The 72,089-nt window shown below is 37.7% G+C and overlaps 1 protein-coding gene across 2 annotated transcripts; it reads left to right on the top strand.

Annotated features, from left to right (window-relative positions):
• The first annotated feature begins 31,773 nt into the window (after window positions 1-31,773).
• SNAP25 (synaptosome associated protein 25) lies at window positions 31,774-64,524 on the top strand. 2 transcript variants are annotated; one of them, XM_049780230.1, is made up of 7 exons: window positions 31,774-31,915; window positions 38,647-38,688; window positions 45,953-46,001; window positions 51,668-51,785; window positions 55,388-55,513; window positions 58,835-58,979; window positions 63,229-64,524. In XM_049780230.1, exons 1-7 carry the CDS (start codon window positions 31,844-31,846, stop codon window positions 63,295-63,297), a joined length of 621 nt encoding a protein of 206 aa, XP_049636187.1. In that variant the 5' UTR covers window positions 31,774-31,843; the 3' UTR covers window positions 63,298-64,524. The 2 variants fall into 2 exon arrangements, with proteins under 2 accessions (XP_049636187.1, XP_049636189.1); XM_049780232.1 differs by lacking the exon at window positions 51,668-51,785 and adding an exon at window positions 51,393-51,510.
• The last annotated feature ends 7,565 nt before the right edge of the window (window positions 64,525-72,089 follow it).

The raw sequence follows: 72,089 nt of genomic DNA, 5'->3' as shown, positions 1-72,089 counted from the left end.
CTTGAGGACATCCACCACCAACATACACACACAGAAATTCTACCTACCCCCTCTGTTTTTACCAGTTTTTTTTCTGCAATTATATGTGTGTGTGTGTGTGTGTGTGTGTGTGTGTGTGTGTGTGTATGTTTTGGATCACATCCAGTGGCGCTCAGGAGCTACTCCTGACTCTGTGCTCAGACATCACTTCTGGCAGGCTCAAGGAACCATCTAGGATGCCAGGGATTGAACCTGGGGTGGCCATGTGCAAGGCAAACACCCTACCCATTGTGCTATTGCTCCAGTCCTACAACTATATTTCATGCTAAATGCTACTGTAGGCACTGTAAGAAGAGGGCCAGACACATCAGGCAAGGTCTACTTTGATGGATAAAGTACTGTACTTTCTATTTATATATTTTTGGTTTTAGGACCACACCTAGTGGCCCTCAAAAGGCTACTTCTGACTTGGTGATGTGGAGATGGGGTGTCTAAGGTAGTGCCCCAGAAATGCCTTAAGGAATCATGTGGTACCTTGAATCATGAGGTCCAGTATCCAAACTATATGCTCCAGCCCTTGGAGCTTGAATAAAAATTTTATGGCATATATACTATGACATACTATTCAGCTATCAAAAGATGAAATAATGTAGTTCATTGCAACATGAATGGTACTGGAAGGTGTTAAATGAAATAAGTTAGAGAAAAAAGGACAAATACCAGAGAATCTCACTCATCTGTGAAATAGACAGACAAAACAAGGGAATAGACAGAATCACACCCCTTAGCCTTAGATATACAGATCTCAGGTTAGCAGAGAGTGGTGAAAGGGTGGGGAAATGAAGGAACCAACTAGACATGACATGGGGACATTAGTAGAGATGCTTAGGTTCTATGTTCTTTTGTGCTCAAGTGTTGATGTGCTAGCATTATATATCAGTAGTGTAAACTTTAACAGTGTTGTAACCATTTTATCTAAACTATCATTGTTTATAAGTGAACATAAAAGGGCTGTGAGATAGGGCAGCAGTTTAACTGAATCTAGATTAAATGCCCGGCATCTGAGATGTCCCCTGAGTATTGTCTGATACAGCTCTAGAGACTCCCAGCATCATTGGAGTCACCCAGGTCACCCACTGCCTTTAAGACCTGAGCAGCACGGCAGCCTCAGGCCTTTGCACAGTAGCTTCAACCCACTTGGTTGAGAATCATGGTTGGATGCCCTCAGACTCCTGAGCACTGCTTAAGCGGTTCTCTCAAAAAGAGTCAAAGTTGAAAGAAGAACTGAGCACTGCTTAAGCGGTTCTCTCAAAAAGAGTCAAAGTTGAAAGAAGAACTGAAGGCTAGAAAAGGCATTGCGAGAAGATGACAGTTCAATCTTCTTAAGAAGAGGAAACAGTCAGGAATCTCTGTATTTGCTTGAGTTTTGCATCCTAGGTCTGAAATCCTGTTCCCCAGAGCCTCTTGACTAAGAGGTATGACGAGCCATTGCTATTTCCAGTTAGCTCATAAGGAAATGGAGTCACCAGAAATACACAATTTTTTCCAAAGGCACAGACACTGAGTGGAGGAATCAGTATATGAACTGTGGCAGTCTAAGTTCCAAGTCCATAGAATTATTGTTTGTTTTTTTGTCCATTTGTTTGTTTGAGGGCCCACACCCAGCAATGCTCCAATCTTAGGAATAACTAACTAATGGAGTTTCTCAGGGGACTATGTGGGATACCCAAGATCAATCCTGAGTCTGCTTCATGAAAGAGAAGTGCTTTGCCTGCTGTACTTTGGCTCTAGCTCCAGTATAACCACTGTTTATGTCCATCTTACAAGTGAGTGTAGTGTTCCAAGGCTGTGCAAGTGGGAGGCTGCTTGGCCTGATGAAGGAGGGGAGCACAGTCAATAACATCTTAGGTAAGCACATACGTGGCAAGTGAGGGGGAGAGTAGTAGGAGAATAGGGATGTATGGAAAGATTTGGAACTTCTGCTCCAAAACCATTGAAATTAAGTATTCATTTCATAAGAAGTTTCTCTCTTTGACTTAATTGACTCTTACATGTGTCCTTGGGAAAATACAATAGATGCTTGAATTTAGGAAGCAGACCTAGGATGGACCGTGGTTCGATCCCCCAGTGTCCCAGGTGGTCCCCCAAGCCAGGAGCGATTTCTGAGCCAATGGCCAGGAGAAGCCCCTGAGCAGCACCACCTGTTTCCCAAAAACCAAAAACCCAAAGAATAAACTTATCTTTCTTTTTTGTTTGTTTGTTTGTTTGTTTTTGTTTTGGAGCCACACCCGGCATTGCTCAGGGGTTACTCCTGACTGTCTGCTCAGAAATAGCTCCTGGCAGGCACGGGGGACCATATGGGACACCGGGATTCGAACCAACCACCTTTGGTCCTGGATCGGCTGCTTGCAAGGCAAACGCCGCTGTGCTATCTCTCCGGGCCCATAAACTTATCTTTCAATAGCTGGAATTGGGGCTCCGAAGTGATAGATAGATAGTTCAGCAGGTAGGGCATTTGCCCTGCACATGGCCAACCCGATTAGATCCCAGCACTTCATATTGTTCTCCAACGTGTAATCTCTGAAGTGATCCCTGGGCACATACAGAGCCCTTAGCGCCTCCAGCTGTGCCCCAAATAAATAAACAAACAAACAAGAATGCTAAAAGTAATGCTGGCATAAAAGAGTCTGAACTATTCCCAGAATATTCTAATATTTATTTTTCATACTAAAGAAAATTAATCTGCCTAACTCTTAATGTTTCTGTCAAGTTTTTGGTAATGCCAAAGAAGACAAAGAGATTAGGTTAGCTATCAAATTATGTTTTGGAAGAATGTATGTCATTTAAGTCTGGTAGGCTAAGAGAAGAAATAGTGTTTGGCAGACGGTATGGATTTAGTATGGTTATGTCCTTCCTTCCCATAGTCTGACACATGAATTCAACTACCAAATTTTTGTTGATGTGACTTATCACACAGTAGGCGCCTCAAGATCAAATGTAAATGATAGCTATGTCCTTTCCATCATACCACCTTGTTTTCATTAAAAGCATCTCTCTACTTGTCAGACCAGCAGAGAATATAAGAATGGTAATTCACATCATGATTGAAATTTTAAATACACCTTTACTGACTTCTGAGACTTTAAAGCTGCATGCCCTTCTGCCCAGGGAATGAGTGTCCCTGAGTGCTGGTATTATGTAGTGGCACTCATTGAAATTCATTTTATGCTTGAATATGTTGAATTCACTTCAGTCTGCAACCGCTGAGAAAATTCAGAATTCCATTGGTTTCTCTAGGGATATATTGATTCTATGTGATTTTAAGCCATTATGATTCAAAGACAACCTCATATTAAATTTTCCTGGTTTAGAGAAAGAGGAAAATAATAAAAATGATTAGTATGTGTTCTTACACATTTTTATATGCCTTTGGGAAGAAGAAGGGAACGTTTAAAGAGTTTGGGGGTTGAACTTTTGTGAGAGGCAGAGCATATGACTCTTGAGTGATTCTCCTTGTCACTGAAAATGTAAGGATTAGCTTGGATCTAGGACATTTTTATATTTGACTAACATGTTTTGTTCAGAAGAAAGAAACCAGGCAGTACATGCTGGCAGCTACAGGTGGGTGTGGGCACTGCTTTTGCTACCTAACACTCCAGGAATCTCCATCAATGCCCTGGCTCTCATCCACAGCATACATACAACATGAGTGAATCTACACCTTGCTGAGAAAACTCACTTTCCAGACAGAGCTTCTAAGCTTCTAACCACATTTCCATCTTTTACGCCACCGATAATTTCATGCTGCCCTTGAAACCTACAAAAAATAAATATGCTAAGAGTGATCATTGAAGTGGAAAGAGTGAGAAAGGGTAGAATAAATCATGTCTACTGTTAATATTTATTCACCAGCAGTGTTACCAGGTTCTAAGGGCAGCATCCCTGTTGGGATGTATTTGGTTAGGATTTTGTGTTTATTGAATATCCACTATATCCCAGGCTCTGTGCTGGTATGGGATTGCAATCCAGTATAAGGTTAATGGTAAATGCTCCAGCTTCCAACCCAAGGGAAAGTTTATTTAGCCTTCCCATTCCTCAGTTTCTTCATGTATAAAATGGAAAGTTTTCATAGAGCTTTTATGAGTATTAACATACACAAAGAGATTATACTATCCAGTGAGTCAACTCTGGTCATCTAGACATTCAAGACAGTCTAGTCTATCTCATTCTTTAGAGAGATAGCTCAGAGGGCTGCAGAGCATGCTCTGTATTCAGAAGCCCTGCCTCTGATCCTCAGAACCATCAAGAGTAGCTGAACACCAGAACAAAAGTGGCTCCCAAATAATGAACAAATTATGGTTAAAACAAAACAAAAACATGGGGCTGGAGTGGTGGTACATGGGGTAAGGAGTCTGCTTTGACCATTCCAGCCTAGGATGGACCATGGTTCAATCCCCCAGCATCCCAGTTGGTCCCCCAAGACAGGGGCGATTTCTGAGCATATAGCCAGGAGTAAACCCTGAGCATCACTGGATGTGGCCTAAAAACAAAAACAAAAACACTTGTTTGACTCACACAATTAGAAAAGAAGTTTCTCAATGGCTAAGTCAAGGATATTTTTTATTTTCCTACGAAGAGTTGAAATTGTAGAGAGCATCCTAATTCTTTTTAGAATGTTTCACTTGATCTCTTATTCACAGCCATCAGCAAAAAGTAAAGGAATACCACCAATAATCACTTAGATAAATTAGATATAATATTTAGATCCAGTCTTGTGCTGACATTTTTTATTCCCAAAATGAATTAACAAAATGAGATGATAATAGTTTGTTTTGCCAGCTACATTCTTTCTCTCCTAGCACATAACTCCAATATTCACTTAAGACCAACATAAACGTTAAACTAGAAATAAATTCCTACTTCAAGAAAAGAGATGGCTAAGAATAGAAATACTGGTTGTTCCTGAGATGCCACATGAAAATTTTATATTAAACAGGTCTTTTTCCTTTTGGCCTACTTTCTTTTATTAAAGAATATGAAAACAGCACTTTCCATTACTGACATGCCTCTCTAGCTTGCGTTGTTTCTGCTCTACTTACTGCCTGCTGCTTATTCATACTGATAGTCCAACTATCTACAAAAGTCATAACTCAAAAGAATGAAGAGGAGCTGGAGAAATAGTAGAAAGGCAGAGCATTGGACTTGCAAGCAGCCAACCCTGGTTGCATCCCCAGCATCTCAGGTGACCCAAGCACCACAAGGAGTGATTCCTGATCATAGAGCCATGAGTAAGCCCCGAGCATGGCCAGGTATAACTCAAAAACAAAAGAATTGACAAGAAATGTGACTGCTGGTAAGGGAAGTCAGAGCAGAATGATAGCATTATACCAAAGTTCTAAAGTATATTTTGTATATCAATTATACATAAGTTAGCTTATGCTGAGTCACAGTTCACCGCACTATAGCTTCAAGAACACTTTTTTCCCTCATTATTCTAGAAGTTGATCATTTTAGGTGCCTTTATCTGGGTAGTTTCCAGATTTGGTTGGACTAAATCTGGAGTCAAATAGGAGCTAAGGAGCAAGCACCCTACCCACTATTCTAGCTCTCCGGTCCTTACAATCATTTTTATAGCATCGTGGTGTTTTTTTATTTCTGATTTGAAAGGCAAATAATATGTATTTCAAGAAAGTGACTGAAGAAAAACATTTAAAATCATCTCATTGGTCAGAGGCCATCATTACAAATGATTATTATATCATTATATACTTGATGTAATACTATCATGTATACATAGTTGAACTTAATATTGTTTTCTATGTATTTAAATAACCAATAATATTGTGAGGCCTCTGTGTTAAGCTTCTGCAAGCAGCTCTTTACAGGCATTATCCCATTCAATACAACAAAAATCTTTTTTTTTTTTTTTTTTGGTTTTTGGGTCACACCAGGCAGTGCTTAGGGGTTACTCCTGGCTCTGTGCTCAGAAATTGCTGCTGACAGGCTCAGGGGACCATATGGAATACCGGGATTCAAACCACCGACCTTCTGCATACAAGGCAAACACCCTACCTTCATGCTGTCTCTCCAGCCCCTAGGTTATTATTTTTATTTGTTTTTTTGTTTTTGGTTTTTTTGTTTGTTTGTTTTTGAGCCACACCCGGCAGTGCTCAGGGGTTACTCCTGGCTGTCTGCTCAGAAATAGCTCCTGGCAAGCACAGGGGACCATATGGGACACGGGGATTCGAACCAACCACCTTTGTCCTGGATCGGCTGCTTGCAAGGCAAATGCCGCTGTGCTATCTCTCCGGGCCCAGGTTATTATTTTTAAAATAATGAGAGGCTACACATTTTGTATGAAATCACTCAACAAGTAAGTAGTAGAAACAATATTTGAAGCAGTGTGGTCTGTTTGCCTAAACCATTCTTTACCATAAGTGTCTACTGTTGGTTTTCATATTTAGGTTTACTCAAACTTTAGTATGCATGACATCCCCTGACAGATTAAAACACAGACAATTGAGGCCCACCTCTTAACATTATAATTCATTTGATCTATGATGGGGCCTGAGAACTGGCATTTGTAAGTTTTCCATAAGTTAGCTTATGCTGGTAACTTGTCTGTGACCCACACTCAGTAACTCAACACAGCAGCATTTGAGTCTATCCTATTAATTCTGCTTCACGGATAAAAGAACAGCTATTCAGAGAGCTTCAATAAATAGGCCATAGCCATGCAGCAGGTCAACTGTGCATTAAAGCCCTTCTCCAGCTTATGCTAATAGAAATCACCAGCAGTCTTTGCTTCACTTTGTAGCCCATTCTTTACTTCTAGTAAACCTGTAAAGCAACAGGGAACATAAGTTCAGAACTTATATAACTTCTCTGAGAGCCAGATGTCATTGTGAGATTTGGAAATTGCAGTCATTCATTATTTATTAACTCTCATTTATTTCCTGAGTGAGGGGCTCTAGCTGGTAGCTCTAGGATAAACTCTGATATGAGTGCTATCCTCTGGTAGCCTCTACAGTATATACTATATTTTATACTATACATTATAAGTTTATACTATTAGCACTAGCTTATACTAGGAACAAATAAATATTAGTTTACATTAGTATATTTCTTTTTTTTTTTTTTTTTTTTTTTTGGTTTTTGGGCCACAACCAGTGGTGCTCAGGGGTTACTCCTGGCTGTCTGCTCAGAAATAGCTCCTGGCAGGCACACGGGTGGGGGGAACCATATGGGACACCGGGATTCGAACCAACCACCTTTGGTCCTGGATCAGCTGCTTGCAACCAACCACCTTTGGTCCTGGATCAGCTGCTTGCAAGGCAAACACCGCTGTGCTATCTCTCCGGGCCCCTATATCAGTATATTTCAATAGCATTTCTTGTTTTTTAAAAAGTACAACTGGGAAAATGCATAGAGGTATCTGAAAATTTCTTTTCCCCAAACTCCTCTGTGCTGTTTTTAGAATGTAAAGTAATATTAAACTAGTTTTCTTACAAGGGAAAAAAATACCTTGTCAAGACTTCATGATGTTCTGACTAGAAGAGACGTATACAGCCTTTGTAACCAGGCAGGATTAGCACATAGTTTCCAAAAATAAAGCATAGCTTACACCAACACGTAGTGAATATATATCAAAGATTTCTGTGCTCCATTAACAAGAAAACCAGTAGAATCATAAAGCCTATTCACAGAAACTTTGAGAAACAAAATTTTACAGAGACAGGAAAGAAATGTTAAAACATTGCATGACTTTAACTTATAGCCAAGTCATAGTTCACTGTATATATGCAGCATAGTTTCTTTACCCAATCCTCTATTCTTGGGTGTAAATTGATACCCAGCTATTAACCCAAAACAAAGGCATTCTCCTATCTTCCTCTTCCTGTTAAACCTCTTCTTTGATATGTAAAAGCCCACCTGGATTACTCTGCCCTACCCCACCCTGGTGGATTTTGTTCTGGGATATTAAAGAAAAGTCAGTTTCAGTTTGGCCCTCATAGTAGACACTGTGAGAGAGAAATCATGAGAAGCCACTGACTCTTTGACTCTTTTTCTGACTGTTGGTTTATTAATCTTTTCATCGCTACTTGACTTCCTCAGATCTGTCTGCATGGGGATTAGAGATAGGGTGCCTGGGGTGATCTGACAACTCATGGATTTTTATTTTACAGTTGGGCACCTAGATTATTTTTTCAGAGTTTAGCTATTGTGAATAGTACTGCAATGAACCATAGCGGTACAAATGTATTTTCTGATTAGTTTTAAGACCATTGGTGTAGATACCAAGAAGAGAGATTGTGCGTTCAGAGCAATACTACAACAGGGTGGGTGCTTGCCTAGCATGCCGCCAACACAGGTTTGATAGATGACATCTCATATGGTCCGCCAAGTACCTCCAGGAGCAATGCCTGAGATCAGATTCAGTAGTCAATGTCGTGAAATGTTCTTAGTAAAATTTTAGATTCAGGATTAAGTGATGTAATTTGCTCCTACATGGATAGATCTAGAGAGTATATCATGCTCAGTGAAATTAGTCAGATGCAAAGGAACAAGCACAAAATGAATTGTCCCATGTGTGGGATACAAAGAAACATAGTAGGGGAATACAAGTTGTCCAAAGGCAAAGAAAACTTAGAAATGCTAGAAAGCTTATCAAGAGTGTGGTTGTGGGGCCGGCGAGGTGGCGCTAGAGGTAAGGTGCCTGCCTTGCAAGCGCTAGCCAAGGAAAGGACCACGGTTCGATCCCCGGCATCCCATATGGTCCCCCCAAGCCAGGGGCAATTTCTGAGCTCGTAGCCAGGAGTAACCCCTGAGCATCAAAAGGGTGTGGCCCAAAAAACCAAAAAAAAAAAAATAGAGTGTGGTTGTATGTGGGGGTGGGGGGTTTCAAACAGTGGAACATAGCAGACGCCCGTGATGGAGGTGTGGTTCCAGAATGTTTATGTATAAAACTTTACATTAACCGTCTTGTAAACCAAAGTATGTAAAATAAATTAAAAAATTTTTAATAAAATAAAGGGTTGAATATAAAAATATATTGAAAATTCAATAATGCTTTAACATGGTGTTATCTTTTATGCCAAAGAGAAAAATAATTTGCATTTCTGAACAATGGCAATTGTTCAGTGTTCTATAAAATAGCCTTTTTGAGTCATATAATTAAATCTATGAAATAGCAACTAATTGAGTGGAGAAGATAAAAATATGATTAGAGTTGGCATCAATATACTTATTATCTTGATGTTGGATGTGGTTTTATAGTGGTATACATATGGGAAAAGTGCATTGAATTTTTTATTATGTTTATTTACTGTGTTTGAACTAATCCTCAATGGAGCTAGTAGAGAAGCCTGTAACATAGTACAGTAGTTAGGGTACATGTGACAGCCCGGATTTCACTGCCAGCACCACATGGCCTCCTAGCATCACCAAGTCTAGTTCTGGTAACACTGCTGAGGGTGACTCTGGTTGTCCCTTGCACCTTATGGCACATGTTGCACTGTATCCTCAGGCACCACATTATGTCCAAGTTGGTTGCATATCATTTGAAGTGGTCCCCAAGCCTCCTAAGCATCACTTGAAAGGCCCAGAAAAAAATAAGTGGGGTAAAGTAAGCCAAGAAAAGCCTCGTTTGGGTATAAAGCATGTGGAGTTCTTAACACAACATCTGGTACAATTCTATTAAGGACCTCATATGTGTTAACTGTTCTTAAGTATTGTTTTGAAGGAAGGAAAGAGCTGAGAAGATACAAAATAAAAGACAATATTGTGTTGAAAAATTATAAATTTAGAATGAGACTCTAAGGATTCTAAGAATGGTGTGAAATTTTTTTAATTAAGTTACTTCTCTTTATCATTTTATCACTCTGAAAATTCAGAGTGTATTAAAGGTCTAGATTAAATCAAATTTTTAAAGTAAAAGTCACTCACCAGACCTTGAACTGAATTCTAAATTTCTAAATTTGTTACATCCTGGTCTATAAGTTCTTAGATTGTGTACTTACCAAACTTGAAGTCAGCGGTTGTGATTTAAAAAACATATACTATATTCCAATTCTCAGGGTTTAAATTCCAAACTTGCCACTTACTAGCTGTGAAACCCTGGGTCATCCACTTAACCCCTCTGCAACTATATTTCTTCTTTGTAAAGCAGAGATATTAAAAACATCTACTTCAGAGTTTCTAGGACTACTGAATCATCATATACAAGGATATTAATAGGGAATGGCAGATACCAAATGTTTATTCTGTATTGTTATTAAAGCCTTTGAAATTATAATTGAGGAGCAAAGGTCACTGACCATGTAGCAAGGCTATAGAGTATTACTGACTACTGACTTTATAGAATGATAAAGGCTGTCAGGTTGACAACAGATAAATGGGTAATATATATATATATATATACAACAGAATGCTGTGTATCTACAAGAAATTATGATTTTAACTAGTAGATATGCTAAGTAAGTCAGAAGGACAAACACAGGTTGACCTTACTTATCTGTGTACAAGGGAATGCAAATTATCAGAGGAGAGATCAAAGGTTCAATACCCTTGACCCTTGTTCTAGAAATGACAATAACAGTGAAGGTAAAGATTTATGGGAGAAATAAGAAGATGCTGACAGGAAGTCATGGGGTCATGAGGTCAGGGTTGGAGGCCTCGAGGTTTATTGGTGTTGTAGAGGCAATATGTAAACCGCAGAATCAACACTGAAAGCATGAGGCCCAAGCTGCAACAACCAAACCTTAAAATGTACCTGGAAAGGAGGTAGCTGGAGTTTAGAAGGGTCTTTGGGAACGTTGGTCTAGAGACTGGTGGTACATTGTTTGCTTTAAATTCATAGTATGAACAATTTTATATATCATAGTGCCTCATAAAAAATAAAACTATTTTTAAAAGAATCTTAAGGTTGGAAATGTTATTTTCACATGCACGAAAATTCCCTTTCTGGTATCACAAAAATTTGAGGGGCTTGGGATACTGATTCCAGTTGTCTGACAGCTGCATACACAGCTGAATGACAAAAGACTGGAATCTACATGTAACATAGACCTTGGAAGTGGAGAAAAGATGTTGCTACCCATAAAGGTGCTGCCAGGCTGGTTTACAGGGTGACCTGGCTAGGCGTTACAGCCTGCTGACTGGCAGAGTTTCCTAAGCAGGATATGCCCTCAGATGCCCACAGAGTCTACAGATGGTGCACCATCTGCTTATGGCAAGATGGCACCTCCCTAATTCTTGGGAAATGCTCAGCCCAGAGCTATAAGACTTACCTGAGGTCTCTATAGAAAGCAATCTTGACCCCTCTGAGCTATTTTTGAATCCCTTCTATTACCCCATTGCGTACCTTCTTCAGGTTTTGCTGTTAGAGGCCATTTATACCTGCTATAATGCTCCCCTTTTTCCATTTTCTACGGAATTACACAGAGCAATAGGGCAATGCTTGTCCTTTGTAATTCCATAGAAAATGTGCCTCACCCTTATAGACTTCCAGAAACAGCTGGGACTTTTTTGCATCTGCCCTAAATCTCGATCTTGAGGTAGGTCATACTCCATAAATTTCCTTTAATGCTCCAGACCTCTCTACAGATAGAGATTAAGTTTTCTTTAACACTCCAGCCCTCTCTACAGGTTGAGAAAGAAGCTAGGGTGCTCTCCTTGCTCCCCCTACTCAACTATTTTCCTTTCTTTAAGTATACCCTTGGCCTTTTACCTGCTCTACCTTGGGAGTGTTTCCCATACAACTTCATGTTGCAGGATTGGGTCCTTACTCTCTTCTTTCTCACCTCCAATAGAGAAGTGCCCTTCTACTGATAATTGGTGAAACCTCCAACGTTGAAGTTCTAAACGAAAGGTCCTCCGGTGCTGGTGCTAACTTTCTTTGAGTTATTGGCCCCATTCTGGGAGCTTCAGAAGAAAAAACAGAGGGAGCTTTGGGTCTCTCTTACAATCTACTTAGCCTTTCTTGAATCTGGAAAATTACAGATAGTAGTAGCCCCAAAGTCTCAGAAACTTCAAAACAGACCACATGCCTTGTGCCCCTTTAACCTTAGTGAACTATCCCTAATTTTCTCCTTGAGTTTAGCCAGGTCTAGGAACTGAGGCTGCTGTTCCTTCAGTTGAAGCATTTAAAGAAAGTTTATTAGACACAATGGACTCAGCCCAAACTTCTTCCAGCTAAGGGAACTTCAAATGACACCGAGGAATCTCTTCCCTGGGAAGTGTCATGTCTACCCACAGTCTGGCCCTTGATGAGAAGACCTGAAAGCTTGTCAGTTCACAAAGTTTAAATAGACCTTCAGTTGAGAATAAAGACCAGGATTATCTAAAAGTTTGTCTAAAAGCCAGGTTTCTAAAAGTTTGAGATAGTTTCGCATTGATTCTGGTGCCGGAAAGCACTTAAATGTTTCATTGCTCAAAGGATCACTAAGCAAATGCATATTCCCCTGAGCTTAAACTAAACCCTGAATTCTTGTCCATCATCTTGCAATTATCCTTCATATGAGCAAATAATTTTTCCATCAATACAGCAGTTGGTGAAAGAAGTTCTTATTTTCTTGAATAATAAAGCAACACACACACACACACACACACACACACACACACACACACACACACACACACACCACTACCACCACCACCACCACCACCACCACCACCACCACCACCACCACCACCACCACCACCACCACCACCACACCACACAACACCATACTACCCTGCATCTATTTTTTTCAGCCCATGGAAATACATTGAAGTCAGCTGCCCTTTAGTAATTTACAATCACTGGTGGTAAGGATAGTATTTGTAATAGAAGATAACTAATAAAACTCTCAGATTCTGCAGAGATACTAAGGAGTAATAATGGTAATGAAGTACAACTCATTCAAAAAATCTATATAATTGAGGGGCCACGAGATGGTTCAGAGGATTGGAGAATATGCTGTATAGACAAGAGATCTATATTAAATTCCAAGTAAATTTACCTTCCCTATAATTTAACAGAGGCAACTCGTGGCATAAAGGGGAGATGTGTGCCTGTATTCTTTGAAAATGTGTTTTAACTTAATTAAAACCTTTGACCTCATTTTGTTTTCTGCCTCTAATAACTTTATGCTTATTAAAAAATATTTTTTCCTGGTGCACCAAGGAGTGAATCCATGTCTCTTGCATGCAAGGCACAAACTTTACACTGAATTGCACTTCTGGCCCTATTTAATTAGTATACAAAGGGCTATTAAAGACAGAACAGAGGAACTATAGTGATTAGACAAAGAATATTAAAATAAATATATATTAAAAGTACTTATAAATGAAGTTCACTAAATTCAGAATAAGTTAGTATGGGATATTATGCAGACAAGTTATTCTTTATAGGTAACACAAGAGGGAGAATATTTAAAGTGGCACAGATGGATTTAGTCAGGCCTGTTATTGGTAAATCTACAAGCTGCTGGCAGACAGATTAAAGCTATTTTAGAGAGGATGAGCTTTGAGATTTGTTTTTCAGTACCTAAGGCTGTAGATGTAAATGTTAGAATGAGAGCTTGATATCTCAAAAAAATAGAAAAGGGTGAAATTAAAACAAGTACGTGTCCAGAGTAGTCTTTCACCTGTCTGTGAGCCTATCAGTATTAAAAGTACAGTTGGCTAATTTACATTTTATTGGTCTGATTAAATCACAAAATAACAGAGAAAGAATTCTTTATTTCACCAGTGTTGAGTTGCAGGCTTGGGAACCTACCAAATCAAAATTTAACTCTTTCACTAACTCTATACACTACAACAAAAATTTTTTATCTTTATTTAAGCACCATGGTTACAAACATGCCTGTAGTTGGGTTTCAGTCATAAAAAAGAACACTCCCCCTTCAGCAGTGCAACATTCCCACCATCAGGGCACCCCATCACCCTCCTCCCGCCACCCCTGCCAGTATTTGAGACAGGCATTTACTTCTCTCATTTAATAACATATTTTGATAGATGTTAGTGTAGTTACTTCTCTAATAGCATTCACCACCCTTGGTGATGAGCTGATTCATTCGGCTCACTAAACAAATTTTAGCTTAAATTTTAAGAAGTTAAATTTAAAATGATCATTAAAATACAAAGGAATAAATAAATAAATAAAAGGAAAAGAGAAATACAGAAAATTAGAAAAATAAAAATAATTAAATCAAAGAATCAAATTCTGAAAGAATAAAAATATTAAAATATTAAGAAAAACTAAATGACCACCAAGAAAGACTTAAAAATGAATTTCTAAATGTTCCTGCAGTATGCAAATATTTTATGAACAAAAACTTAGCAAGTGATGTTTCAAAGCAGAATTTTTATGCTTTTTTTTTTTTTTTTACATATATAGGGTATACATTGGTATGCCATTGTGGAAAGCATTTTAGTAATAATACTCAGATCTTTAAAATAATTCTTTCCTTTGACCTGCATTCTCAGAAATACATCATAAATTCAAGATAAGATTTTTGTATAAATAAAAAAAAAAGAATTTTTGTATAAATATACTTAAGTACTTATGACGTAGGAGAATAAAACTTAAAGTAATAATAAACAACAAAATTAGATTAGTTAAATAAGTCATATTATAAAATATTTCATTATATTTATGTGATATTAATTTACATTTCTTTTTAATTTTATTGAAACTATTGTGATCTTCAACGTCCTTCATAAATTAACTTAAAGGTAAAATAATTTAAAAATAAATGTTATGTGTCCTATATAAACATTTACAGTGATTCCAAGTCAGTACAACGGCTCTCAGATTTAGATACTTTAATTACCTGGGAAGTTTTCAAATTTACTCTCTCAGGGATCCATACTTAGAAATTCTGATTGGTCTGCTGCATTGCATGGACACAGAGATTATTTTTTATAGCTCCTTCGTAGGTTTTAATGTGCCCCATCACTGCAGATTTGATAATCACAGAGTTTTTAAAAGCTCTTTTTCACTAACATGCTAGGAATAAGTATGAATAACACTCATACATTCCAAAACCTCACCTGCTAACTGCTATCAAAGCTCATGGATTAGTTCCCAAGAAAAAACACATTTGTGTCTATTATTAGAAAATAATCTAGGGGGATTGGAACAATAGCACAGCAGTATGATGTTTGCTTTGCATACTGCCAACATGGGAAGGACCTGGATTCTATCCCTGGTATCTCATATGGTCCCCCCAACCTTCCAGGAGGGATTTCTGAGCACAGAGCCAGGCATAACCCCTGAGTGCTACTGGGTGTGCCCCCCCCAAAAAGAAACAAAAATAAATAAAATAATCTAAGGTTCCATTGTACAAAAACCAAGATCTAATTTCAGACTTTGACTAAGCAGAACTTCTGGAAACATAATGAAAGACTCTATCCTAGGTTTTGTCCTAGGATCTGAGAAAGAAAGAAAGAAAGAAAGAAAGAAAGAAAGAAAGAAAGAAAGAAAGAAAGAAAGAAAGAAAGAAAGAAAGAAAGAAAGAAAGAAGGAAGGAAGGAAGGAAGGAAGGAAGGAAGGAAGGAAGGAAGGAAGGAAGGAAGGAAGGAAGGAAGGAAGGAAGGAAGGAAGGAAGGAAGGAAGGAAGGAAGGAAGAAGAGACCACTAATTACAGAAGACTGATTACAACAACAGTGATGGAACAAAACTTTTAGAACCATAAAGAAAGCCTCTATCCTAGCCTTCATCCTATGACCAGCACAAATACCACACTCTCTACCTACAGAAGTGTGATGATATCATCCACAACTGAGCAGAAAGTTTCCTGGCACCATAAAAAAGACCTGGGAGTGTGAAAAAGAGCATGTATGGAGCCTGTAGTTGTTCCCCGGACAGTATGTTTTAAGAGAGGAGAAACCCTGTATCTCTTAGACCAAGGGAATTCCCTTTCTAATTTCCCCAATACTTACTGTATTATATGCAAAAAAAAAAAAGGCACAAAACCTTGCCACACCTGCCCTCCTTCCTTCTTTTTTTTCTCTTTTCTATTTTTTCTTTTTTTTTTTAATTTTTTTATAGTTTTTGTTTCATTTGCTTTCACTCTCATGGTTATTATATGATGGTGATTGTTTTTAGTAGCTGGGTGCTTTTTTTTTTCAGTTGCTGGGTGTTTTTTTGTTTTGTTTTGTTTTTCTTCTTTTTTCCTTTTCTTCTTTTAAATTGATATTAATAACTTCTAAACAAAATCCTCCCTGTTTTGGGTTTTTATTGTTTGTTTGGTTTTTTCTTTTTCCCCCCATCAGAACCACATAACTTGAATCATCTTGTTCTGCCTCATGAATTGTGAGGGGGGGGGGAATTGGAGGGTACTAGGACCAAACAGTTGTATGAATATTGAGTAGAAATAAAAAATAATCAGACTCAAACACCAAACCTAAAGTCAATGACAACAGAATCAATATACAATCTACAAGCTATACACAGAGAGGAGCAGTTACACTAGCAGCCTGGGGGGCAAATGAGGTAGATATGGGATGCCTACTGAAAACAGAGGTGGAGGTAGGACAACGCTGGTGGTGGGAATGGCCCTGATTCATTGTCACTATGTTCCTTAAATATTACCGTGAAAGATTCGTAATTCACTTTGGTCACAATAAAAATTATTTTTAAAAAAATAACCTAGGGTTCCAGAAATAGTACAGGGATTAGGGTTTACACAAGTGATGTAGGTTTGACCTTGTACCACACAACCTCTCAAGCATCACCCTGTGTAGTTCTGGAGGTAGCCTGCAAGGCACTGGGATAGCTAAAGTGATTTCCATTATCACAGGACCAGGCAGTACTGCATAGTCAGGCCCCAGAGTTAAATCACAGCCTGATTGGCTGAGTATCGCTGACACTGGGTCCTGGGCCCCCTGAGCACTGCTAGGAAAGCTCCCTTCCCCTTTATTACTCCTACACCACTCCCCAGAAAAGGAAAGAACTTGGTAACAAAGTAAAAGGGAGGATGATTGGCTAAGGAATCCATCAAAGTTGTCTAATTCTCTAATTAGAACTCATTTTTAATCAAACTCTAGCCTCTGTTCAGTTATGAATTTGTTAACTAGGAAAATTTTTGTTTGCTGAAAATTTAAATTATTTCTGTATAGTGTAAAAATAACTATGCAATGTTAGCTTTGTTGCCCTGGGAGATGTTTACCAGCTATGTATCTAGTTTATCAGTCCCATCCCAGTATTATTTACTTTTGAACTAAAATTTTCATTTTATTAGTTCCTCATCTATTGATTAAATAAATCTTTGGCAGCAATGGGATAATGCAAAGGGTTGGAGTGCATGCTTTGTATTCTAGAGGCCTGAGGATCAGGGCACCTAAGGGTCTACCCAGGACGGCAGGAAGTAAGCAACTCCCTAGCAACCAGCCAGAATGACTTCTGGGCACTCCCATGAGTGACACATAAAAACATTTTTTAGCCATATTTATACTATGTTTTTATAAGAAGCATGTTGTTAACATTCTGAAATTGTACTTTGAAATAATTCAAAAATTCTACAATAAAGGTACTAAAGGAAACTCCCACTGAGTAGAGATTTATCCTACTTGGCCATTCTATACAGAAAACTTGAATCTTCTGTTTGCAGTATATGCTTTCTTAATGGGTTGAGGAAGTGCCAAAGACTTCTGCCTACAAGATCTTAGTTCGACCTGCAGTTTAAATCACTCCGTAATAATAATGAAAGCCCAATTGAGTGATGTTAAAACAAATTCATGCACTGGGAGAGTAACTGCCACACTAGTTACTTAATTTTTAGCAGTGATGATTTGGGTAAATTCAATTTTACAAATCAGTCTCTGTTCCCTTATAAAATCACGTGAGACATTTAATCATCATTTGAATTTCTCCTGCCATCAGCTGAGACTCCTGACACTGACCAGACTTTTTTATTTCTTTGTTCTTATTATGCCTGTCAAGTACTTAATGATCTTTAAAATGCTAGAATGTAAACTAGGAGCTTTGCCCTCTAAAGAAACCCTGCTGTGCATTCATTTCCAAAGCAAATATTTTCCAGTGATCTTTCAGCTTAATTGCTTAGTAGGTTAATGAAAATGGATCTATTTGATGTGGAATTCTGCTTCTAGTTCCTGGTGCTTTAAGAGAGACAAAGCAAGAGTTTGGCAACTAGTTTGGCATCATAATAATGAATTCGATTCTAAGCAAATGCCTATGTTGTTTTATATAAAATGACTGTTTTATATAAAATGACCTAGAAAACAATGGCTAAATTGTCGTTTTTGGTTCTCTTGTCTTAAAGCAACTTTTGCAAATGAATCAGTTCCTCCTGGGAGCTTGTTTACTTAGGAAACTACTTGTTTCCAGTTACTGTAACACTGAGAAACTATAGCGTTGAGTTCAGTATGGCAAATTTTCGGAAGAGATGAGACAGTAAATTACATCCTAAAAAGCTCATATCGCTGACTGTTTATGGAAGGCATGGATACTGCAGAGGCCCTTTAGATTCGAGGATTTGCCCCAACTACTAGCAATCCCAGTTGACCTATAACTATGTGGGGCTGGACCTTAGAGTCTCTATGCTGCATCTTGAGATTCTTCAGAGACGAAACCCAAAGTTAGGAAAAGAGTCTGCACAGTGTCTGATCCAGTGTTGCTTCCCTGAACAAAATATCATCCTCCATGAACCACCAGTTTTCCCTCCGATAGTTCCAAAGAGAGGAAATCACTTTACCAAGCTTCCATCCTAGATTTTTGCAGTTTCTCTTTGTGGTTTCTTTACTGAGACTGATTCCATTCCCCTTTAGCTTTCTGTTAGTGCTGCTGATTTTCTTCCTTTGAAGTCTGTTGCTAGTTATCCACTTCTAATTTGATGTTTCTCTATGATACGTACAGTCTCTAGATGTGACAGTAGGTGAGATTTGTAGTTGTCTTCTCCTATGACTTTGAAACAAGGTATAAGTTACCAGGAAAATCAGCCACAAAATAAATCCTTCCCTCCTTGCAAATACTAAAGAAAAATCTAGCATAGTGAAGTCACAGCCTTTGGTTCTTCTGGGCACACTGGTAAACAACTTGCATAAAAGACTCCTGCAAGAATGGTGCAACATTATTCCAGTGGCAAGATTCAGACTGCTTTGTAGTCAGATAAGATAAGAGCTTTGGTTCTCAAATGTGTTCCTTGAACCACCTGCAGCTTCATCACCTGGGAATTACTTAGAAATGTAAAATACCAGATTCTATTCTTGAATCACTTTCTATAGCACCATGATAAATTTTAACAGACATAGATTTTTAACAGGCTAGAATCAAAGGGAAAGAAAACCATAGCAATTAAGTTTTGCCTGTTTTTTTTTTATCCTAGTTAAGTACCTTCCTGCCTTCCATTATCCCTAGCTATAATGTGATTTCAAGGCCCTTGACTATGCTGTTCAAGTTAACAAGTTTCAAGTTAACAACTACATGTAACACACATGTAACACAAACATGTAAACACATGGGAACCTCATCCTTATTTTTCTCAAAATTCCCTTTGATCTAACTTTTTCTGTGTGTATGTGTCCTCTCTGTGTAAATTAGACATAAGGAAAATTAGACAAGATAATATAGCCAATTATAATAATACCAGCCTACTGCACAATTCTAAGAAGTGAATTCCCAAGTTTAAAACAACACACAGTTACTTTCCAAATGAGCTTGGAAGGGTGATAGATTGACAAATATTTACATTGGGAAATTAGGGGTAGGGTATCGATGAGAAAGGTCCTTTTAATATTTGTGAAGGGAAGTGGGCACTCTGGCGTGGTATGCTGTTGGAATGCATGAAACTATCAGTAACAGTACTGAAAATAAAGGTATCTCAGTATAACTAGGAAAACATTTTAATGGGACCAGAGCTCTTGCCTTGCATGCAGCTGATCACAGTTTTATTCCCACCATATATGATCATCTAAACACCAATATCATAAGCACAAAGTCAACACTAGTCTATGAGCACCACTGAGTATACTCCCCGCCTCCAAGAAAAGTCCAAATATTTAATGGGTGTGTGTCTACTTTAACATATATTAGGAAAGCAATCAAGCACATATTTTGTTTGTTTTAGAGATGTTAAAATGCTATTTTGGAAAGGTGAGTTCATTAAGACAATTCCAAAAAAAAAAGATTAGGTTAGTAAATGGTGTACATTTACTCTTAAATGGTGAAGAATGCACAGAAATTCTAGGACTTTCAGAGAAATTTCACAAAGATAAAGATCCAGTTTATCAGGACCCTGTCCTTGGCATCTTCACCAGGAATGCCTTTCCTAGGAAAACACCGTCAGTTATCTGACCAGTTGTTTATCCCATCTTAAGAAGAAAGTTTTAAAAAATAATCACTTTATTATTAGCAAAACACCTTTGATTAGTCTATAAACTCCATAGTATTTATATTTTTTCTTTCATTTAAGAGAAAAAAATATTCTATACCAAAAGTCAGAAGTCTTTATATCTTAGAAAAGATCCAAGCCAGAAGAAATGTTTCAAGGTTTAGTTTGCTGATGTTCATGTGACCTCCAGACAACCACTCTACATTACTAGCCTCTCTACCTCTTTTGAGAAGGATGTATGGCCACTCTCAAGTACCAGCCACTCTGTGATTATATATTTTAGATGAATGATTTCAATCCAACTAAGTTCACCCAAAATTTACCACATTCTTTGGCATGATAGATAATACAGGGAATTGTCTTTCTAACCTTATTTCTGATGCAGTGGCTTATGGTTGTCTTATAGTACCTGTTTATATGAAGTTTTCATGTTTGATTTAGTATGACTTAGTGGGCACTGGAGGATGCCTTAGACTAAGTTCCACAGAAAAATATCCTTGGACAAAGTTGTATATGGAAGTGACCTATCAAGGAAATGCTTCTAGGAAAAACAAACAAAAAGGCATGAAAAGAAGCCTCTTAGTAAAGTGGTTATCAATGAGGTCTCAACCAAAACAAGATACCAATGGAATCTTTGGAGTTTACAATGCAGCACATCTCATCTCAGGGGGGAAAATGCTGAGTCTCTGTACTCCTGTCAGTGGGTCATTAGTCATAGATGTGCCCTAGAGGAATCTAAACTCCCAAGTCCTTCCATCTTTCAGTGGATCAGGAGAAGCAGCCTGGAATGAGTTTACAAAGAGGGTCATAAATATGAATTAGGAATATGCAAAAAGTGGGAATGACCACATGGAACCAGTGAGGGAGATTCCAGGGGATTGAGCAGAATACCAGAGACATCTCTTGCATTGTTGCCGAAGAAAAGATTGTCAGTGAGCTAGCACACAACACAGCCTCCTCCTAATGTGAGTCCATCATGTGGATACTAAAAATGTTTGTTTTTAAGAAATTGAATATCTTTCTGCTTCGTCTTGTGTTCTGTTAATGTACCCCTGAATGGAATCATCTTTATTTAGGACAAAACAGAGAAGAGTTTCCATGTGGTCCAGTGTTCCTCCGAACAGATTTGCTCTTCTCCCAGCAACCAAGTGGGTGCTTTGGAACAGAAACATTTTCTTCTGTTCTCTCTTAGACAAGAGGAAGTGAAGTGGTCTGGAAGCAAAAGACTTCTAGTTGCACATCCTAGATCTAGACCCATCCCTCGGAGGCAGCCATTGCAGTCCAGCTGCAGGCGAGATGTGGCTGTTAAGTGGACGAACCAATTACTGTGGTTTTCACTGACTATCATTAGGGTAAATGAGATGGGGTTTGGTTCAGCCCTTCCTCCCCTGGTCTGCGAATCCTCTTTGCATTGGCTCCCAAATAAACAATCAGAAACTGTTGCATAATACAAACCTCAGTGCTAAATACCCATTTGGCTGTATTTGCAAAACAAACAAAAAGGGAACATTGGCATTTTTGAAAAAGGGAGATTTAGGCATAATCAGTGTTGGTTGTGGCTGGCTGCCCTGTTAGAATTAAGAGATGCCAGTGCTGGCTACATTGAAATGCCAGCCCACCCTAGACCAGAATAAAAAAAAAAGAAAAAGAAAAGGAAAGAAAAAAAGACAAGGAAATAGTACTGCAGGCAGGTCACTAGCCTGGCATATGGCTGACCTGGGTTCTCTGGCACTCCATATGTTTCCCTGAACACCTTGAGGAATGATCCTTGTGGGCAGAGGCAGGAGTAAGTCTGAACACAGGGATCATTCCTCAAAGTGCCCTCAAACCAAAAATAAATAAAAAATAAAAGTGTAATATTTAAAAATATAAACAACAACAACAACAATAAAAAAACAAGCCAACACAGCCTATAAGCAACACCACTATTAATCCTAGAATATAGGGCCAGAGTGATAGCACAGCAATAAGGTGTTTGCCCCGCACATGGCCGACCATGGACAGATCCAGGTTCGGTTCCGGCATCCCACATGTTCCCCCGAGCCTGTCAGGAGCGATTTCTGAGCACAGAGCCAGGAGTGATCACTAAATGCCGCTGGGCGTGGCCCTAAAACATAAATAAATAAATAAATAAATAAATAAATAAATAAATAAATAAATAAATAAAATAATGTTTAAAAATTCAAGAATATCGTTGAAGGGAAAGGCTCACTAAGAAAAATCAAACTTTACTCTTCAAACTAAATTAATTAATCAGGACTATGTCTGTTTATCCAATGTACAAGTACAGAGAACATCTAGGTTTATGGTGGAGTGCAATGGTTTGGAAAAATAAAACTTGAAAAGAAATGGATTCTGATGGAGATCAGAGACACGGAAGGAGACTGTGATTATTTCTGTGACCTGATTAAAATTTCTGTCACTTGAGATGGTTCTTAAGCCAAATTCTTGTATTAAGTATGCATGGATAGGGGTCGGAGCGGTAGTGCAAACAGTAAGGCATTTACCTTCCACAAGACTAACCTACAATGGACCTCGGTTTGATCCCCTGAGTCCCATACGGTCCCCCAAGCCAGGAGCGATTTCTGAACGTATAGCCAGGAGTAACTCCTGAACATCATTGGGTATGGCCCAAAAACATAACCCCCAAAAATGCATGGATGCATACTAATGCAGATATAGTACTCACTTGCTATCAATTATTGAGATGAATGTGATGGGCAGGGCACAGGGTGAGAAGGGAAGCTGCCACTTCAGATCTAAATGACCTCCTAAATGTTGAGGAGTCAGAATTTACAAAACCATTAATATAGAAATATATATTTTTAAATGAAAGAAGTACAAATCTAACCTTGCTACCTATAAAGCAATCTTTTCTCTAGTTTATAGCTCATAATTAAGATATGCACCTTATCATGTTCTTGGGAAGAAGTATTCACCAGGCACACTCATAGATACTCCAGTATTTAAAATACTTAGGTACTTAAGCTTTTATCAAAAAAAAGTCTTAGCTTTAGTAGACTGTTAATTGAGGAAAATGGGTTTCCAAATTTCTCTGCTATGAGTCTTCCCTTTGTTTTCTGAATAAAGGATTTGACTTGTAAACATTAGCCAGTTGTCCTGGCCTCTAAGTCCAGGACTCTCTTGGGATACATTTGGTGCTGAAGCATTCAGATTACTTGGGAAGCTGAAGTCTTCAGAACAGGTAGAGTAGGAGAGTGGCATCAATTCTGTTCAGTGGTGAAGGACTCTCGTTAGATGGGGCTCATCCCCTCTCACTGTGATCTTGGTTGACTAGTGAGATAATCTGCAGTTCATTTTCTTTTCTTTTTTATGTTTAATAAGATTTGGAGCAACACTTCTCAAATTTATGATGATATTGTTCAAGAGTAATGAAATTCAGTAAGACTAGGATAGAGTCAAAGATCAATTGAGATTCCTCTTTTTAGCGGGGGAGGGTCACATGGCGGCGCTTAGGGGACACTCCTGGCTCTGTGCTCAGAAATCGCTCCTGGCACAGGGACATATGGGATGCTGGGATTCAAACCATCTTCCATTCTGGATCACCTGCCTGCAAGGCAAACGCCCTACCGCTATGCTATCCCTCTGTCCCAAAGATGCACAACTCTTTATTTTTTTAAGATGCACAATTCTTATAAAAATATCTAAATAGTAAAGCTGATATTGATAGTCTTAAAAATCTCAATTGTAATAGCAAAAGTGGCAAAAGGTTCTACATACCTTCCCTCAGTTTCACACAGTTATTGGTTTGTTTTCTATCACATAGCAAGTTTTAAATAAATTAATACATTATTCATGATAATTGACAACCAAATTATCTGAATATTGAAATAATAGCAATAAATTTGGGGGGAGGGTGATCAGAGATTACTTCTGAGTTTGTGCTCAGGGACTACTCCTGGCAATTCTCAGAGATGTGATGCCAGGAGCTGAAGCCATGTCAGCAGCATACAAGGCAAGTACCTACCCACAGCACTTTCACTCTGGCCCCAATTGAATTTTCTTAATCAAGAAAGGTTGTTTTAAACCTAGGGCTACTTCAGATTATTAGAATACTTAATACTCTGGGGCCGGAGAAATTGCACAGCGGTGTTTGCCTTGCAAGCAACTGATCCAGGACCTAAGGTGGTTGGTTCAAATCCCGGTGTCCCATATGGTCCCCCATGCCTGCCAGGAGCTATTTCTGAGCAGGTAGCCAGGAGTAACCCCTGAGCACCGCCGGGTGAGGCCCAAAAACAAGAAAAAGAAGGAGGAGGAGGAGGAGGAGGAGGAAGAAGAAGAAGAAGAAGAAGAAGAAGAAGAAGAAGAAGAAGAAGAAGAAGAAGAAGAAGAAGAAGAAGAAGAAGAAGAAGAAGAAGGGAGAGAGGGAGGGAGGGAGGGAAGGAAGGAAGGAAGGAAGGAAGGAAGGAAGGAAGGAAGGAAGGAAGGAAGGAAGGACGGAAGGAAGGAAGGAAGGAAGGAAGGAAGGAAGGAGGGAGGGAGGGAGAGAGAGGGAGAGAGAAAGAAGGAAGGAAGGAAGGAAGGAAGGAAGGAAGGAAGGAAGGAAGGAAGGAAGAAAGAAAGAAAGAAAGAAAGAAAGAAAGAAAGAAAGAAAGAAAGAAAGAAAGAAAGAAAGAAAGAAAGAAAGAAAGAAAGAAAGAAAGAAAGAAAGAAAGAAAGAAAGAAAGAAAGAAGAAAACAATACTCTCAATGCACTTGGGAAATCTCAGTGCAGGAAATCTTAAATCTTTCAACAATAGTCATTATATCCCAGCTCTGTTAGAGCAGGCATTTGGATCTTACGGCAGAATGAACTTTAAGAACTCATTTCAAGCAGTAGAAATAAAGCAGTAGGGCCATCTTTGATCACTTCCTCCTGTGTTATAATTGGGGGAAGAAATCATTAGTTTCCACTTGCAAATTTCCAAAGACACTGAAGTATTAAAACTGAAAGAATAAGGATGAGGCCTGTAAGAAAATGAGATAACTCCATAGTAGATAGTGGGTCAGCAGCCAAATGAGATTTCCCACTATTTTGATATTTACTATTGGTTTGTTGTTGTTTTGTGAGCATGAAAAAGATAGGATTAGGATGAATGATCTGCACTGCTGAGTCAGGCCAACACTGTATAACATAAATACCATAGTGAAAGGTGTATATGAATTATAAACAATATTAATGATAAACAGTATTAATGAATAAAGGTTCCCTCCAAAAGGTAGCCGTTATGAACTTACCTATATGACAACTTAGCTGCAAAGTGAAAGAGGAAAAATCGTCTAAAGTATAAAAATTGGCAAAGCTAAAATCACCATTTGATATACAGAAATCCGTGTATCAAATTACAAAGATTTCAAGAATTAAAGCAACAAATTTTTCTTTCAGCTTGATTTGATGTATCTAGATAGATAGCTATAGTAAAAAATGTAATTGTTTTCAGACAAAAATTCAGCTACCAGAAATTGATTATAGTACACAAAGGAAAAGTTCCCTATTAAAAACCAAAATTCAGCTACTTTCATTCATCCTGATAAAACTAAGTTAGAAATAACCATGATATAATAACCCTTTATATAATATAATAACCCTGTGTAATTTATATTTTAAAGCATTAAAATGTTTGACTCAAGGAAAATTGAAATGAAACACTCTTTGTAAATAAATAATAACAAAGGCTTAGCATATGCCCCAACCTGTAGACTCAGACCTCAGTAACAAAGACAGGACAATTTATAGCCATCATATAGCATTTAATTTATAGCGATGCCAAACATTAGAAAACCCTGGATAAATGAATCTTTTGTCAGTTCAAATGAATCTTTTATCAGTTCAAGGAGATATAAAAACAGTATCACAGTAACATGTTGTAGGAAGAAAGGAGAAAACAGTAGGAAGTAAAAAGGAGCTAAATTATTAAAGACATAAGATAATTGAGGATAATATCTTCTCTATGTAAATAATGCTATACCAGTCTGCATGATTTTTGCAGTATGTAAATAAAGCTAACAATAGTGTCCAGGATATAACCAAACAAGGTATCTATGCAGCTTACTTAAAAATATGTTTTCACCCACAAAATGACCTGCTATTAAATTTGTTTGTATATTAGGTGCTTCTAAGCATATTTCATAGTCTATAAAGTGGTAATATAATGTATATGTACATTGCCATTGAAGGTTTATAAAAGTGAATATAGGATAAATATTTAAATTAGTACTCAATTAGTACATCAATGAGAATGCTCTCAATATTGTGTTATTTGTATTGATAACAAGAGTTGTTTTGCATGTTTATAAAGCCCCCTTTGTTGCTTACTGTCAAATATAACCATAAACTTTTTGTTAGTTTTGGGGCCACACCAGGCGGCGCTCAGGGATTACTCTTGGCTCTGCACTCAGGAATCACTCCTGGCAGGTTTGAGGGACAAGATGGGATGCTGGAGATTGAACCCGGTTGGACATGTACAATGCAACACCCTATCTCTGTGCTATTACTCCAGCCCTTTAACAACAAACTTTAGTGGAATTTTCAAATGTCTTTCCACTTGCGTAAGATGTGTGAGACCACAACCCTACAGAACATTTACTTAAATGATTACCAAAAATCTTCTGTGATAATTTAGCCACAGGGTGTGATTGTTGAATGACTAAATGATTTGTTTAATTTGTTTGATTTATTATTTTATTATTTTAAAAGAAAAACATGGAGAGATGTAGATGCTAGCACAGGAAATATGCTCTTTTCATGTCCCTCACACACACCTGCCCTTTCACTCTAATGACCAATCTCTAACATAAGAGCCATCCACGTCTCTGCCAAATTGACATTTCAAACACACAACTTTTATAGCTTCTTTTTTTTGAAGTTAGCTCTTTTATAAAAATTAGGGTCACACCCATGATAGTCAGTGGTTACTCCTGACTCTGTATTTGGGAATTAGTCCTTCAGACTCTGGGGACCATCCAAGATATGCTAAGGATTAAACCTAGTTGGCCATGTGCAAGGCAAGTGCCTTATACACTCTTCTTACTGGATTTTTGCCTCATCTTTAGTTCTAACTCTACTTCTGGAAAGAGACTTAACTTAAAGAGAAAGGCTGATTTTCAGAGGCCATTTGCCATTATAATTTGGGTTTTACATAGGCCCAGATGCAAAATTAGAAAATGAAAAGCTTTGCAAATTAAACTTGACATCAAAGAATAGCTAGATCTTGTTTGGCATTACAGACTTGAGAAATAGAATCTCCAATGTTTATATATGTGAAAAAGGTGGCCCAGTACTGCTACTAGAACCAGAAGCCTTGAACACAAAAATTAGAAATCTTTTTTTTTTCTTTTTTGGTTTTAGGGCTACACCTGGAAGTGTTCAGAGGTTACTCCTGGCTCTGTACTCAGAACTCAGAAGTTAATCATGGCAGGCTTGGGGACATATGGGACTCGGGGGATCCAACCTGGGTTGGCCACATGCAAGGCAAACGCCCTATCCACTGTCCTATTGCTCTGGTCCCAGAAATTAGAAATCTCTGAGTGCTATGCAAGCCTCTCCAGATTAGTCACAGGGATCCAGTCTGATCTGCGATTATAAAATCCTAGAAAATAGTGAATTTTATTTTTTAATTTGCAGTTTATCCCATACCTCATTTCTTAAGGGAAATAAAAACAGAAAACATGATTCAGGAAACACAAATCCCCTCATAAGAAGTGCAGTGAAATGGGGGAAATCTACAAATAATATGTAAAGGGAAAAACATAGCCCACACTATATTTGTCTAGAAGAAATATCAATGCACTGTGGATACAGAAGACAAATTAGGAATGCTTTAAGGATTTCTGTTGAACTTTGTTTCATTTAGGAATCAGCAATGATCCTCTATCATTGACTTTAGGGGCACACCTGGCAGTGTCCATGACTACCCTTGGCTATGTGCTAAGAAGGGACATCTCATAAGTGGCACAGGGGACCCTATCAGGACCAAATGTACAAAATCTATGCTCAGGACACTAAACTATTACTCCAGTTGAAGCAAATGCTTCTTACACAGGACTAGATAGCACATTTTCTTTCATTTTGGTGTGACATAACGTCTCTTACAACTCAGCTGTGCCATGGCAAGCCTGGAAGGATCCACACTGACAATAGAAAAAGCAAGTGGGTGTGAATGTGTGCCAACAAAATATTTATGGAACATCAGCCAAGAACTTCATGCAATTTTCATGTACCCAAAATATTCCTCTTCTTTGAGTCCTTCTAATCTTTTAGAAACATAAAACATAATACATAAATTGTTTGTGAACTCAATTTGGCCTCAGTTCCCTGGAGCTGTGTTTTCTCTATGTATCGATGGGGTCCTAACCCGACTTCCACCTAGTGAAGCATCTAGTCTCAGGAGTGCACTTCTATAGGTCAGATCTACTATTGGTGAACCATCAGCTTTGTTTGGAAGCTTGCTAAAAATGCATAGTCTGGGATCCCATCCTAGACCAACAGAATCAGTCTCTGAGTGGGATGAGCAGTCTGTTTTCACAAGATTCCCACTGATTCTAATGTCTGTTGAAGTTTAAGAAACACTGCCTGCCACACTTGGAAAATTGTTGACTTTGGAGCACCTAGAGGTGTCAGAACAGATCATTCACTCATTCTTTAATTCATTCAACAAGTGTCTTGCATTAAAGGAGCAGCTACTGGGCTCATTCTATGTTTGGCATATGGCTGACCTGGGTTCAAACCCTAGCACTTCGGGTGGTCTCCTGAGTCCCACCAGGACTGATCCTTAAGCACAACCATGTGTCCCCCCAAAAGACACAAAACATTGGCAGTTTAATATTTAATATGATTCTGTTGGATCCTTAATGAACTGGATCATTATTTTACATCAGAGCCTCAGGACATTTTTTAGACTCAATGCTGCTTTTAATTTCCTTCCTAACTAAGCAGGTTTTACTGATGGGAATATTCTTCCAGATTGGGTAACAGGTAGGATATAAGTTCAATGTGTGAAGATGAGTGAAATTTTATTTCTACCTAGATAATAAATGACAATTTAGTATAACTGCTTTTGACTTACTTAAATGACTCAACATCATTATTAGCCTTCTCAAATGCTATCTTTTAGACTGCTAATACACTTGGGTGTAGTTTGTGGAGACAACTTTTTTATTTTGTTTTTGGGCCATTCCCAGCAGTACTCCGGGGCAAGTCCTGACTCTGCAGTCAGGAATCACTCCTGGGTTGTTGGAGGATCATATGGTGTGGGAGTACCTGGTTTTTACACTATTCGGGATAATTCACTTTGCTTGTGCTTTTCACACCAGAGTGGAAAGGAAGGAACTCTGTATTGGCTCCTAACTCTACCTGCTCTCCACTCATAAGGGTGGTCCTACTCTTGCCAGTAAAGACCTTGGGTCAGAGAGACTACTTTTGGTTTCATTCTCATAGCTAGCCTGTCTGCCTGCTGGTACATTTTGCCTGCTTGCAGATATCTTGTGGTGGAAGTTCCTGAACCTGTTTTATCTCTCTAACCTTGTGTGATTATTTCCTGTATCGAACTTGCTTCCAGACCTACATTCCTCAATACACCTGGGACCAGGGCATGAGACTTCCACTACAATATGGGATGAAGGAGATGGAACTGGGGTGGGCTGAGTACAAGGCTAGCTCCATGCCCACTGTAATTTGTCTCCCATCCAAAGACAATTACTTTTTGTTGTTGTTTGGGAGAGACCAAATGCTGAGGGGACCAAATGGGATGCTACTGATCAAATCTGGGTCATCCACATGCATGGCAAATGGCCTACCCACTGTGCTCTTGCTCCAGCCCCCAGAGACCATTTCTTGGCCTAGCACACATCAGAGGATCCAAGATACTCTCCAGTTAACTCTTCCTCCATCTCATTAGAAGCATGGAACTGCTTTTTCAGCTTTGCAATACTGTAGACATGAGCTCTATCTATAAAGCTCATCAGTCCACCTCCTAAATCAGATCTGCACACACACTTTTTAGAGTAGGACAAACCTTGGGATTCCCTGGGGGACTTTGAAAGTGAAGCAAACAATAGCACGATTTCTCTGCTTGAAGCCAAAGGGTTCTCTAAAACTAGCTGCTAAGAATAGCCACTGACATGCCAAGAATATACAAAAGAATGGTAGGGGCAAAACTTGTCGGAGGGAATTGTAATTCTACAGGTCTGTATAATCCAGCCTGTTAAAAGGAAAGGTCGGTTGTTTCTTAGACTGGAAGGAAGAAGCTTTGCACCAAGGAATCTAGCTGCAACATAGGAAGATGAACAGGATGAGAAAGTGCTCGTGTTTGTCTCCACGTGGAAGTCCTCTGGGAATCACTGCTTAGAGTCAGGAGGCTGGGCACTCAGCTGGTTTCCTTGGTTTCAGGCTTCCACGGTGCTGAGCAACATCTATCGTGCCCAGCCAGTAATCAGGGAAGGCTAATTAGCAAATATTGGATTTTCTCCATTCTTAGCGGAGGATACAGTCTAGCCCCAAATGAAAAAGATTTATTTAATATTATCCCCTATCCTTATCAATTTGAATAGCCTATTTTATAATGTCTTCTCATTTCATCCACAAGGTGGTGAGATCGTTAGCATGTGCCTTGTTGGAAAAATAGGCTTTAGAGACAAGAGTATTGAAACCTTTTACATCATAATTATAAATTCTGGGAAATCAGAATATTCCAATTATTCAGAATATTAAAAAACTACACTTATGCTTATGAATTCCAAAACTTTAAATGATACTCATAGCATAAAATATGCTTACTACCTTTAAAAATCTTATTATATTTAGGTCTCTGATCACCATAGTGTTTGTTTCTGCTATTGATGTACAAAGTGACTGGCGATCCCCACCACCAATGTGCCTAGGGGCATTCACCACAGTCCTTAAACAACACCAATAGAATGCTACCCTGGAGCTTTTTTTCTACTTTTGACTATGATTTTATGTTTGCCCCACAATCACCAGGTAGAAAATCACTGAAATTTTTGATCTCCAAAAAAATTTCACTTTACAATTCCTCCTACCTATAAAACCCTGAATAGCCTGAGTTACTTCACAAGAGTGATAACTGTGAAAGATTCTAATAATACGTACTATGTTAAAATACCAGAGGAATTATTGTGTAGCTGTTGAGAGATCCGTGTAATGGTAACCTAGGAGACAAGGATCATGGAACTCATTACGTGGTGGATCTCTGCTTCTAGGACATTCCAGTCTCTTCCCTTTCAATGCAGATGCTCCTGGTTTTGATATCAAGTTCATTGATATCAAGTTACATAAGTTGATCATTAGGCACCTATGTGGTTGCTGAATCAGCAAGATTTTGTTGATCGAAGTGTAGCATCCAACTCAGATAAAGGTGTCACAGACAAGACTGTGGGCCAATCTTCCTATTTGTTCACTTCTAATCACATACATAGAAACCCTCAAATGTTTATATTTTTCTTCCAGGTTCTGTGGACACACCCAGCACTGACACTCCAGCCCAAGCAACCCCTCACCCCCTACCACTACCATGGCTGAAGATGCAGATATGCGAAATGAGTTGGAGGAGATGCAGCGAAGGGCTGACCAGTTGGCTGATGAGGTAAGGAACAGAAATCTGAGAAAAGAAAAAACATGAAGAGCTATCTATATAGTTTGTCTTATTCAGAATTCTATGGGAAATATCTAAAGAAAAATATATACAATGACTGATTTACTATGCTTCTGGGGATTCTGCAGACAGAAATGTGGAAACAACCAAGATGCCCTTCAACAGATGAATGGCTAAAGAAACTGTGGTACATATACACAATGGAATATTATGCAGCCCTCAGGAGAGATGAAGTCATGAAATTTTCCTGTACATGGATGTACATGGAATCTATCATGCTGAGTGAAATAAGTCAGAGGGAGAGAGAGAGATGCAGAATAGTCTCACTCATCTATGGGTTTTAAGAAAAATAAAAGTCATTTTTGCAACAATCCTGAGACAATGAGAGGAGGGCTGGAACTTCCAGCCCACTTCATGAAGCTCACCACAAAGAGTGGTGAGTGCAGTTATAGAAATAACTACACTGAGAACTACCATATCCATGTGAATGAATGAGGGAACTGGAAAGCCTTTTTAGAGTACAGGTGGGGGTTGGGTGGGATGGAAGGAGATTTGGGACATTAGTGTTGGGAATGTTGTACTGGTGAAGGGGGGTGTTCTTTACATGACTGAAACCTAATCAAAATCATATTTGTAATCAAGATGTTTAAATAAAGATATTATAAAAAAGAAATGTGTTGAACATTAAATTTATATATAAATTTGTATTTTATCCTAAAATTCCTGATTTCTAAAATCCAGAAAAATCAAAGCCAGAGCAGTGGCACAAGTGGTAAGGTGTCTGCCTTGCCTGCACTAGCCTAGGATGGACCATGGTTCAATCCCCTGGCTTCCCATATGGAGCCAGGAGTGTTTCTGAGCACACAGGGATAACCCCTGAGCACCAATGGGTGGATTCCAAAAACAAACAAACAAACAGAAACCAAATAAAATCTAGAGAAATCAAGATTTACTTTTTTAAAAAAGCAAAAGCTGTCCATAGTCTGTAAGAGTTATCTTAATTCCATTTGCCTTGCATGTGGGAGATTGGTGGTTTGAATCCCAGAATCCCATATGATCCCCCAAGCCTGCCAGGAGTGATTTCTGAGCATAGAACCAGGAGGAACCCCTGGAGCTGCTAGGTGTGACCCCCCCCAAAAAAAAAGAGTTAGCTTAATTCTAAGCTCTAATTTTATATTTTTCAGACTGAAATTAAATTTGAATTATGTAAAGTGATAATTAAATTCAAATAGGTAATTACTATAATTGTCATAATGTTAAGTTAAAAGGTATAAATATTTAAATTAGTGTATACAAATTATAAATTTTTATGAGCTTCCCAATCATTTAATTATAATCTACTACTATCTATATTCTCAAATTTCATGACATGTGGAAGGTATTAGATTATTGCACATGACTGCAGATTTTTCCAACTGCATTTTCAGTGACATGAGTAAAAGTACGTATGCCAAACACTATAAAATAAGGCTTAAAATATTATTTTATCAATTTTTAGATGTAAAATAGTTATATTTAAAAGAAGAAAATATAGTTGCAGATTAAATTAAGAAGTACAGGGGCAGAGAGATTAGCATGGAGGGAAGGCGTTTGCCTTGCATGCAGAAGGTCATTGGTTCAAATCCCGGCATTCCATATGGTCTTCCCAAGTGAAGGGATATTTTTGAGCACATAGCCAGGAGTAACACCTGAACATCAAATAGGTATAGCCAAAAAAAAATCAAACAACAAAAGAAATTTTCCCAAGGACTAAAGTCCAGGTCCAGATGGTTTTACAGATGAATATTACCAAACATTCCAAGAAAAATTACTACCATTGATACTCAGGCTCTTCCAAAACATTGAAAAGACAGGAATCCTTCCGAATACCTTTTATGAAGCTACTATCACACTCATTACCAAGGCTGGCAAAGACACTGCCAAGAAAGAAAACTACAGACCAATCTCACTAATGAACATAGATGCAAAAATCCTCAACAAAATCTTAGCAAACTGAATCCAACAATACATCAAAAAGATTATGATCAAGATTATGACACCATGACCAAGTGGGTTTCATCCCATGGATGCAAGGATAGTTCAACTTATGCAAATCAATATACTGCATCAACAACAAGAAAGATAAAAAGCACATGATAATATCAGTCGATGCAGAGAAAGCATTCGACAAAATCCAACACACATTCATGATGAAAACACTCAGCAAAATAGGGCTGGAAGAAACATTCCTCAGGATAGTCACAGATGCCTATAAAAAGCCCACAGCCAACAACATTGTCCTTAATGGCAAAAAACTGGAGTATTTCCACTAAGGTCAGGAACTAGGCAAGGCTGTCCACTGTCTCTGCTCTTATTCAACATAGTTTTGGAAATCCTAGCAATAGCAATCAGACAAGAGAAGGGAATCAAAGGAATCCAGATAGGAAAAGAGGAAGTCAAGCTATCTCTTTTTGCAAATGATATGATGATATACATCGAAAACCCTAAAGTAGAAACAATTAACCAATACAACAACGTGGCTGGTTACAAAGTCAATACATAAAAGACAGTAGTGTTCCTCTATACAAATCATGAAGTAGAGGAGAAAAAGATTAAGGAGTCAATCCCATTTATAGTAGTATCCAAAAATATCAAGTACCTAGGAATCTACCTTACAAGAGAAGTGAAGGATCTATTCTATGAAAACTTCAAAACACTTCAGAAAGAAATTTAAGAGGACCTAAGGAAATGAGAGAACATTCCATGCTCTTGGGTAGGTAGAATCAACATTGTCAAAATGACTCTTACCTAAACTATATATATTCAATGCAATCCCTATTCAAATTCAGACAACATTTTTAAGGACTTAGAATAATCAATTATAAAATTTATATAGAACCACAAAAGACCCAGGTAGCCAAATACATACTGAAAAACAAGAAGCTGGGTTGGATTTCTTTACCTAATCTGAAGCTTGACTATAAATTTATGCCATAGTGATCAAAACAGCATGGTATTAGAACAAAGACAGAGTCTCAGACCAATAGGTTAGAATAGAATATCCAGAAATATAACCCCAAATATATAGTCAACTAATGTTTGACAAAGGAGCCAAGAATTTGAAGTAGAACAAAGATAGTCTCTTCAACAAATGGTGTTGGAACAACTGGATAGCCACCTGTAAGAAATGAAAGATTGCTCCATACCTCACACCTTCCACAAAAGTCAACTCAAAATGGATTAAAGACCTTGAAATCAGACCCGAATCTATAAAGTTCATTGGGGAAAAAATAGGGCAAAACACTTTAAGACCTAAATTGTATATAGCCCCTTCTATATATTATTCCTCCTCCCCTCTTCAGAAATTCGTCTATCCCTTCACCCCCACCCCAATCCCGATCTGATATCCCTCATTATTTAATGCTCTTTACCCTCAGTTCTTAACTCATTAGGTATCGAGACAAACCTCCTGCCCCACATCACCCAGCTTCCACGCTAAAGGACACCCTCTCAGCCCCACATCTTGTCCACTGGCCAGAAACTACAACCAACACTCCTGCTGACTCATGCTCTTAGGCCCACCTTCTAACCCCCACCCAAATGTGGTCTGTTGCGTGGATTCAGCCCCAGAAGGACCCCCAGTGTAAGAACTCTACCCAATCCCTTTTTCCAGTAAATCATTTCTCAAACTCAACAAGACAGGGTGTCTGATGAAAATGTACCCTGGATTCCACCCCCCACAGAAATATCTCAAAAGACAATGGGGCAGCCTATATTTCCTTTATATGTTTAATACCTCTATAAATACTACCTCTTAATCTGTTTATCCCCAAATGTAAGGTAGTCTCTTACATCACTCTTTTTCCTTAATTACTTTTTAAACTCGTTTTTATTTATTTCTTTATTTTCTATGTGTGTGTGTGTGTATATATATTTCTTTTTTTCTCTTCCATAACTTACTCTGTTTTGGCTCTGCTTGGTACAAAAACCTACAAGAAAATGTCTTCTTGAGATAAAAGCTCAGGTCAAAGCCAGGGCACAGAGATGGTGTAGCTTGACATTCTCACCCACAAATGCACCAGCAATATAATATAGCACTGTTTTTTTGTTTGTTTGTTTGTTTGCAAAGGCATACTAAAATTGGGAACATTTTATGTACAGAAACAAGCTATTAACTAGAAATAAGAACTCATACATTTAGAATACAGGGGCACCTCCCACCTTGGACATATGTCATGTGGACCCAACTTAAACTCCATGTGATTAGACAGTGACCATCCAATCCTGAACCCTAGATCCCAGACATAGAACTGACACAGTTCTCTTCAACAGCACCAGGAACCAAACCCCCTGGGAAATTCATACTACTGCTCTGACACAAACATCTGCCAGTTTTGATATGACATCCTGACAATGAGGAAATGACAACAACTTGAGCAGGTTGTCTTATCTCATCACCTAACGATAAGATGAAATCAGAAACATGTCATCCTTTGTGCAAAAAAACAAAGATTGCTAACTACAGAAGACTGACTTTGACAACCCTGACTGGGCAGAACTTATCCTGAGACCAAAAAGAAAGACCCTAGCCTAGGCTTTGGCCTACAATCTGTACAACAACCAAGATCTCTAATTCCAGAGTCCTGACTGAGACAACTGCTACTTAGCAGAACTTCTGGAAACATAATGAAAGACTCTATCCTAGGCTTCGCCCTAGGATCTATGCAAAAACCAAGACCATCAATTACAGAAGACTGATTAAAACAAGAATGATGCAACAGAACTTCTCGAACCGTAAAGAAAGACTACCTTGGGTTTCATCCTATGACCTGCGCAAATACCAAGATCTCTAGTTAACAGAGGTCTGATTATATCATCCACAACTAAGCGGAAAGTTTCCTGGCACCATAAAAAAGACCTATGGGAGAGAAAAAGAGCGTGTATGGAGCCTGTAGTTATTCCCATGACAATATGCTTCAAGGATAGAGAAACCCTGTATCTATTAGGCCAAGGGAATTCCTTTCTAATCTCCCCAACATTTACTGTGCCCATGCAAAAAAAAAAAAAAAAAAAAAAAAAGAAAGAAAAAGAAAAAAGAAAATAAGAAATAAAGAAGCACAATTCTTTTTCTTTCTTTTTTTCTTTTTATTTTGGGCTTGTGATTATTGTTTGGGTGTTGACTGCAACATTCATTGCTGTGATGCTCTTTGGTTTTTCTGTTTCATTTTTTTGTGATTATATTTCTGTTTTTTTTTTTTGTTGCTGTTTGTTTTTTGTTTGATCTTTTTCTCGTTGTAGTTTTGGTTTGTTTGTTTGTCTGTTTGGGGGATTTTTGTATATTTTTGTCTTTTTGTTATGTTTTTCTTCCTTTTTTCCCCTTTCTTCTCTTAAATTGATATAAAATTTATAACCTCTAGGTTGACTCCTCCCAGATTTTTGTTTGTTTGTTTTCTGTTTCTTTGGTTGTTCTTTTTTTTTTCCTTTCTTTTTTCCTTTTATTCTCTATTTTTTTTTCTTCAAACCAAACCACATAAGTTGAATCATCTTGTTCTGCCTCATAAATTGAGGGGAAAACATATGGATGATACCAAGACTAAACAGTCATCTGAACATTGAGTAGAAATAAAAAAAAAAAGATCAGACTTAATACAACAAATCCAAAGCCAAGAACAACAGAATTGATATCCACTGTATAACAAGCTAGACACAGAGGGGACCACTTATACTAGCAGCCCCGGGGACAAAAGAGGGGGATATGGGATGCATTCTGGGAACAGGGCTGGAGAGAGGACAACACTGGTGGTGGGAATGCCCCTGATTCAATGTCATTATGTACCTAAAGTATTACTGTGAAAGATTTGTAATTCACTTTGGTCACAATAAAAATTATTTTAAAAAAATTTATGCACCTTTGAGAAACAAGTCTGTTTTGTGGTTTCTATAAGTTTCAAAGGAACTGAGAAAGGAAAAAAAAATGACTGCTCTGTGCCTGAGGGATTTAGACTTTTACCTCTAATGTTTTCTTATCTGAGATGAAGATAATTGTTATTGCTGTCTCCTGAAGGCTAGTTCTTTCAAACTTGCTTGTTTTCTTTCATCTTTGGGCAACGGCTTAATTTTATTGATAAAAACTTCAAGTTGTATTTATAAGAGTTTTGTTAAAAATTTAACGTTAGGGGGCTAGAGTGGTGATGCAAGCTGTAGTGATCTGCCTTGCACATGCTAATCTAGGACAGACAGTGATTAGATCCCCCAGCATCCCTTATGGTCCCCCAAGCCAGGAGCGATTTCTGAGCACATAACCAGGAGTAACCCCTGAGCATCACCGGATGTGGCCCCCTAAAAAAATCCAAATTTAATAAAAAATAATAAAAATTTTAATAAAAAAAGAAAAGAAATTTAACGTTAGATTCATCTTAATTCATGAAAACTGTGTTTGTGTTTAAAATTCAATATTCCTGATCTGGGGAAGTCAAATAGTCCTCTGAGATTTGAGATATTTTTCATGCATTCTGCACATGAAAAATTACATTTTTCAGATTACCTTAATATCAAGATTAGCTTCATATGTTTTTGAATTTGTGAATATAGCTTTAATGTAATTGCTTTATGGAATCTTATTAAGTAGAAACATAAGAACGCAAAGAAATGGGTAAACCTTTTGTTTCTCAAATGAAGAAAGTATTTCAGATTTTCCACATTTCTTAATATCTGACTTAGAATGTTTATGTTTTTTCTTTTAGTCACTGGAAAGCACCCGTCGTATGCTGCAACTGGTGGAAGAGGTAAGATGTGACTATATATTGAAGTATACACATACCTTTCACTAAAATATTCTTTCCTTAGAACCTTAGGACTAGGAATTGCCATTCTATAGATCAAAACTCCATCGATTCCTATAAGAATGTAGCCTACAAGAAAGTAATCGAATGAAGGGATTGCTGTATTTAAGTTTCCACATGGTCATCAATGTTTTCACTCCATTTTTTTTCAGTTCAGGCTCCCTTTGTACTTTGAGAGACAGTGAAGGAGGCCATTTTCAAGCAAATCCTGGCAAGAAATTAAGAGATTGAATCACTTTAATCTAGTTAGAGCAAGTTTTATATAAAAAGGATTTATCTGCATAGTTATTTCTTAGTCACATTCAATCTTGATATTATTTTCTGGCATTAACATTTCTATGACTCTTAAAATATATGTCCAAATAGATATTTTGTAATTTTTTCAATTACAGATAGGCACTACAATTCATGAAATATTAAGAAAACTCCTAGTAAAGGGAAATATTAAGTTCATCTCAGCTCTTTTATATTTATGACTGGATTAAAGATCCATTTGTGAGACATAGTTAATGAATCCCAAACTATTTCTAAATGAGTAAAAAAGGGCATAGAGCAATAATGGAATGAAAAAGAGCAATAATGGAATGAATAAACCTTACTCACTATAATTTGGATGAGTAACAGTCGATCAGGAAGAATAAGTGGATTAATTGAACTTGTCCTTTGGGAAAGGTTAAGTGGAAAAAGAGTCAGATGACTTATATTTATCTTACCAGAATAAAACAAACTAATAGTTTCTTATTCAGTGAGATGATGTTTCAGTTCTGCTTTGAAACTACTTATCAATGTATAAATGCTTGTGTGTTTAACATTTGTAGTGATGTTGGGCATTCTCAAATAATTAAATGAGCCTACTTATGTAATGCTACTGTAAATTGATTACATCTGACATAAAAGTTAAAAAAAATAAGAAATTCAACAAGGCTGAAAAGAGAGATAGCTACTTCTTGCACTATAGGAGCCAACATCTTTGATTTTTTTCTGCAAATTCAGCTTCTTACCTAGGAAAGAAATATGACTAAATGTGAATTGCCACAGGAGAAGAGGCAACCCTCAGCTCTCCAGAAAGCTGGGAAAGAACACACAGTGCTCTTAACAAAGTCTGTGATCACAAAAAAAATGGTAATTTGAACCTGTAATGGAGTACAAATTGGCCCCCACTGGAAGAAAGGCCAGCAAGGGGCCCCAGAGCTTTCCAGGAAAGTAGTTTTAGAAATGAAAATAAATGTTTTCCAGGCTCTAATCTGGGAACACTGTTCCTGCAGAAAGATTTGAATGCAAAAACATAGGCAGATATTCTAAACTAGAAGTGCTGGCAAAGCTTTTAGTGTGGACCTGATGCCCCTCAATTTTTCATCAGAACAATCAAAAGAATTAGCTGTAGAAAGATACCAAAGTAAGTCCTGACATGGACCTGCATTGAGCTGAGAATCAAGCCAACATAGATATCTTGATATATGGGTCTTTCTGACCCACGGTCAGAACTTCCAATGTCAATTTTCATTTCTGTTGAGGAGAATGTACATGTAAAGTAAATTCCTAAATAGCAGAATTCTTGCCAGTTTGCCCACCTGTGCAGTGTTGAAATACTATCTGGCATGTGAAAAATGGTGGAGCAAATGCTTCAAAATGCCACACTTAGAACTGGTCCTTCACCCACAAAATCTTTTGTTCGAATACACATCTATTTTTAGGCTTTTTAAGATTCGGGCAGTGTAAGTCAGTCCTGAAAAAAAATGGAGACTAATTAATATATTCTAAGGGAAAAAAATCTCTACTCTCTACTGATAAAAGTTGTATTTCTGCATCAAGCATGAAGGTGCTTCTTAGAACAAAATGTGGAACGGAAGTTATCTCCTACTGATGGTAAATGAGAGGGGCTATTAGAATTTTCATCCTTAGGAAATTATGAGCAAAGCATTATTTAAATAGTTTGATTTATTCTTATTTCCTCTTGGGTTATTTTACATTTATGAACAAACCCCTCCCCCCATGTATAGAACATTGGCTATTTAGATTATACTGTTTTCAATCAAAAAGAAAATTGTCTTTCAAGAGAATCAGCATTTCTTTTTCATCAAAGTCAGAAATCATTTGGATAATTTGAGCCTTGAAATGTCAGGATATTGCCCAAGATCCCAAGTGTATCAGAGGTATATAATTTGAATTGAATGTAAATTATTATAAAACTAAGTCTCAAAGACAAGAAAAGTTACTAAATTTGTAAGGAGAAACATAAGGAGAAACAACCCTACTTTCAGTAGAAAATTTAACTCCTTGCCATCCCTCAAACTCAGAATGACAGTCAAATACCTTAAACTCAAGAGTGATAGTCAAAGAGATGTAAAGGCTTTTTAAGAAACACCATCACCAATATTTCTTTTATTGGGGGGGTAGTCAAACCCGACACTGCTCAGGGGCTACTCCTGGCTCTATGCTCAGAAATCCCCCCAGCAGTCTTGGGGGACCATATGGGATGCCGGGATTCAAACCACTGCCCTTCAGCATGCAAGGCAAACGCCTTATCTCCCTGCTATCTCTTTGGCCCCATCACCAATATTTCAAAGAAAATATAAATTCACCCATAGGCAAGTGGTGGAAATTTTGGAAAGGCTCTAAACTACACATAGGTGGAAATGTTATAAATCTTATAGTCTGTGATTCTTTGGAACTGGAAACTTAGATAGATAGATAGATAGATAGATAGATAGATAGATAGATAGATAGATAGATAGATAGATAGATAGATAGATAGATAGACAGACAGACAGACAGACAGACAGACAGATAGATAGATAGATAGATAGATAGACAGACAGACAGATAGATAGATAGACAGACAGACAGACAGACAGACAGACAGACAGACAAATAGATAAGACAGATAGATAAGATAGATTGACAGACAGCTAAAATAGACATATCTTTTTCTTCTATGTTGGGAATATACCTAGAGATGCATATAGATAGATAGATAGATAGATAGATAGATAGATAGATAGATAGATAGATAGATAGATAGATAGATAGATAGATAGATAGATAGGCAGGCAGGCAGGCAGGCAAGATAGACAGGATAGACAGAAAGATCTTTTTCTTCTATGTTGGGGATATGCCTAGAGATGCTAAGGTTTAGCTTCTATATGCTTGGGATAGAACCCAAGGCTTCACACGTATAAAACATGAGCTCTACCACTTGAGCCACCATGAAATTTTTGATGGATTAATTTTGACAAATATTTCTAAAATAACCAACTCTGAAAGTAAATTGGTATATAGAACTAAAATTGAAATATAGAAATAGAATGCATAAAAACAGAAAATGTGTTCCCCAAATTCAAGGTCAAACCCACTTTCGATATCTGGAAGAGGGAGCAATAAATTCTGACAATCAAGTCATGAACATATGCTCGGAGGAAAGTTTGAGTGTAAGCAAAACTAAAAACAAGTAAATAAATAAAATAAAATTAACTCTGCTAATACTAACAGCAGGAAATGAGAAGTGCACAGGAATGCCTCGGCTGTAACAACTATGCCCAGGAAAAGCTACAGAGAGAGCTTCAGGCAGCCAATTCGAAAACACTGGACCAAGTTCTCATGAAATGGTGACTGAGGACTTAAGTTTCAGCCTTTTTTCTTTTTTTATGCCAATTTGTATTTTGAGATACTTTGGCAATGAGAAGAGAATAAGGATTTCAAGGTGAGGGGTGTGGTTTATAGCAAAATTTCTGCTACAAATGGAAAATGCAGGCTGAGTGGTTGTTTTCAGATAAGCACCTGGGGCTTCTGGGATAAGAGAGTGCCTGGGTTTCTGCATTTTAGCTTAGGCATATGGGATTTTGGAAAAACACTTTAGAATGGCAAAAATATATGTACTTTAAAAGATCTCATAAAGCTTCCTTAGTTTATCTTTATAAAAGGAAAATTAGAAATACAGAATAAAATGAGTAAAATAAAAAAATTTTAAATCACTCATATATCAAGTGCACAGAGCCAGGGTAGGACCAGAAAAAAAATCTCTATCTGCCCTGTCTAAGGTCAGACAATTTTCCCAGAAATTTCAAACAGAAATTGCAAATTGAGTTAGAAACAAACTACCTGGGCCAGAATGATAATATAGCGGGGAGGGTGCTAGCCTTGTATATACTGACCTGGATTTGATCTCAAGTATCCCATATGGTTCCCCAAACCCTACTAAAAGTGCTACCTGAATACAAAACCAGGAATAGGCCCTGAGCACTGCTAGGTGTGTTGTCATAACCCACCCACACACACACACACACAATAAAATACTACATTTTCTCATGCCTGGCTAGCTATTCAAACATAATACTTTGCAGAGAGGACCTGTTCCTAACCCTCAGACTCAGTGCTGGGAGTTGCTCCTGGGAGTGCATAGGGATGACGAAAAATTGGGGGATCCTGCATGCAAAGCATGTACTCAATCCACTTGATTATCTCTCTGGCCCAGAATATAATATTTTTTGAAAAATGAGAGAAAGTATTCTGCCTTGTCTAAATACTATGTCTACCTCTTCCTTTCTCCCTTGAACTTTCTGTAACCCCAAAGAACAGTCTAGTTTTTTTTTTAATTAAAGATCTCATCAGAACAGTATGGCCAAATGGACTTTCTGACCTTCATTGAGAATCTATTAGCTTGTATACAGAACTACAATCATCAAGCATCCTTGTAACCACATTCCACTTTTCTCAAGGGAGTATCTGAAGCATATGCCAATGAAATAACTGCTTATAGTACACCTCTATAAATGAGAGAGAAAATTAAATCGTACTTCTCTGAGTTCAGAGTATAAACTCTATGTACACTCCTCAGCTCCCCTTCCTTCAGTGTCTCCTACAATGTTTTCTCCCACATCTTTTTGAAGAGACCTCAAAAATGAAAAGTATCTAAAACAGAAATAACTAAACATCAATTCAGCTTCCATACATATTGTCTTTATACTAGTATTTTGATTGAAACTAGACTTTTAATCTTCACCCTCACATTGAACCATCCAACCTAATTAACCAAGAGTAATGATGTCTGGCCCATGGCCACCTGAGTGCTTCTTGGGAAATCTATCTTCCCTCCCCATAAGACCTCTACTCTGGTCCTATTAAATCAAGAACTACATTTTTAACAAGATATTTTCTATGTAGGGAATTCACATGCACAAGAAAGTCTTTTGAGAAGTAGTTTAGAAAAATTTTATAGTAGTTGTAATGATAATTTTTGTTTCCCTAGATAACCTCTATTGAGACATTTTCTAAAGGCATCAATAGTTGATACCTCCCAAATCTGTTCCATAGATGATTCCTAAAGTCATACTGAGTGACCACACTCTGCACTATATTCTGATTTTGGAACTTAAGAAAGTCTAGCAAAAATAACCCCCAAAGAGGCCAAAGTAATAGTGCAGTGGTAGGTTGTTTGCCTTGCACACAGCTGACCCAGGACAGACCTCGGTTCAATCCCCAGCATCCCAGATGGTCTCCCAAGCCAGGAGCAATTTCTGAGCTCATAGCCAGGAGTAACCTCTGAGCATCACCAGGTGTGGCCCAAAAACCAAAAAAAAAAAAAAGTAAAAGAACCCCCAAAACAAGGTAGACCAATATGTCTGTGAAAGAAACTATATATTTTCTGTAAAATGGTGGGCTTATGAAAGTTCACAGAAAACATATTTAATATTTTTTGAAAAATTATGGTAATTGAATTGTTAAACTAATCTTTTTATGAATAGAAAAAGAAAGCCTCTGACCTCCATTAACAACTTCTTTTCTTAGTTCATAAGAAGTTAATAGAAAATAGAGGAGGGCATGAAAGATACCTTCTTTAGAATTTATGGTAAGGTCACTATGTGGTTTTCTTGAAAATTCAGTTCATCCTAGCTTTATAAGAAATGCTCTTTTGTACTTAACAATTTCCTTAAACAGATTTCCTAGAAATGATTCACAAATAGAAGTCATTCAGCTACCTAGACTGCTCCTTTCTATGCCCCCAAATCCTCTCCCCTCAGTCGTTCAGATGGTATTTGTTTTCTTTTGATAGTCAGGATTGAGATGAAGAGTGACTTTTAAAGGATTTTCCTGCACAAAAGAGCTATTGTGAACCTTGTGCATGAAGTATTGTAACTCTTACCAAATTATTATGCAGAAATTTAGAGCTTCATCTATTAATAAGTTTTCTAAATCTTGCAGAACTTCTCTTTATAAAGAGAAAACAGGAGAATGAGTTGCCCTTTGTGCTGTTTCTCTTGACTTTTGTTAATCAAGCATCTTTTTTTTAATTATTTATTTAAAGAAAATGTATCATATTGTTGACATAACCGATCATAATACATTTGTTTCAGGATAACAAAAAGCAAAATTATTAAGAAGTAGAAAGAGAATAGAGAATTAAAAAAAACTGGAAAAAGGAGAGAGAGTTCATTAGCAGTTATATTTGTGAAAATTATTATATCACCAATAAAGTCATTAATACAATAGCCAAAGGTTTAGTATGCTCCCATTTATTTTTCTCCAGAGATGGGAAATACACTAAAAAATAAAAAAAAAATGTGTGTATGTGTGTGTGGCAATGGTCGTTTGCGTAGGCACAGCAAAATATGGAAGAAATTGGAAATTGACACCTTTGGCCTAGAAAACAGGGAGCTCTTACCCCTGAAGCAGTTTGACCAGCTCAAGGCTCCAGGCATAAAGCATCTCTTTTTTGATAAAACAAACAAACAAACAAACAAAAATCTCACCACCCAAGGTTCTTCCATGTCTTCCTTTAAAAGAAGTGGAACTGTTCAAAATTTACTGATAACTTTATTATGCCAAAGAATATATTATCTAGAATACTTTGAAAGATTATCTTTCTATAAAGGGTCTTATAAAAACTGTAGATATTTTCAAAATAGAGAAATCACAGTTTAGCAATGGATATACCAGTTCCATACCAAGTCCCATTTTTAGTCCCATCTTTAGTCCTACTCCATGAAGACTGGGCAATACCTGCCCCTTTTACCAAGAGGATCTTTGAAAATCCAGGAGCTACCCTTTCCTCTGAGACCTTCCCCAACCCCTTAATATCCTCCCCAATTTCTTTCTCTTTTTTCCTTTGGTCTTTCTTCATTTTCCACTTCTAGTGCTAATTGTGCCCTTACTGATTTCTCTTTCTTTTCTAACTCTTTTTTTCAACTTTGCTACCATTATTGGAATATAGAGTAAAGATGCTGGTATCAGGACTTTGGTTATGTTGGATGAACAAGGAGGTAAGTTGATACTTCTTCAGTAAGAACTCATCTAAGTAAATTGCATTTTGATTACTTGTATATCCATAGATAATTATTTTGCTATGCTACAATTAGATGTGAAGTTATAGAAATGTCATCATCTTGCTATTGTTGTTTCTTTCTATGTTGAAATGTTTGGACCTTCTTGGCTGACTAAATAGTAATAGTTTCCCTGTTGATATAAGAAAGGTTTGAAGGAAATTATTGTGTGTATGAAATTTTTATAATGATTGTATTTTGTAGCATGTGAAAATTCCTATATCTCTTTCTCTTTTCCCCAATCTTTCTAATAAAATTCAGTCTTTAAATAATTTCTAGAAATAGCAAGGGAATAGTCTGTCATGCTATACAAGTTTCTGACAATTATATTTCAGAACATGGCAGTTTTGATTTCCAAGTAATTGTAGTGATTCTTAAAACTAGATATAAATAGAAAGTAATCATTGGAAAATTAAAAAACATTAGGCCAGTGAGGGTGAAGCAATAGTACAATGGCTACGGCACTTGCCTTGCATGAGGCTGAGTTTCTTCCCTGGCAATCCATAAGGTCTCTCAAGCAAACCAGGAGTAATATCTGAATGCAGAGCCAAGAGTAAGCCTTGAGCACTACTGAATGTGGCTAAAAAATTGAACCAGTTGAGATATAAGATCTCTTCTTAAAAACTACTAAAGAGGTACTAGAAGTAGTGAAAATTAGAGGAGCCATTTTTTCTTTTTTTTTTTTATTGTGACTGAAGTTCATTACACAGAATTATTTACAGTACATAGAGGAGCCATTTTTTTACTACAGTATCTGTATTCTCTAAAGTGATGTCTAGACAAGCAAAAAAAATCTAAGTTTTTCCTTTGTCTCAATAGCTATAGTCTACAGGATAAAGCATTACTTCATTCCAGTCACAGCTATCTGACCTTATTTCAGAATCTTACAACAAAAAGAATTTTAACTTACTAATTATTATGAAAGCATAATAAAATTATTAGAAATAATATTTTAATCCCAGTATCCCATATGATCTCCCTGAGCCTACCAGGAGCGGCTTCAGAGCAGAGCCAGGAGTAACTCCTGAGCGCCGCAGGGTGTGACCCAAAAAAACAAAACTGATCATCAGTCACTCATACAAAAGTGTTTTCTCATTTTCAAATCTAAATCCATAAATAGGCACTCAAATAATTAACAATTCCATTTTACTAACTCAGCTAATTGTATATCATATTAACTCTCAGTAAATTTACATATATGGATATAAAAAAAGAAGCAATGCAACAAAAGAAAGCTTTAGGAACCGTTAACAATAAAGTGTTGATACGAAAACATGAAAGATAAATTCGTTATACAACTCTAGAATAAAAGAGAGAGAAACTATTAATAAGCTTCCTTGAGTTGCAGGTTTTATTGTCTTTTGATGAAGAAAAGCTGGAGAGAATATTTTCCAAAATATCCTATCAACTACAAAGATGCATCACACATCAGAATAAATGATTTCCTGGGACACCATAGAGTTGTCTGATAAATAGAAAGAAAAACAGACATTCCCAGGAAGATTGTTAATATTCTCAACTGAAGTATTTTAATTATACACACACGATATCTAAATTCTTTGCTAAAAATATCTTTCCTAGGTTAGCCTCGGCTTTACCCAATACATGGTGAGTAAGTAACCTGGTATTGAAATACAGACCTATAAAGCTCCCAAAGTGAGTGATTTGTGCCAGGTCTTAATTGGTACCTATTCCACTTATATTGTCATAGGATAGTAAAATCTTGTAAAATGACAGGTGAGCATAATTATCTTTTCAACGATTTATCTTCCTACTTGAGAATTTCTCTCCAGTTACACTCTACTAGTTATTTTCTGTGCCTGATCACCAAAACTGTTGATTGTTTCTACCCTGCAGCCATTCAAGAATCTAAGGATACAACTATTTAAAGAGTCCATTCAGCTGTCCAGCTAAATTACACTCAAAAACTCCTTGTAGGATTCTTGTTTTAGAACTAGGTTTCAGCAGACACCATGGAAAGCAAGAAAATTCCCAAGCCACACCTTAGCACATGTTTTATAAGTTAACCTTTCACTAGTGTATTGCTTATTTCTTTTGTTGGTCTTTGTGGGTCTGTATGTTTCAGCATTTTCAATGCTGAAAAATGCATGCTGCTTTTGAAAAATCCCTATGGAATCAACTTTAAATTCAACACTAAGGGGCCGGAGAGATAGCATGGAGGGAAGGCGTTTGCCTTTCATGCAGGAGGTCATTGGTTCGAATCCCGGCGCCCCATATGGTCCCCTGTGCCTGCCAGGAGCAATTTCTGAGCCTGGAGCCAGGAATAACCCCTGAGCACTGCCAGGTGTGACCCAAAAAAAAAAAAAAAAAATTCAACACTAAAACCTTGTATAGTAAAGGCAAAGTAAGGCCTCCTCCAGAAAAATCATTGATTTTCTTAAGGGTTTATGGCACTAAGAGATAGAATTTGCTAAAAAAAAAAAAAAATTAAAAAAAAAACTCTTTTGCTAACGTGCATATTTGTGCCTATTCTTTATATTCTTTATCTGTTACAAATGACTTAACTCTGTACCCTCCAATGAAACAGTACTAGTCACATGTGACTATAAATTTAAGCGTTTCTATATATTCATGAAAACTAAGGAAAATAAAATCATATCGGCAGTATCTTCTTATACAGAATTTACTCAGGAAGATTTTTACACAAGTTCTATGGCATTGATATCTTGCTATTTTTGCTGATTTTTTTTTTTTAACCAGGATACAAATTCTAAAGGCTCCATGTTACCTTACTTAGGAATAGTAATATAAAAGATGTCAAATTTAGATCTCTCCCTGAGCAGCCTGCCTTTGGTGAATTTATCACAAGCAACTGACTATGCAGTCATGGCAAAATGCTTGTTGCAACATTTAGTGCATTATCACTATGATATCTCTCCAATCCTAAATGTTTCTCATTACGAGTTCTATACATAAAAAGAAAATAGCCAAGTTTTCTTGGCTTTTTATAAAAGACAAGTTGAGAGAAATGAGAGCAGAAAACTCTGTATAGCTCATTGCATTAATCCTGAAAATGTGACTCTTCATCTTAATTGAAATCATCATGTCGTTTGCTTGTAGGCATTTTCTGAGAAATGTCTTCGCAGAAATTACTGAAGTACTGCAAAAATCTTTATATGCCAAATCCAACTCAGTATGATTTGAAAACTAATATCATTGTTAGATTAACTGTGAAAACATGATTCTATAATATATTTAAATTAAGTGTTTTACTTATAATTGTATAGAAAGACACCATCAACCAGTATAGGAAATTATCAAGTAATTTCTGAAAGTCCTTCAAATTCTTCTTGCTTAGCTATAACCTTTGCCAAATAAGTTGGTAGAGCCCAAGATGACAGACACATGTATTTGGGCTTATCTGTATGTTTCTTACTTTAAATTCACTAATTTCAGGAATTCAACATCCAAATGCCATTTATGGGAGCTTCTGACATGTCAGTGTTAGCATTGGGGCCAAAAATATTAAATAAGGAAAAAGTCGTTAGAAAAAGCAACTATCTAGCTCTGCTTTAATATATGTATATTTCAGCTGTCATTAGTTGAGTCCAGCATGTTTTTCTTTTGATCGTCTTCATACCTAAACCCAATTGGAATCATTAGCTACTATTTGATTGGGAATTTGCATTCCTTGTTCTTCTGGTATTTATATGTTCATTCCCAGCATTTCTCGGACCAGATGTTCACCAGAAATTTAACTGTGACTCCTGCAGACTCAGCCTTTTGAGTTAGCTCTCTGGCCCCAACGGCTTTTCTTAAAGGCATTATTTTATAGTTGTTTATTTGGCAAACATCTGCCAGCATTATGATGTTATTGCTCCCAGCTTTTCCTATGCTGGATAAATACTGAAATTTTATTCTTAGATCGTTTGAAGACCATAAGAGAGATAAGCCAAAGACTGATTTTCCTCTTCAGGCTCACAAAAGAGAATATAGTATGTACTTCTTTTTCAGATATGTAGTCTTCCCAGTTTGGGCCTTGAGTGGACACATCTTAGTTTTTTTTCTGTTTGTTTGGTTTTTTTTAGGTTGGTTATTTCCTCAGTATGAGTTAATATAAAATTGTTTCTAAGTGATTTTGTATACTCTTAGTCTGACATATAATACATACATATATATATATATATATATATATATTACTTTTGTTCTAATCATTCCCTTATTCCCAGAGGCATAGGCATACATGGACAAAAATACAGATTAAGAGAGGAATGGAAATGTAAACTGGTTTTATATTTACACAGCTTACACAGCTAAGACATCCCATGGCTGCTTTCCTTTAATGGTTCTTAAAGCTATTTTAAAAATGTTTGTATTTTACTTGTACTCACTCGATGACACGACTTTTGAAAATTTAATCAGATTAGTGTATGGAACTCCAGCAACCTAAAATACATTTTTATAGTTATTGATACATGTCCCAATGCACAAAGATTGTCTTTGTGTATTGGTCTTTTTGTATTGGGACATGTATTAGATTATTGTTTATTCCAACCCATTGCCCTTCCTCCTCCAGAAATTGATATGCATTTGTTTTTCCTGCTCTCTGCTTGGCATTGGTTGTTAGCATGCCCCTATTACAAAGAATGAGGAAGCAGGGGCAGGGGAAGGAAATGACTTCCAAAGTTTTCACAGTAAGTAAGCCATAGGACGGAAAAGAGTTAAAATGTTCCAGCTCTGGCAATATTTCTATATTGAATGTTGTTTCTGGTATTCATTTGTTATTGAGTTTAAAATTTAAGTATTCAAAACCAAGATCTGCATGTGGTCTCCCTTTGATTGAACAGCACTATTAGTGGAAGTGAGCAATCTGGTATCAATTGCTAACTATCACTGTAGCTTTTGATATTTTCCTCAGAATAAAAGGCAGCATTTCTTTTCTATCTTTACTAACTTGACGATGCATAAAAATCAAAAGATCTTCTAAATTTGAAGCAGATACTGTCTATAATAACATTAAATTATGAATGATGGAAACTGAAACTAATGCTTTTTTTCTTTTCCTTGGGTTTCACTGAGTCTAAGTGAGTGAATATACTTTGCTGTTTTCCTGGACGCTCAGAATCAGAGGCCTCCCTATCCCATCTCATCACGTTTGAATTTCAAACTAGTCGAGCATCGTTTCTGTTCATTTTCTTCCACCTGTGTCTGTGTAGGGTACCGGCAGCAGGCTACAGCAATGCATCCTCCGGACAATGCATTGTAATCTCTCTTTCTCTCTCAAATTTCGTTTCCCAAAGTCATTTCTCATATTCTGTTGGAAACCCCCAAAAAATTCATTCCACGCTGTCATCCCTTTGTCCTAACCAGAACAACTCGATCGTGTCGAAGAAGGCATGAACCATATCAACCAAGACATGAAGGAGGCCGAGAAAAATTTAAAAGATTTAGGGAAATGCTGTGGCCTTTTCATATGTCCTTGTAACAAGTAGGTACTGGGTACCAGCTCTAATCTGTGGCGTCCAGTTTTCCTTCTTTCTTTTCTTTTTTAATGTCAAAGTGAATGTCTGAAGTTTTGTCTTTTTTTTCTTTGTCCTTTTCCATCTGCTTCATTCTGTGGGGATAAAATACTTGTGTTTAATCAGAACAACTGGAACGCATTGAGGAAGGGATGGACCAAATCAATAAGGACATGAAAGAAGCAGAAAAGAATTTGACGGACCTAGGAAAATTCTGCGGGCTTTGTGTGTGTCCCTGTAACAAGTAGGTGCTGCCTGCCTGCCTGAAGCTTTGGTTTCCCAAGGCCCATCTCCAAGCCTTGACAAGCTCATTCCTACCAGGCACAGAGGCAGGATGAGCATGTGGCATGCAGAACAGATCAATACGTCTCCAATGCATTCATCTCATAGCATAGATGATATTAGTAGGAGTTACTGTCGATGCATTAAAAATCAGGCATACTACAGTGAAGGTTTCACTGTCAGCAAATTCTATTGATGAACGTTTCAACATTTTCCATAAAGTGTACCTCAAGACAGACAACCTCAAGAAAGAGGCCTCCCAGGGAATCTCTTCTCCCAAACTCAAAAGCCAAATTTAAACACTTAGAAAAGACCTGGGGGGGGGGGGGGGAGACTAGTAGACGGCACATAAAGGTCTGATTTTTCAGAAACAAGAGAGATAGTTAATTTGGCCCAAATAAGCATTCCTTAGCTTAGAGACATTTTCCCCTTCAAACAGTCTACCAGGTGCCAAATCTGGCCAGCCCCAGCTGTTCCCAATGCAGAGGTTCTGAGTCCTTTTGGCAAGAGGGGCCTCAAGCCTTATCCCAATTGGACTCAACCCTCCTAAATTCTTCCTCTTGGAAGATCTATTTGTACACTGACTGAAATGTTGAAATGTGTAGATTTTGCATGCACAACATCACAAAACATTCAACTGTTCTTAAGGTTCTGCAACGCTTTTTTTGGAATGTAGCAGAAATGTGACATGTGGTTATAAAGGTTTGCAGCAGAAAGAATCCGAAAATGAGGGTTTTGGAAGCTAGTCTCATTAGACTAACAATGGAGAAACAAAACAAAAAAATGCATGAACGGATTGTCTGACATGCATTTGGAAAATTAACCCTGTTACCCAATCTCCCTCCTCCTCCTCCACTTCCCTTCCAAAAGAAACCTTTTATCCTCGAAGCTCTCCTGATCTTAGCTTTTTGAATAGAATTTGGTGTCATTTTGTTTTATTAAATGACCACTCACGTCCTTTAAACTTTGAGGCTTATCGAAAATATCCCACTTCCTGTTTTGAAGGGGGAGGGGCTCAATTCACCAAAAAAAATTTTAACTTTTTTTAAAAAAATAAAGAAACATTGATGTTAAAGCCTGACTAACTGGAATCTACCGAATTGGAACCCTTGGCTATATATTTCTACTTTTACTCCCACTTTCAGGGGAAAAAAGAAAAACAGGATTAATGAACAAAGGGGAAAAAATCATATTAGCCATCTGAAGTAGTTTTCCTTGGAAAACCATGTAGGTAGTTTGCTTTCTCTCATTGTCCTGTATCTAAGAGACCAAACAGTCACAGTTGATATCCAGGTCATAAGACCTGAGAGAAACCAAACTACGGAAATATGAAATTATGTTTACTACCCAAAGACTCTAGGGCAAGAAAGTGCCACAAGAGTCTAACAGATACTCAGCCATCACTTTTCCAATCGCCTTCTCCTCCAAGGCCCATTTCATTCAAAAGCCTGTGATCCACCAAAATGCTGTTCAGCATTCCAGTTAGTCACTCTAACTTCCTATCTATGACCATGGCTCCCTATTACCTGATGAACTCCAAGAGATATATTTTCCCCTCCCATCAACTGTGCCTAGAGAAAAGGTGGAGGCAGACCACCCCCAAATCCCAGATTCTAATCATGTAAAGCGATGGCCCCACACAAATATCACCTCGTGGTTGGCACCAATTCCTAATTGTCTGAGAGACCCGAACTGAGCTTCAAAGCTTGACTGAAGTGCTCCCTATTGTGTGTGAATAATAATGCTTTAAAAACCATGTGTCACAATGCAGTGGCTGGTGGTGCCCTGGACTTTCTGAGGGCTTCGCCGGGTCTCGGCATGTTTCAGAGGACTTTGATAGCTGTACGGCAGTTCTGTGAGTCTATGTGCAGCATTGTGGGTGCAGTGATTCGCCTTCTTTCAGAAACGCAAACTCTATCACTCTTTTGACTTTGCCAAAGATGGTCTACTAGACATTTGACATAGCAGAAAACATCACAAGGTCCATATAATTTGATCTGGTAGAAGGAAGGAGATGAAAGGGAAGGGGAGTGATAAGGGGGTGAGGGGGAGCCAGACTGTAAGTTGTATTAAGTTAGCTTTTAAATTTATTCCACTGAGGGGTCTCATGGCTCTTTAGCACATTAAATTCGAAAGGCTGTGGAATTACACACCAGATTGTGGAAGTTAATGAAATTGTATTGTACAGTTTACAAATTTGTCTCCAATGTGATTGGGTACCCAATCTCTAAAAAACAGTATCAGGGTCAGTTTTAGTAGATGATTGTGGTCTTTTCTTAGAAGAAATTTAAAAGAGAACTAAATTCTGAAATTCTTTGTCTTAAGAAGAAGTGAAATGATACTGAACAAAAATTTTTTTTGTTTTTTGGACTAAAAGGTGTGTGGTTTCTACTATGCAAAGAACCTACAAACATCTTTGATTGCCTTTAATTACAAAACACTCACCAAAATATGCTGCACATGTTTCTATTGGGCACCATAGGTATGCCTGGATTTTAAGTCTCTCCAAGGCAGCTCAGCAAAACATGGCCCATGGAGACCACACCAATTCTAGATCACTCTCTCCCTCCACTCCCCCAGTAGTTCAAAGTAGGAATGTGTAATCACTCCCGCGCTGCCCCTCAGTCCGGCAAAGAAGCTATTGAACCTGCGTTTCAAATCCTCATGAAGGCTATTACTGTCCTGCTAGTGCCTTTTCTGAGAATGGTTAACTTCTGGAGTAGTTTGGCTTAAATGAGAATGCTTCACTTTCTACTCATGCCTGTAGCTGGTGCATGAAGAAGACAGAGGAATTTCCCTTTTGATGCTAGATGGCTTGTTCTCTCTTCTATTTTTCTGCATTCATTTCACTATGCCTCTTTTACTTTTTGTCTCTGTGGACAAAGGTTTGTACATCAACTCTGGATGTATGATGACTGTTTGGAAGTACCGATATATTATCTAATTCAAATCACTCTCGAGGCAACTCAAAGACCATCACCCTTGGCCAACCACCAATCCTTTATGTCCTTCATGCAGAGTTGGAATGGTTAGTTCCACACATGCGTTGGGGGGAAAATTTTACAGACAAATCTTTGCATGATGGTGTGTAAAATCTTGGTGGAGTATGTTTTTCTTGGTAACCGTGTTTTGCTGTGGTGTGATGTACACACTCTATTTGGCAGTCTTGTTTTGTGTATGTCTGCCAGTACGTTTTTCTGTGTGTTTTGTGTCTCAATATATACCCATGTCACTGAAATAGAACTGAATGTCCTCCAGCTACTTTAATTTCTGTCTTCAATCAATTAAACCACACCCCCCACACCCCCCAAAAAACAAGAACAGCCTGTGGGCAAAGGTTGCATTCCTGACCATTGCAATTGGCTTTATTGGAAATTAAGTACTTAGTAGCTGAGACACGGTGGTGGCCAACTGTCAGGTCCGGATTATGATATATCGGTATTCTCTAATGCCTCAAATTAAGACTCATTTGCTTGGTTCAGTTCTTCACTTGAAGAGGTAACCATTGTTGTGAGCCTGACGACCCACTCCCTGGCTTGGGCACTCACCTTTTTTTTCACATAGGCTTAAATCAAGTGATGCTTATAAAAAAGCCTGGGGCAATAATCAGGATGGAGTAGTGGCCAGCCAGCCTGCCCGCGTGGTGGACGAACGGGAGCAGATGGCCATCAGTGGAGGCTTCATCCGCAGGTGAGCGTCCTGTATCCAGCACAGTAGCACTTACTGTGCTTGAATAACAAGCCTTCCAAATCAAAAGCTCATCAGAAATAAGCATCTTATTAGTTCTGAATCTATATGGTTGTCTGAGTTCTGAGAACCTCTTCTTGGCTCATTTATCACATGCAGCTTGTGTACACTCACCTGTTAAGAGAATGACAAGAAAATTGGCAAGGCAGATTGGGTCTCCTCCATGTAGCTCTCCACTAGCAAAGCCCGAGGTTCCTACATGATGCTAGCAGTATTCCAAAAGGCGGGCCCCATTGACATGCATTTATCATGATTTTTATTTTTCCCTATTTGGACAAATTTCACTAAATTAAGCAGTTCACATGCTGACATCCATTATTGGTTTGGCAGTTCATAGGCATTCCCATCTAAAAGTTTCATGGCATTTACAGAGATGTGTACAAATTACTAAGAAGAGATAGCAGTGTGCATATGGACTAGGAGTAATATACCAGGAGGGTACTGAAGAGATATGAAAATAGTTCCTAGAAGCTAACCATAGTTATAGATGTAGTAAGGCTATAGGTAAGGAAATTAATTTCATGTTTACAGCCATAAAGTAGAACGTGAAGTATATATCCCAGCCTCTCATTCCCCTTGCCTTCCAATCTCCCATTGATCAATGCTGCAAGTCAGAGAGGAAATGAATAAGGAGAATGCAGTTGTAGAGGGGTTAGTTTCATAGAATAGAGAGCAAGAAAAGTCAGAGAATGATTTCGAGGATACAAGTAGAGCGACATGAGCATCTGTGGCTTCTTAGAAATCATATCGTTGACATCTGGAAAAAACAATTCAACTAAAGTATCTATTTTAAAATGTCAGTTACATAGATATATTAATTTAGAAATCAGCAGTCAGAGTCAGAGAGATAGTATAGGGGGTAAGACACTGCTTTGCACGTGGCTGGTCCAGGCTTAATCCCAGCACCTCATATGGTCCTTTGAGAAACATCAGGAATTAAATCCTGGATGTGGCCTAGAATTAAAGATAGAAGGAAGGAAGGAAGGAAGGAAGGGAGGGAGGGAAGGAGGGAGGGAGGAAGGGAGGGAGGGAGGGAGGGAGGGAGGGAGGGAGGGAGGGAGGGAGGGAGGGAGGGAGGGAGGGACAGACTTCTGGAGAGAGTGATGACTCAGGGCACCAGAAAAACAATTCTAATAAAAACTCTGTCATTACAGAAAAAGGGAAAACTATCCCTCTTAACAAGGTAATTCCTGTGGACTCAGTGGCAGTCACTGTGTGTCTCTGCTGAAGCCATTGGAGCTGATGTTGCTGGCCAGAATTCTAGATTCCAGGGAAAAACACAAAAGCCCCATCCCTATATAGTCTAGATTCTTACAGATAACAGTTATTCTTCTTTCTGTCTACCCGTGGGCAAATTAGACCAGAGGCTCATAATGGATTCTGCACACACACTTACTTATTTCGAAATGTCAGTCCCTTTGCTTAGTCTACACCAATTGATCCTGCTCTGGAAGTAGGACACAGGTATCTGTGACTTTTGTTTGTTTGTTTTGGGGCCACACCCGCAGTGCTCAGAGGTTACTCCAAGCTCTGCGCTCAGAAATCGCACCTGGCAGGCACCGGGGACCATATGGGATGCCGAGGATCAAACCTAGGTCAGGTACCTGCAAGGCAAATGCCCTACCACTATGCTATCTCTTCAGCCTCGGTATCTCTGATTTTTAAAGTTTCTCAAGTGGTTCTGGGAGTCAAAGATGTGATTTAGGTGCAAAGCCCATACCTTGCTTTGATATCTTGCTTCAGATCTGAGTTCCATCCAGAAACAAAAACACCCTAGTAGCAGGCCCTCAGGTAATTCTAATTGTAACCAAGGCAAAGAACCTTGGAAACCAAAGTATGTCTTAACTGTATGTGATCATTTGAATTGAATAATAGATTCTCTCTGTAAGAAAGTTTCTATTTTGTTTCTCTGGCCTAGCCTGCTTTTAAAAAAAAATTTTTTTGGACACAATCTGCTTTGAAAGTTACTGCATTCAGCCCTCCAGTCATTTTTAGCTCATCACCATCTGTAGTGGTAAAATGTTAATTATCTAGAACATTCCGGAATAAATACCCAATAATCACAGTAAAGAATTAGTAACTTTCGAAAAAGGGATGAAGTGCAGTAGAAGTGCATGGCTTATACATATGATACCCTGGTACCATAAACCAGAAAGAAAAGTACCCTTTTTAAATTTCAAGTTAGACTATCAAAAATATGACAAGGTGGGCCGGAGAGATAGCATGGAGGTAAGGCGTTTGCCTTTCATGCAGGAGGTCATCGGTTCAAATCCCGGCGCCCCATATGGTCCCCCGTGCCTGCCAGGAGCAATTTCTGAGCCTGGAGCCAGGAATAACCCCTGAGCACTGCCGGGTGTGACCCAAAAACCACAAAAAATAAATAAATAAATAAATATATATATATATATATATATATATATATATATATATGACAAGGTGTGGGTAAGACAATTTGAGAGTGAAGTCATCCGCCACACAAACTAGCATAATCATCTTTAATCAGTTTTTTTCTCTTGTAATCACCAATCACATCATCACTAAAATATATCACCTTAATTGAAGTCAGAGCAAATAAAAGTTATCTTGAACTCTTTAGGACTTCTTGGGAGCAAGTGGGCACGAAGGGCAGACTATAATCATTAAATTCTCATGAACATGGGTCCCAAATAGGAAAGGGGAGAAGCAGAAATTTTTCCAAAGTACAGTAAATATTTTCTTTCCTTCTGAATTTGATTTCTGGAGATTTGGGTTATTTCAGGGAGATAATATAGCTCCTACTAGTTTTATCTTTATTCTCTGATCTGAAAATCTTCTAACTAAAATTAATTTATTATTTAAAAAAATGGAATTTAGGGAAAACATGAAGGAAGGCAGTGGTGTGCATTGAAAGTATTAGAAGGGTTGGAAAGATGGTATAGCAAGTGGGACATTTGCCTTGCACGGGGTGACCCAGGTTCAATCCCTAGTCCCATATATCATCCCTGAGCACCACCAGGAGTGAGCTCTGAACACCATTCACTGTAATCTCAAACAAATAATAGTGAGGGAATCAGCTAAATTAAATAAGTTAGTAGGCTTTTCTCAAAAATATAATTCAGTAAAACAACCAAAGAAGAATTATTTTTAACATGCAAAAGACAAATATGTTTGCACATTGGAGGATTAGAGTGATACCTAAAGATCTATTCATTTTTCCCTGAACTTTGTTTCCTTGGATTTCGAGTCTTTTCTCACAGTTTTCTGAAAATTCCTTTCTGACCCCAGGGTAACAAATGATGCCCGAGAAAATGAAATGGATGAAAACCTGGAACAGGTGAGCGGCATCATTGGAAACCTTCGTCACATGGCCCTGGATATGGGCAACGAGATCGATACACAGAATCGCCAGATTGACAGGATCATGGAGAAGGTGAGCAGGTGGCAGTCAACAAGTTCCATTCCTCAGCACTCCTTATGAAAAATGGCCAATGGGGAAGCTTGAGGAGTGTACTAAAACTTCAAACTGTGATAATGTGTGCAAAACATGAGTAGATGAAAGTTTGCCCTTAAATTTCCAAGACAAAACTTAGGCAGCAGATACATAAATAAAAGGGCATAAATGAATATAGCAAAACCACTGCTACTCCAAACATTGTGGTAGACACTGAAGAACATAGTAAGATGAGAAATTTAACATTGCCACAATCCCAGTGTTAAGAAACTAAGTCTAGGTTGGTGAGGGGAATCTCTATATGAATTTACTAATGCACAAAATATAATTTGCCCCAAATCATCCATAAAATGATATGTAAATTTAAATGAGGAAGGATTTTAAAGGTTGAAGGTGGGAAAATATTTTTTAAAATGTGAATTTGGGGGCCAGAGCGATAGCACAGCCACAGCAGTAGGGCATTTGCCTTGCACGCGTCTGCCCAGGACGGACCTGGGTTCGATATCTGGTGTCCCATATGGTCCCATACGTTCCCCCCCACCAGCCAGGAGTGATTTCTGAGTTCAGAGCCAGGAGTAAACCCCTAGGCGTCACTGGGTGTGGTCCAAAAACCAAAAAAAAAAAAAAAAAGTGGATTTAGCTTGAGTCTTAACCTTCAGTTAAAGTAGAAATATAAAAGTAGAATCAAAAACTAAGGTAAGAATTGTTATTTTAGTTTAAGTAGAAGATAAATACAAGCTTTTTTTTTTTTTTTTTTTTGCTTTTGTTTTTTTGACCACACCCAGTGACACTCCTGGCTATGCACTCAGAAATCGCCCCTGGCTTGGGGGACCATATGGAATACTGGGGGATTGAACCGTGGTTCAACCGTCCTAGGTTAGCATGTGCAAGGCAAATGCCCTACCGCTTGTGCCACCACTCTGGCCTCAAATACAAGCTTTGATTGTATTAATGTAAAAGCTTGAGTGACAGTTCAAAAGGCCCAGATTCCATTTTCAGTCCAACAATGCAAAAGTCCAGGTCTCGAAGTAGGGTACATATTCTGATTAAGTTCGTGTAAGGACAGCAGATGTGATGCTAAGACTGAGCCCCTAGGTCAATCAGAGTTATAAGGAATCCTATTGAGACTAGAAGGGAAGACATAGGTTTGGGAGACAAAGACATTCTGGAAAGCTTTACAAAAAAGCAGTAAAACTTGTCATTTCACATTATACAAATCTGTCTTTGTATTATATCCCTTCCTATTCAGTACCCTGATTATTGCTTAAAATCTTTAAAAAAATATGTCCAAATGCCAAGAGAAATATACACATAAATATATTTAATAGTAATCATACACCTACTATATATTTAGTTGAACAATTTTATGTTGTGTGAGTTTCTCGTCCATCCCAGGAGATACTGAAGTTTTTAGCCTGAAATCACAAATTTATTTATTTATTTTTATTTATTTGGTTTTGGTGTCACACCTGGCAGTGCTCAGGAGTTATTCCTGGCTCTACGCTCTGAAATAGCTCCTGGCAGGCTCGGGGGACCATATAGGATGCTGGAATTCAAAACACCGTCCTTCTACATGCAAGGCAAACACCTTACCTCCATGCTATCTCTCTGGCCCTACAAATTTATTTTTAATAACCCATCATCACTGTGGCAGAAAAAGGTGCTTTTGTGATGTCTTGAATTATAAGATTAAATACTTGAGTTTCTTGCTTACCAAGCAGCTTCCACTGACTTGAAGAAAAGGCATAGAAGACATAAAAAAAGAGTTCTTTACTCAATTATGTCCTATGCTCCCTATATTAAAAAATATCTGGCTGTATATTTTGTCTGATCAATACTGAGCTAAATAAATGTCAGTAAAGGTTTGCAAAATGTTTGTGCCAAGCTTACCTTTACACGTCATGACACACTCGTTATTGTTAAGAACACTTTGAAATGAAAACAGCTTTTAAATCTTGGTAAGTCAATAGATTTTAGAATAAAATTCAAAGTTTCATAAAACAGTAGAGTCAACATAATCTGGCAAAGTCATCATGACCCTGAAAATGAGTTGAGAAGAATTTCTGGGGCTAGAGAGAGTACAGTGGGTAGGGCAATTGCCTTATGCAAAACCAACCCAGGTTGATCCTCAGCATTTCATATGATCTCATGAGGAGTTATTCCTGCGTGCAAAGCTAAAAATAATCTTTACTCATTGCAAACTATGACCAAAAATTTTTTTAAAAAAAAGAATTCTGGGGTGGGGCAAAAAAGGGAGAGAATTCCTAAATTAACTTCCATCAGAAAAATTCTTTGGGAAAATAAAGAACAGTGTTTTCTTTTCTATCGATGAACCCAGTTCATTAGCACAAATAGGTGGATGATCTATCAAAGTCAAATAGAGGAAACTTAGTCAAATATCCAGAAGGAAAGTGTTTCTAAAGGAAGGTCAAAGCTTTATCAATGTTGTAGTTTAAGCCAGGAAAAGTTTTCCTGAAAAGTCAAGCAACAACTTAATTACTTAGCATTAAACACTTAGCATTTCTTTCTTTTTCTCAGGAAAACCTTTCATTTTGACCCAATTTATAACAAAGACAAATTTATAAGACTCTAAGATTTCATGAGAAGTCAGATAAGTAGAAGGGGAATAGCCATAATGGCTTCTTAATTCTTGAATACCCAGGTGTTTTACAAATGAAGGTGGAGCAGGAGAGATAATATGACTGGTAAAGCTCTTGTTTGCATGCTATTGATTGGATTTGGTCCCCTGCATTTCATTTGATCCTGCAAGACTTGAGGAGTGATCACTGAACACAGAGCTCGGAATAAGCCCTGAGAGTTTATTTAGTAAAGAGATATCATTACATACACACACCAATCACAATCCCAGAAAATTTTTCTCGTAGAATTGAGTTTTCCATTTAAAAACTCTGCTTTCTACTTTAGAATGTGTAAGTATGCGTATGCATCTATGATGATGAATATATGCATATGAGGTTACAATCCTATTCATATGTGAATATGATAATGCAAATAAATACATATGCAATCTTCTACGGTTAAAATGTAAATTTTATTTCTGAATGAAAACTACTAAAACTAGGCAAGTTTGTATCAGACTATCATTTTGTAGGTAAAACCAGTAGCCACTGATGAAATAGTGATTAATAGAAAAGCAATTCTGTTTCCCCACTCTGCCTCGCTGCTTCCTCATCTTCCCTGGTTGGAGAGCACAGACAACATTACCAATCACAACAAACATAACAGCAGCCTAAATAAAATCTTTTCCTTTACTTGTTAACCCATATCTTTCTCAGTGACATTGAGAATTTCCTGTTTTCTGGAGTTTAAAAGTCTCCCCTGACAGCAGCCTTGTCTTTCATACTAGACATAAGTAACACTAATATAAAAAGATCAACCAAAGAGTAGTATAAATATATATAATTATGGTACATGTGGTCTGTTAAAAATAATCCAATTAGGGAGTAGGAAGATCATTAAAAGGACTAGCATTCATGCTTTGTACTATGGAAGACCAGGGTAATGTCTGGCATACACAGTCACCCTGGCACTACAAAGAGTAATTTATCAGCAATGCACAGGGATTTTCCCTGAGCAACATGGAATGTGTCCTTGTGACAAAATATTAAAAAGAAACAAGGAAAGAAAAGGAACCAGTAACTAGGAGTCTTCAGAAATGGTTTAAAATTATTAAATGAACCAAAGGCAAGCCAGGTTTTCACCTAATTACAATGATTACAAAATCATAATTTTGAGTTCATAACTTTGCAGAACTTTATCCCGAGTGTATTGCATATGTAAACCTCCTTCATCCACACAGCAGCAATATTATGATTAATATAGTCATTTGGGACTTTGATACCATACTCTGACTCTGATTTCCGCACTTTTTAGTACAAAGACTCTAAACAATTTGCTGAACACTCTCTGGCAGTATTTCTCATTTGAAAACAAGGAATCAATGAGAAGTCATGCCCCTCATGAGGCCAAGAACAGTCTCCCTGGGGAGAATACCTTCTGGCATGTGTAAGATTTCAAGTTCCACCTCTAACACTGACTCACATCACCAAGTGCAAAATAGAAACAACCGTAACAACAGAACACAAAGGGACAATCACTTCTGAGTGGGAATGTGCCAAGAGCTTTCAATCGGAAGCATTTGAGGTGCCTGAAGAATCAATGGCATATTTAAGGGTAAACTGTTCTATTTTCTTTCCCCCTTTTCTAGGCTGATTCCAACAAAACCAGAATTGATGAAGCCAACCAACGTGCAACAAAAATGCTGGGGAGTGGTTAAATGTGTCCACCTCTGTTCTCTTCCAAATGCTGTCTGGAAAGATGGCACCTTCATGCTTTTCTCATGGTATTACCTAGTAGGTCTGCACATATACATTCATACACACATCAGTTTTCCCCTTTGTGACTGTTGTCCTGTGTCATTTATTAGCTCCCAACAATATTATATGTCTTTTGTTTCTTTCTGAGTCTCTTTCCAATGGTTGTATATAGTTGTCGTTTGGTGGCTCTAACTCCCTACACAAGATGTCTTGGGCTTCATTTTCCTTTATTCTCTTTGGTGGCACTTGCTGAATGACAACAATTAGGAATGCTCAATGTGCTGTTGATTCTTTCAATACACAGTATTGTTCTTGTAAAACTGTGACATTCCACAGAGCTTCTACCATAGTCCTTTCTTTGGTGTTAGGCTCTGAAACTCCAAATTTGCTGTCTTTCTTTCCTCATCGCTATCATCTGTCTTTATTATTTCATGATTAGACAATGTGGAATTACCTAACAGGCATTGCACTAAAAGTGACGTGATTTATGCATTTATGCATGAGAACTAAATAGATTTTTAGATTCCTACTTAAGCAAAATCTTTCCATGACAGTAGCATACTGATGAGAAAATACATACACATACAATAACAACAAAACAGTAACAACAAAGCATGCTCCAGTATTGAGACACTGTCAAGATTAAGTTCTACCAGCAAAACTGCAGTAGTGTCACTTTCCTTCTGTCAATATTTAGACTTATCAATCATAATCATCCTTTTTTAAAAATCAATTTTAAAAAAAGATGGATTTCACACACCCGCCATTTAATCATTTCCAGCAAAATACATGTTTGGCAGAAATTATGTCAATGGATGTGTAATATATGGTTTATTTGCTCCTTTTGAAGGCTATGTTTTGGGGAAAACAATCTTGCTGTGAAAAAGTGTGGAAATGTAAATTTTGTAAGGCTGACTCCTCTAAATCACCATTTTCCCTGTGGTTTGTTACCAGTACAATTCTCTGTTGCTTAATCTAGAGCTATGCACACCAAATTGCTGAGATGTTTAGTTGCTGATAAAGAAACCTTTAAAACAATAATATAAATGAATGAAATATAGAAAAACTGTGAGATAAATATCACTATAGCATGTAATATTAAATTCCTCCTGTCTCCCCGGTCTGTTTGTGAAGTGATTATGACTTTTTGTAGCTAGTTTAAAATTATTAAAAATTATAGACCCCAAGTGTCTGCTTCGACTTTTTCATGAACCCCATCTGACTTGAATTCATAGGAGAAGGGGAAGCCAGGTAACTAAGAGAACCAATCTGTGTGCAGAGTATATTGTGTGGAAAAAGCAAACATGTCCCTATTGCATGACTCCAATGGCAGCTAAAATTTGGCTTGCTTTCTAGAATTTGTTTCAGAAACACCTGTGTATATATGTAGTGTTAGTTAGTTAGTTAGTTAGTTAGTTAGTTAGTTAGTTAGTTAGTTAGTAAGTTAGTTAGTCAGAACTAGATTTCTCCAACAGGTAAAGAGAAAATACATGAAAAAAGTATCTGTGCTATTTATACTTGGTTCTACACAGATTCAGATAATAAGGTGTCTGTCAGTCAGCTGTTTTTATTTTTAATTTTTTGAAATTTGCTACCAGAGATAGAATCCAGGGCTTCAAGCATACACGGCAGTGGTATATTGTGGAGCCATATCTCTGGCATATCAGTCAATTCTTATCTCCCTTACTCTTCTGGACATTCTACCACCAAAACTGAGCCCTTCATAAAGATAATCAGTTCTTTTTTTTTTTTTTTTTTTTTTTTTGGTTTTTGGGCCACACCCAGTGGTGCTCAGGGGTTACTCCTGGCTGTCTGCTCAGAAATAGCTCCTGGCAGGCACGGGGGACCATATGGGACACCGGGATTCGAACCAACAACCTTTGGTCCTGGATTGGCTGCTTGCAAGGCAAACACCGCTGTTCTATCTCTCCGGGCCCATCAGTTCTTTTTTTAACCACTCTTTTGACATACCATACAATTTACCCCTTTAAATTATGCAATTTGTTGTTTTTAGTATATTGTTTTGTATATTTGATTATGCAATGTAATTTTAGAATAGTTTAATTATCCCCCAGAAAAAAAAGCCATATACCTACCCATATTCATTCAGATTCCATGTCCCTCACTATAGACAACCACTAATTTATTTTCTCTAAAATTATGCTTAGTTCACTATATTTATATAAAAGAGATTACATAGTATGTGGTCCTCTGTGACTAAATTATTGTATTTAGTACAATGCTTTTAAGATGCATCCAGGTGATATCATGTAACAGAGCTTTTATTTCTTTTTATAACTAAGTAACAATATATCTTGTATATGAAAGGACCATTTGTTTATCTATTCATCTATCGGTGGACATTTGAATTTTTTTTATTCTTTTCACGTTTAGGTCTTCTCTATTATTCTTTTATGAACATTCATGTACATATTTTTGTGCTGACATATACTTTTCAGTTTTGTAATGTCACCAATGTCACATTACCATTACATCTATCAGCTTCCATACCAGTCTTACCCAGTCACCAATGATGCCAATATTACCACAGATTCAACTAATAACACCTTTGCCTTTCTATGCTTCTTCCACTTTCTAACCATCTTCATTACGAGGACTCTTAATATTCACCATTATCACCACCATCTTTCCAATTACCATTAACACCCCATCACTATCACCATTACCATTGCCACGATGTACACCTCCATCACTCCATCACCTCATCTGCCTTTTTTTTCCTTTTCCAGAATAGCCATTCAAGTACATTTATCCTGGTTGATTTAGTTGACTGCTAGATTATTTTAGCAGTAGCTAAGAAGTCCTGGTAAGAGAAACTAGAAAGTGAGGGGAAACCCTGAAAATTCCTTCTTTTAAAATAAACATTTGCAGTGATGTAGCCTTTTCCTACACCTCAGAAAAAATTCTGGAGATACCCATATGCTCAAGAAGCTATTTGTAAGAAGTAGTTATTATATTTCTTCCTTTAAGTGAAAGCGGTTAAAATAATGCTAAAAGACAAAAAGCAGACAAATATAGTGTGTGTCATTTTGCTTTTATTACATAATTTATTCTGAAGCATATTTTCTTTGGTAATTGTGTTTATTTAACTCAGGTTTTATACATTCAGTTTCTTGAAGCTGAAGAACATATTGTTTAGGAATGAGTCAGCTCTGGGTACAGTGGCAGCTCAGGAAACATTAGAAATGTCACGACCGATTGAGGCACGACAAAACATTGGAAAATCTTCCAATCCCATCATACATGGCAAAATGATTTTTCAAGGTAGAGGGTAGACCAAGTCTTCATAACAGAGTCCTTTCCTTCTGTTTACTTCTCCAGTTTTGATTATTTTTCTTTTACTTCCTTCCCTAGTGTCTGCCCTCTTACCAACTTACCAACAAATTCAATCTTTGTGTCACTGATTTGTCAATAAGTTGATAACTGAGAAAAAGAGAAATAAAATCTTATTTTGTGATCATCTAGTATGTTGATTTCAAACTTTTTATATCTATATTATAGCACTATGAACTGGTAATTGAAAACCACTTCTCTTCAATTATATGTTAGAACAGGGGTCTCAAACTCGTGGCCCGCGGGCTGTTTGCGGCCCTCCGTACAACATTTTGTAGCCCGCGGCCGGCCTTCAAATATCACAGTATTCACGATTATTCACTTACCGAATAATCGCAATAAAAATCGCATTAGTAAGAAAAAAATCGCATTAAACATTTGCATATCCCGAGCAGTTCCGTTTGGGGTATGCAAATGTTTAATGCGATTTTTTATTGCGAATATTCTGTAAACGAAATCCGTTATGTGGTCCTGCCTCACCCCGACTTTGCCTCCTGCGGCCCCCAGGGAAATTGAGTTTGAGACCCCTGTGTTAGAATAAATGCCTTATTTGTATTACCTTATTAATCCCTGAAAAATTCTTCAGAATTTAGGCAAAGAAAGTGATTCCAAATCTGCAGTGTAGGTTTTGCATGTAGGAGGTCAAACTTAATTCCTCAGTTCTATATATCCCCAAGGATTACCAGGAATGGCCCCATGCACTACGCTAGAGTAATCCCTGAACACTCCTAGATGTGCCATTCAACTTTATTTGTTATTTATAACAGATAGACTCTGTATAATTTGTATTATAACCTATTTTTTCAGAAGAAGAAATTAATAGTTGATTTGAATAAGAGCTCCTAGTTAATAAATGGTATAAGTACGATTTGAAGCAAATACAGTAGACGCAGTGGTCCTCAAACTATGGCCCGCGGGCCACATATTGTATTTGTATCTGTTTTGTTTCTTCATTGCAAATAAGATATGTACAGTGTGCATAAGAATTCGTTCGTAAGTTTTGTTTTGACTAGAGTCAGACCCTCCAGTGGTCTGAGGGACAGTGAACTGGCCCCGTTTAAAATGTTTGAGGACCCCTGCTAGAGTATTGGAATAATAAGTCCAGGACCTTTGTCACTCTCAAATCAGCCAGCCCCAGAATTCCAGGAAACATTTGATTTTGCTAAGACCATCAAAGACAAATGAACTGAACTTCCTAAAAGGAGGTTTTAGTAAACCTATGTTTTGGTTATTATTTAGTTATTCATTCAATTTTTATGCCAAGCATTAATGTGGATATTGGGAGTCCAGTGGCAAAATAAAAGGAACAAAAACTTCCAAGGTCACTGAATCTTACTCAAGCTAAGGTGAACAAATAAACGTGTAAATATAAAATTTACCAAAGCATTAAAGGAGATTTAAAAAGAATAGGACAGGGACCAGCGTGATAGCACATGGGTTAGGGTGTTTGCCTTGTAAGCAGCCGATTTGGGACGGACGCAGGTTCGATTCCTGGCATCCCATATGGTTCCCGTAGCCTGCCAAGAGCAATTTCTGAGTGCAGAGCAAGAAGTTACCCCTGAGCACTGCCGAGTGTGGTCCAAAAACAAAAATTTAATCATTTAAAAAGAACAGGACATTGGAGATAGAGTATTATTTGAAATAAGGAGATTGGAACAGACATTATAGATGGAGTGACTTTTAAGAAGTCTTCATGGTTTGGAGTAACTAAAACACTATAAATTGATCAGGAATGGTGATTTGAATATATTGTATCTTATCATTTAATAATACTGAAGTAGTTCTTTGGCAACTCAATCTACACAGGTTCAGTATTCCCCACACTGTTCACAATTAAATTGCAGGAACCTGGGCAAAGGAGAAAGGCAGCAAGATCATAGGATCAGATAATGTTCCAGGAATGAGAATAAAATAAAATTTCCTTACAAAAACAAAAAGTGCTTTATGGTTTGAGATTTAAAATTTTTGCTCAACATAGTCTTTGAGTAATCATCAAAGTCTTCATTTACTTCAATCAGGTTAGTTAAGTGCCTCAGATTCTCCAAGTAGAATTTTTTTAAACTCGAATCTATGCCCTAGAATCTAGGATCATTTAGGGAACAAAGAAATTAAGAATATAAGTAAATGCCTAACAACTGATGTAACTTTAATTTCCAGAGTTATTTCCCCCAAAGGGTTGCAAATGCAACTCAAATATCTAATTTTTCTAGATGATCATTTCTAAGCAGGATTCTAAACTGGATTCTGCTGGGATTCTCAAAATACCATTGTACAATCTTTAACTTCTCTAGTTTTCTCTTTAAGATAATAGTTCATTTAGAATAGAAGGTAAGGGGCTTGGAGAGATAGCACAGCGGCCTTTGCCTTGCAAGGAGCCGATCCAGGACCAAAGGTGGTTGGTTCGAATCACGGTGTCCCATACGGTCCCCCGTGCCTGCCAGGAGCTATTTCTGAGCAGACAGCCAGGAGTAGCCCCTGAGCACCACCGGGTGTGGCCCAAAAACCAAAAAAAAAAAAAAAAAAAAAAGAATAGAAGGTAAGGGAACAGAAGTTGGGGGAAAATTTGACCCATAATCCTTCTAATAACCCTACAATGCTGACATCTGACCACATCTTCTGAACATTTACCTCCATCAACAAAAAGCTGTTAGCAATTAGAACATCTTTGGTGCTAGAAACACCATCACTGACATACATGCGTACATACATACATACATACATAAATACATACATAGCTTACATACCTTGGAGAGCAGTCTTCAGCCAAGATGAATAGAGATGAGTAAGAAGATATGTTTCTTGTTTCCAGGTGAGATAGCTCTGAGGAGCATATTCTTTTTTTTTGGGGGGGGGGGTGGGCCACACCCGGTGACGCTCAGGGGTTCCTCCTGGCTATGCACTCAGAAGTCGCTCCTGGCTTGGGGGACCATATGGGATACTGGGGGATCGAACCTCGGTCTGTCCTAGGCTAGCGCTGGCAAGACAGACACCTTACCTCTAGCGCCACCGCGCCAGCCCCAAAGAGCATATTCTATATTCAAAGTTCCTAACATAATTAATCTCCAGTTCTTCATTTAATTTTCCAGGTAATTATTTTTGTCTGTGTTGGCTGATTTTCCATATTTCTCAGTCTCTCACCTCATTCTTGTGGTTTCTAACGTATCAAATAACCACTTGTCCTCAAGTCCTTATTTCATGAACTGTTTTTAGGTAAGTACTAAGACAACATCAATTCATGATATCTATATGTAATATATAATAAAGTCCTGATTATCTCCCACAAAACAATGCTATGGGGGCCAAAGCTGTAGGCCAGTGAGTTGGATGTTTACTTTCAATGCAGCCAACCAAAGTTTGATCTCAGCTCTCCTGAACCTTTCCAGGAGTGATAACTGAGTGTCCTGGGCACTACTGAGAGTGGTTCCAGAAATAAACAAAAAGCACTACTATGGAGAAATTTGCTACCTTCTATCGTCTTCCTAGTATTTTTTGCATCCATCACTCTTCAGTGACAAGCCCTTGAATCATGCCAGCAGTTAAATACTGGCAGTTTTCAATGGTGACTAATATACAAAAAGATATACCAGAACTTGTCTAGTCCTACCACCCTTCATCTGTAAAATCCAACTCTGACCCTCACATACTGCTATACTTTTCTCTAAACAAATGTTAGAGGAATGGAAATTTATAGTAAAAAACAAATGGACTACTTTTAACTAAGTAATAAACTAAATGATTGTATGGAGACACAATGAAAAGGAACTCAATGAAGAATAGTAAAGTCTTCCCTGTATTTTTATTCCATGTTTGTCTGAGCAAAATAAATACCAGGTTTGTCCTATTTTATTAATAGTTGGATATACCAACTGGGAGGATCTTTATGAAATGCCTTGTCAAGCTTGTATACTCCCCAAGACAGCAATTAAAAAGAAAAGACACATTAGCATCAGGATAGAAGCAGGCCACTTTTAATGAGATAATTCATTCATTGCATGTCTACAAGTAAAAAAGTGCTGCATCTAAGTAATTAAATTTTTACAATAGGTGCTTCACATCTTTGCCTAATAAACTATAGATAATTACAGATTCTTGATGCTAGCAACTAATGTGATAAGTTTTCTCTATCAAAGGTTAGTCTACTTCTGTTACCTTTGTCCAAAGGATTTCATCATTCAAGGGCTTTTTCCAGACTTCATATACAAAAAATAGGAATCATTCGCTCACTGTTACTGTGAGACCCAAATAAATTGTATACTATATAGATCTACTATATTATTATTGTAATGGAAGCCTCATACCTCAATCCCAGGGAATTGTGTGGGACTCAGCTCTGAAAGCAAACGACAACACAGGAAAGAATCTACACATGATTAAGGAGATAAAACAGGTTCAGGAACTTCGACATACAAGCCTTCCACTCCTAAGAAGCAGATAGCTCAGTCGTGGAAAAACCCAAACTGCAGGTGCTTTCTCCCTGAGATCTAGGGTCTTTGGAGTAGGGGAATAGATAGGCTAAGAGACCAACCAAAGGAGCTTCCATTCAATGAGTGATAAGCACCAACAAAAAGAATCATCCTGAATAGCGAGATGATCAGTTATTCCAACATGTCCCCATTCTCAACTTTATAGAAAATGCAGAAATATGAGGTAAAACTAATTCGTGCCCCCAAGGTTCTAAGAAAAGGCGATACCTCTAAAAGATAAAAGAGATGGCAGGTTTTTTTTTTTTTTTTGTATAGGTGCAGCAAAAGTTGGGGAAAATAGAAAGAACAATTCTTTGGCCTAAAAAAGGCTGTCCTTACCCATGAAGTATCCTATAGACCAACTATAGACTCCAGGCATACTAATTTGTCTAACGCCAAACACTTTCTTAATGGTCCCAGGAAGGTTTTCCTCAATCATGGTTGTCACAGTCAGGCTTCAGTAATTAGAGATCTTGTTTGCACAGATTTTATGTGGAAGACAGGGTGTCATGAAGTGTCTCCTAGTATCATCTCACCATCAGGTGGCAAGGCAGGGAAATCCATTGCTGATTTCCAAATTGTCATTGTGGTAAATGAGCCTACTGTGGAGCAAGTAAGTGATAAAGAAGTTCTAAGGTCTGTCCTGGTAGAAGGTCGACTCCTGGTATTGGAGCAGAAAACGGTACTGGATCCAAAGATGAGATCCAAGATTCAGGGGTGATCAGCCGATGTCTGAGCAACTGAATCCTAAGTCAAGTCACTATGACAAATGTTCAGGTGGAAGGTCCCCCGTAACAAAAACTTTTTTCCGAGTTTCCATCCCTAATGGATAGTAACACTTCTCTCTATCTATGATTTCCCCCAAATTAATGTGCCCATGCAAAAAGAACAGTGCCACAGAACACCAAACAATCCCTATAACCTAGTTCTATCAA

This window comes from Suncus etruscus, chromosome 9, assembly GCF_024139225.1.
Source record: "Suncus etruscus isolate mSunEtr1 chromosome 9, mSunEtr1.pri.cur, whole genome shotgun sequence".
Taxonomy (NCBI): domain Eukaryota; kingdom Metazoa; phylum Chordata; class Mammalia; order Eulipotyphla; family Soricidae; genus Suncus; species Suncus etruscus.
This window is presented reverse-complemented; position numbering and strand designations above follow the sequence as displayed.

Bases quoted from the DNA above. Each gene is read 5' to 3' on its own strand.
- SNAP25 (XM_049780230.1), top strand. From the start codon at position 31,844: ATGGCTGAAGATGCAGATATGCGAAATGAGTTGGAGGAGATGCAGCGA. The intron at 31,916-38,646 runs GTAAGGAACAGA...TTTTTCTTTTAG, and splicing joins CTGACCAGTTGGCTGATGAG to TCACTGGAAAGCACCCGTCG. The intron at 55,514-58,834 runs GTGAGCGTCCTG...TTCTGACCCCAG, and splicing joins AGTGGAGGCTTCATCCGCAG to GGTAACAAATGATGCCCGAG.